This window comes from Cupressus sempervirens, chromosome 2 (genome assembly GCF_028749045.1).
Source record: "Cupressus sempervirens isolate cs-2001-9-10 chromosome 2, ASM2874904v1, whole genome shotgun sequence".
Taxonomy (NCBI): Eukaryota; Viridiplantae; Streptophyta; class Pinopsida; order Cupressales; family Cupressaceae; genus Cupressus; species Cupressus sempervirens.
Window position 1 is genome coordinate 134934756 of NC_143119.1, and position 72089 is coordinate 135006844.

Sequence of the window (72089 nt, forward strand, 5' to 3'; positions counted from 1 at the left end):
AAAGGAGAACAAGGTTTTGATAGAATAGATCTATAGTTTTTTAGGAATTTCTTGTGAAAATAGTGGGCCACTAATTTTTGGAGTAGTTTGAGGCCAAATAGATGTCACAGTTGGATCCAAAAGGCATCAAAACCCCCATTTTCATATAAAGTTTGTCCATTTTGGATAACATTGATTTGGGAGGCAAAAAACTTCACAAGAGGGTTGTACGACATCAGCACGCAAAATGGGAAGATTTTTTTTAAATATCAAAAAAAATATTAAATGCACCATAGTTATTAAAAAAATGCAATAGTTTTATAACACCCGCAACAACTATTCAAACCGTGTAGAGTGATTGTTTTAAACCATGTGGTTTGAACATCAATGGTTAATACATCATTGTTGCATTTTCCTTCTAGTGCCACTTCAGTGGCCATCACTCTGCCCACCAACCACCACTCCACCTCATGTGAGTGGGTCTATTATGATTACCTCCTACAAGTGGGTCCACCACCCTCCTTCCACCGAGCTGCCACCACCGCTCCACTGAAGGGGTGGCTAAAAAAAATTATTTTTTATTTTAAATAAATTTTTTTATATGCTCTAACGGGGGCCCTATAAGATTTTTTATAGATACCTTAAGTATACGAGGGTCTTTTTATGATCCTAAAAAAGAGCTAGAAAGCTAGTTTTAAGATGGAGATGATGAAGTAGGCATTTTCCATAATTTTTTCCATGTTGCTACTTGTTATTGTGCTTGAAGTCTTTTGATGACTTCTATCTTCGTAGGGGCATAACTTCTTCATTATAGTTCTATTTTCTTATTCAAAAAAAGTGTTGAAAAGATGTTCTCAAGAACTTTCTATTTTCTATGTCATTTCACCAGTATTTGTTACCAGTTATTTTTTATTCATTTTTTGATCTTTTTTTCTCTTCACTCATTTACGCATTCTTTCTATAAGTTGAGTCTCGATTTATTGCATTATGGGGGGAATTTTTATATTATTTTATGTTATTATAGAAGCATATAAGAAAACTTTAAAAATTCCTTCTAAAAACCAATGGCCAAGACATCTTCTTCTCTAGAACTTTTGACTCCTCATAATTACCACACTTAAAAGACCTCGATGACTTGGATTCTCTAGTCAAAAGGGTTATGGTCATGTTTAGATGTTGTGTAGCCTATTTTTTAGAGGCCTTATGAGATCATGCAACATTGAAACAAAATGGATGAGGAAATCATATTTTTTGCATTACAGGTATCAGATAGTCTATAGTTTCATTTAGATGGGTGCAACACTCCACTAGCTATGTAGACCACACTTCATGGCTTGTTTGGTACTATGAATAAGTTCAAGGTACTTTAGATAGAGGCAAAGCTTACCTCACTTGTACCATATTCCTTTCTGACTATTAATGACTTCTTGATGAAGTTCAATTAATAGAGATCCATGTTGCATAGTTGTGGAAAGATGAAGACTAATGTTTTTTGCATCTATTTGATTCTCTCTAAGCTTCAAGGGAATTTTCATATATTTTCTTCCATCTTCTATTCCACCAAAGATTCTTTGGGGAATAGATTTTCTATGCCTACTTTTTAGGTGTTTTGTGATCACTTAACTAGAGAGAAGTCAAATTTTACACAGTTGGATACTATGAGTAGTTCTAAGACGAAGGCATTGGTAGCTTAGACATCTACAAGAAATCCAAAGTAGAAACTAAAGCATAAGTTAGATTTAGTAGGTAGTGAGATTTCCTCTATGCCTTCTCCCAAAGAAGATGCTCAAGTGCCCTCTCAGAAGGGTAATTCTTCTATGTCTGGTGAGTCTTCCTCCAAGACTAAGAAGTACATAGGTGAACCATGTAATTTTTGTGGCAAGGAAGCACATCTAGTTTCCAAGTGTTTGAAACATCTTGAGGAATTAGAGGAGGCTATGTAGCATTCCAATATTTTTTCTCTAAAGCCTCCACCTCCACCTTCAAGGAAAGGACATGCTCTTTCTGCACAAGCATTTCCTTCTAAAGCTTCTTGGATTGTTGAATTCCAAACCTTCCCATCATATGACACTCACCTGATTTGGTTACTTCACTTGCTCAGAGTGTTACTACATAGATTGTAGTTGATGATTCTTCTCAACTTTTAGTCATAGGTTTAGGAACTATCTCTCTAGAATATGGTTCACTACAAGATGTTCTCTTGGTTTGGGCCATTTCTACAAACCTCATGTCTATCTTTTAGATTGGTCATTTAGGCTCTGGAAAGACAATTGAGTTCTTACCACATGATGTGGTTATTCAAGTCCACCATGTTCTTGACTTGCATATTTCTATAGGGAGGATTGATCTTTAGTCTCACTTATATTAGTTTAATGGGTTTGAGCACTCTAATTCTACAGGTATTTCTCTCATTGCTCATGTAAACAAAATGAGAAAGATTTGGCATGAGAATTTTGACCATGTCAACTATAGATATCTATAATAGATGAGTATACAAGAGCTAGTGATTGGGTTACCTTAGATCTCTTATAGTGATGGTGTGTGTTAAGGTTGTGCACTTGGCAAACATCATAGAGATCCTTTTCCGATAGGTTGATCCACATGTGCTAAGATAGCATGGGAGTTGATACATGGTGATCTTATGTCATTTCCCACTCCATCTTTTCCAGGTGTTTGATATGTGCTCACCTTCATAGATGACTTCTAGATACACATGGGTTTACTTTTTGAAGTACAACTTTGATGTCTTTGATTCCTTTTGAGTCTTTAAGACATTTGTGGAGAAGCAATATTGTCCTTCTGTCAAGTGTATACACATTGAAAATAGGGAAAATATGTGAATTAGTCTTTTAGAGATTTTTGCACTGAGCATGGTTTGCATCATCATTTCTCTGTTCCCTATACACCTTAGTAGAATGGGGTTGTAGAGAGAAAGAATAGGACATTATGAGAGATGGCCAATTATATGATTTAGTCTAGACCTATGAGTTCTTCATTTTGGGTTGAAGTTTTTAATTATGCCAACTATATTCAAAATCAAATGTCTCACAAGGTATTACATCACATGACTCCTAAAGAGGCTTGGACTCATGTCAAGCCCAATTTTTCTGTTTTGTATTTTTTGTACTAAGGCTTGGGCATTTCTTCCAGATGATCAGGACAAAGCCATTGAGAAGAAGAGCCAACCACTCCTTTTTGTTGGCTATTATGAGGATGTGAAGTCATACAATTTATTTGATCCTAATTCTAGAGATATCTTATTTTAGTGAGATGTTCAATTTGATGAGCACTATCCTTTGATGGATCCTCCATCTCCAACTTGTTCCTCACTACCTAGTACTTTCTCTACTCCTCTAAGGGATTATGCATCCTTTGAGGAAGATCTTGATGTTCATCCCCCTTCGCCACCTCCACCATATGTTCAATAAGTGCCCTAGTGGGCTTGTGATATTGTTGATGTAGTTAGACCTTTAATAGGTGATCTACAGATGCTTGTCACACTCGTTCTCATACTATAGGTAGTGGTCTTTTGAGTCATGCCATTTTAGATGATCCTCAAATTTTTTCATAGGTGACAAGACACTCAGAGTGGGATAGGGCTATGGATAAGGAGTACTCTTCTTTAATGAAGAACCACACATAGGATCTTTGTCCTCTTCTAAAAGGAAGAAAGTCGGTTTGATGCCAATGGGTGTACCATACCAAGTATGTCGTAGATGGTTCTATTGATAAGTACAAGGCACATCTTGCTGCAAAGGGTTTTTCATAGGTTGAGGGTATCGATTACTCTAAGACCTTTTCCCCTATTGCCTAGATAAATTCTATTTGCCTTATAGTCTCTCTTGTAGCTTCACAGTGATGGAGAGTTTTTCAAATGGACATGAGGATTTCCTTTTTGCATGGAGGCTTTCATGAGGATATCTACATGGAGTAGCCTCATGGTTTTGTGCATAACTCTTCATTAGTATGTTGGCTTCAAAGGTCTTTATATGGTCTCAAACAGGCCCCTAGGGCTTGGTATGAGAAGACAAATTCCTTCTTGCTTGCTTCACAATTCACTCAATATCATTTTGATCCTATAATTTACATTCAGTGTTAGGGGGCTAACTTATTGATACTTGTGCTTTATGTTCATGACCTCATCATCACAAGAAGTTTAGTCTCCATGATACAGAGTGTTCAACAAGCATTGAGAGAGTAGTTTGAGATGATAGAACTTTGACTTCTACACTATTTTTTGGGCCTATAGATATTCTATTTTTAGATGGGATATCCATACTCCAAAAAAACTATGCTCTTCATATGCTTTAGAGATTCAACATGCTTGATTACAAGCCTCCTCCCACACCTTTTCAATTAGGTGTTGTTTTATCTACCAATTTCTCTATTCTATAGTGGAATCCACTTTATACAAATGGCTTGTGGGTATTTTGTTGTACCTGACACACACACGCACACACACACACACGCACATGCACACGCACACGCACACGCATGCACGCGCGCGCACACACACACACACACACACACACACACACACACACACACACACACACACATCATAATATTTCCTTTGCGCTTGGACTTTTCTCTCAATTCTTTAATGATGCTCATGAGAGTCATTGGAAAGCTTTCTTGAGTTGTATTAGAGGTACAATGTGTTATGGAATTCACTACACATTAGGGGATCCTCATATTATTAGTTTCATAGATTTATATTAGGCTGATGACATTGATGATTGCAAGTCTACTTCTGGTTATGTATTCTATCTTGGTTATGATCATATCACATGGTCTTGCAAGAAGTAGCATGTTCACCCATTATCATCTATAGAGGAAGAATACATGGAAGTTGTATTGGCTAGTTAGGAGGTTTTGTGGGTTTGACAATTGATGATAGAGTTTGGATTCTTTCTTGATAGCCCCACCTTTTTGTGCTATCACAATCAGAGTGCTATACACATTTCATGCGACCCAGTTGAGCATCAATGAATGAAGAACATTGAACTTCACATGCACTTCATCAAGAAACTAATTCAGGATGGCACTTTGAGCTTGGAGTACATTCCTATTGCTCAGTAGGTTGTAGTCATCTTCACTAAACATTTTGCATCCCTGCAATATCTTCAGCTGCATTCTATACTTGGGGTGAACGAAGTTGTCCTTGGGGGATCTTAGTGATGAGTCCTTCCTTCCTTCTTTTTCATGATATCTCTTTTTGGAGTAGAGTTTTTCCCACTAGGTTTTCTCTATTTCTTTGTTTCATATAGATTTGGTTGTGATTGGGTACCTAATCAGGCCTTGTTGTCAGGACCCAAGTTTTCTTTCAGCATTGCTTTGTAGTTTCCTTGCTCTTTTTGTGTTGTTTCTAGCTACATTGTTGCTCATCTTAAGGGAGGTATTAGAGTAAAGAATTAATTTCATTTCATTTATTAAATTCACTTTATTCCCTTTTCAAGATTTCATTTTATTTACCTTTTTCATTCTCATTTAATAATTAATTAGTAATTATTAAATAAGATTTACCTTTAAGGTTACCCTTTTTGGGTTTTGATCTCCTTCTAAAAGGATAGATGATTTGTAAGTATCTTGTATCTTTTTCATTTTTGAGAATACAATTTTCATTTTTTCAAAGAAAAACCCTTGCCTACTCTCATCATTTTCTTTTGTGACTATTTTTTCACATGTAGGTATGCTTTGAGCTTTGTGAATTTGTATTGATCAAATCCTTCAAAAAATTGCACCAAAGTTATCATCTATTATTAGATGAACATCATTATGCAAATCTATAAATTCTTGGGTATTAGAAGAGAAGAGAGAATGTGTGATAAATTGTATTGAAGGGATGTTGTCAAAAAAAAAACCAAAATTAATATCATGATCTCAATGTACATATGATGTGCTTATTGGCTATTGAGTTCCTCTTGGCACAGTAACCTATATAATTTTTTTCAAGCTAGAGGCTCCATTTTTTAGGTCTAGTTTTGTTGTTACTAGGTATTTGATGTCCACACCATTAAAGGGGAATTGAAGGCTTGATCTATGTATTTCCTTATTATTGATTTAGGCTTTGTATGACCAATTGGGGGCATAGGTCCATATTCCATTTCTATTTTACTCATTCACTCTTTCACTTGAGATTGATGATGCTGATAATGACAAGGAGAGAATTCTCTACACCACAAAATGTGAGTGATATATTTCTATATCATGTTGTTAGGATTGACAAGTTAGAAATAACAATTACATATAAATATAACCAATATTAGAAAATAATAAATTGCATAGAGGAGAATAAAGATAGAAAGATTTACTATGGTTCACCTAATCGCTAGGCTACATCCACCAAACAACAAGTCCAACATTCTTATTATCTAGTGATTACAATAAGCAATTCCTTATATCCCAATACTACCACAAGAAGCTACAATCTCATCATACATTGTAAAATCCCTCACCCTAAGCCATTTTATATAATATTTTTGTTTCTTTCAAAATAAGGGCTAGAATAAGTGATCCAATAGAAAATATTAGTCAACAACTTTTATAATAATAAAGTTAGTCAAGCTTTCGAGGGTGTTCCCCCTAAAAACCATTGCGGGTGAGTTGCCCCTCAACTTCACCCTATAGTGTGATATAGAGTGCACATGGAACTCTTACATGTGACCCTGCATGCAGCACTACCCCTTGACCTCATCAAACCCCCATAGAGATAATCTGGGAGGGAAACAACAGTAAATAATATAGGGAAAATTTAACCTTTGAGTCTAATTAGGCTCCATAATATAACAAATATTTTTCTCTATTTTATTGTAGGCTAGTTAAATGCAAGCCCTTAATACTTATATATCATATTTTCCTATGTTTCATTGTAGGCTACTTAAATAAAATCCCTCTCTTTTTAAATAGTTGTTAACCATCTATTTCTTTTTAAAGTGTTATTGGAGGAATTTTACACATCAATTAAACATTTATTTCTATGTTATATACAAATAGGCTCATCTTTTAGGATTTTAGTTTTAAATTATAAAGAAGATTCTTTATTTGACAGTCTTATCAAAAGAGCCACAATTACAAACATTTATTTGGGTGTTGTTAGTGCTATTTTGGTTCTTCTAAGAATAGGAGTTTTGAAATTGTAGGGTAGATATAATGCACTTGGGATGTAGTTGGGAATTTCTAATGAACCCTTATCTTGGACTATATTAAGTTTAGTAGTATCTAAACAAGCATCTACTTTTCCATTTATAATCACGTCATGTATTTACCATAATTCATTTTTCTCAATACATCTCAAGACTTTAATTGAGATTCATATTTAGAGCTAGGTTGATATTATCTCCTTAGTTTTTCATGCCATCAAGTTATAGGTAAACGATGCATGCAACATGTATTAGCATTATGAAATCTAAATAGCACTACATTTCTTTTAATCCTCAATTTATCAAGACAAAACACTATGTGACAAACATATATTAAATTTGCACAAGTTCATTTTAATGTTCTCATAATTATTGCTGGTTAAATATGGTAAAGAGAACTTTCCAAAATTAGATCCACACTCGATATATTATCATAATGACTTGTTTTCATTTACCTTTCAAAAAACTTTATTTGACAACTATCTCTTTTTTATCTATATAATTTGTGGATCTCCTTTTTCATGTAATAAGACAACTTAGAATTGCTCTCATTCACATCAATTGATGAAAATCATTTCTCAAGATAGACTCAAATGGACAAGATATTCAAACTATAGAATAGTGTTTGAATTCCTTTTTTATACTATAGGATTTTGGGAATTTCTTCTTTAGTGCACTTATTGCACTTGTATGCAATGTCTTCAATCTAATTCAGTTTCTTCAGTACAAGGCTCTCGTCATTTTAAAATGTAAATCAACCTTCCTTCTCTTCACTTGGCAAGAACAATGATGCCTTGAAACTCTTATTTTATTTATTTATTGATGGGGTGTGATTACAATTCTTTTAGTATTCAAGAATCAAAGGAATATTTGTTGGAAACTACAATTGGAACAATTTTTATGTTGTCATTGATGTCAAACCTTATTGGTAAGACATTTGATAATAGTGAAGAGTTTCATGTTAATTGATTGATGAAGAGAATGTGAAAAGAGGAGATAATAAGGTGAACTAGTGAAGTTGTCGAGTATAGAGGAGTAAGTATGATGGAATTATAAAAGGCACTTGATCAGTTAGTCTTTGACTAGATAATGTGTTGTTTGATCATTATATTATGTGAAGAAGTCATTTTAGTTAAGTATAGAAGAGATATTTGATGAAAGACAAGAAGTTTAGTAAAATAGTAATCTTGATTGAGTGATAGTGTACTGGGTCATTGAAGAAGTTGAAGAAGAAGATTAAGAAACTTAAGAGATAGCTGAGCAAATAGTATCAGCCAAGTGATAGTTATGACCAAGAAAGATGGAGGAGAAAATTAAAGAAGTGATTGAGAATAGTTAAGGCCAACTGAGCAAGTATAAGCCAAGTGAGGCAGAATCAATAGAGACCGAGATACTTCGTGAACAACAAGTGTCAATATATTAATATATAAGTAGGAGATAATTCCCTTATCACAATTTAACTATTTCATTTTGAGTAAAACTCATTGACTCATGTTTATGAGTAGTGATTCAACATGAATCCATCTCTCATGAGAATAAATGGAACACTTAGCACTCGTTTGATCGAGGTGATGCTCATAGGGGTGAAGCACCAGGACTTCTTGGGAGGTCACCCATCCTAGTACTACTCTAGCCTGAGCATGCTTAACTATAGATTTTTCTCCATGGTTAAACCCAAAGCTTGCAACCCCATTTGAAAAACCTTCACCAAGTGTTGCTTCCTATGGACCATTCATTAGAGAGCCCCTTAAGCATGGGTCAATGAGTTTGACTCAAAATCACACAGTTAAATCCTGGTAACAATATCATAATTTGACTTACTGTGGAAATTATTTCCTGCTTATCAATTGATGAGCTTAAGGGGATTTATAATGAATGGTTCATAAGGCACAAGACTTGGTGAAGGTTTTGCAAATGGGGTTGCAAGCTTTGGGTTTAACCATGGAGGAACTGGCTAGAGTAGTACAGGGATGGGTGACGTCCCAAGAAGTCCCAGTGCTTCACCCTTGTGAGCATCACCTAGATCCAATTAGTGATAAGTACTCCATTTATTCTCATGAGAGATGGATTCATGTTGATTCACTACTCATAAACATGGGTCATTGATTTTGACTCAAAATCACATAATTAAATCCTAATAGCGATATCACAATATATTAATAGTTTTTCAAAGAAGTGAGTTTTAAGGCTGGCATAGTTAAATTTATGAATTGGTCAAATTTTGTAAATGATAAGTATTGCTCAACTAGTGTGTTTAATGCCTGAATTGAGTTTATTAAGCGATCAAAGTTAAGTATTTTTTTAAAAAAATTCAAGAAGTTTCAAGAAAGGAGAAGGACAAAATGATGGAAAAATTTAATGAATTCGATCAAACCTTAAGATCTACAATGATGTTTAAGTATCAAAAGATCAAAGCTACCTATTTAAGGAGGTGCAAGAGATTTTTTATGGTTTTTTGTTTACAGTTGTGGAGAAGATGTGAACAAAAGAGTAGCAGATGAAAAGTGGGAAGTTGGTGAAGAGTGATTGCTTGAAGGGTCACCAAGAAGATCAAAGATTGAGTATATGATAAAGTCTAGTTAATGAATCAAATGGAGATCTGAATTAGCAAAGTGAGATGTATTTTACCAGATCAAGGCTAGTTGTTACTTTCTTATCATTGTGGTAGTAAAATCCTTTAAATCAAAATTGACCTAATAGTCATATTGTAGATTCTTTGGTCAGGGTGGTATTCTAATCTATTGATCTAAAGACCTACAACAAGGCAACTCATAATAAGATGATTAAATCCTTTAACACGGTCACACATAATAGTGTGTTTTGTAACCTTTAATAGGGTTGAATCTTAATTGAGATCACTTTAGAAGAGGGAAAACTAATAGCATGTTACTTGGTAGTTTTCCCAAATTGGATTTTTAAGTTCAATCTTGGTATCATCTATGTGTAAATGTTGTTTTGATGATGTACTTTATTTACTATTATTTATGTATGTAATTCAACATATACTTAAAAAAAGCTAGTGATGTGATGAATAAATTGGTTTACTAATGAATTGCTATATCAGTTGAGTGGATTTATGAGATTGAATAGATTGTTTGAAGTTGTTAAAATTTAAATTGGTACATCTAGACCTAAGAATAAATAAGTCACACCCTCCCCCACCCCAACTTTCTCATTTATTCTATCATTCTAAAACTATTATATTCAATTATTTTTAATCAAGATTTGGGGTGTATATTTATTGTTAAATATTATAAGTGTATTGAAAAAATCAAATTGAAAAAACTATAATAAAACATATGAAAAGTTGTGAGATTAGGAAATTAGAGAAGAATAAAATGTTTAATTATATTTTTAGTATAAGTATTGTTGTCACCTAGAGTGCACCCTTGTGTTGAAAAGAAACTTCTAGAAATCTAGTAAAACATGGGATGATCCTTGGCCTATGGGTATGTCATGTTAAGGATCAACCTATGGTACAAAGGGTCGACTTCCATTGAATCACCTATTGATACTGACTTTAACTTGGTAGGAAAACGGGTTAAGAGAATGCATGTAACATAACTTGAACTGAAATGAAGGTGATTCATCAAAACTTTAAAGTGATGAAATTTTGAATAAAACTCACAACTTGAGATGATTATAATAGCTTGATCACAAAAGGATCATATTAGCCCTAGATGCATAAAATGTAACAATGTTCAGGGTTCAAATGAAGGAAACTTTTTCAAGACTTTTAAACTGAGATTACAAACAAATTACACTAGCTTGTCTCATTAAAATATCTCTCATATGTCATCTCAAATAAAAAAAATTTAAGTTAAGGATTACAAAGAATCACACTAAATTGAAAATATTTAGGAAAAATAAAATCTAAAATAGGACCATAGGGATGTTGGAAATATGGCTAGGTAGATAAGTGAGCGTTGTCATTTATGGAAACATATGTATTTTTTTATTTCACTATGAAATTAGAGATAGAAAATTTTCTAAGTATTGGATAGTTTGCAGCAGCACAGAGAAAGATTCTAAGAGTATAGATGATAGAGTCTAAGTTAGCTCATGTATAGTTGAGGACTAGTAGTAGACAGTGTCATGATGACATGTGTTAATGCGTCGATATGTATAGATAATACATAGAGAGTTACAAAGGAATTACAAGTACATGTAATTGATAGAGTAGAATAAAGCATGGCAATAAAATAAATTTAATGGCTTAAGGATATTTTTTGGTATCAAAATAATTACTTAACCATGATGGACCGACATCCTAGATGTTAACCCTGAGCTATTTAATAATATGCCAAGTGTTTGGAAGATACAAGGCTAACTGAGCAAGAGTTTTGATAATTAGCAAGGCACAAGTAAGATCATATATTGCACAACTTAAAGGGATGTGACATGTTATCTGAACTATTGTGAAGGAAGTAATATGTGATATGTGAGATTTGTGTGATATAAAATCTAGTGAATGATGAGAGCATGTGTGAAGATAAAAGTTAGATAGTATTGTATGCATATCTATACTTGTGAAGAAACTTATTTTTATATGACATATCAGGGGAGTGGGCTCTTCTTGCACACATTGTAATTGTTCTACCAACTCCTAATAGGGTTGAGGCTTTTAAGGGGGCCTAGTCCTCTAACAGGGACTCAAGACACTATATGTATTTGATAGACTCCTAGTAGAGTCAATATGCTTTATAGGATTCTTTTTGTTTATTGGATCATCTTGTGGGTACCATCCCTATTAGGGTTTTCCCTTCGCCAAGGTTTCTTTAGTTAACAGATAATAGTGTTATAAGTTGTCTATGTGTATGGTTTTATTTGCTATTCACCATTATTAGTTTACTTAAATATGCATATTGTAAAGTATTTAATAATAAACAGTTGTGGGGAAAAGATTGTAGAATATTGATTCAACACCCCCCACCCTCTTAATATTATATATTTCTAAAAATTGGTATCAAACCATAGTTACTCAAAAGAGGCTTAAAAAATTGAGTAGGCTCCCTATAGATATGGAATAGTGAAATATAAATATTGAAGAAGCTATTGAGAAAATTGATCTTCTTATAGAAGACAAAGACAACTTGAAAGATAGGTATGAAGATGCAAAAGTTTACATTGGCAAACTAAAAGATCAAATTGATGATCTAAAAATTAGGGAGGAATCAAAAGAGAAGATTAGTGACAATTATGAAATAGAAACTCTCGAGAAATAAAATGAGATCTTGAAACATGAGCTAAAAATTGTTTAACTTAAGTTGAGTCTAAAGAAGGATGGTAGTGAGATTAAACCAAATCTAAAAACTGAGAATGCAGAGCTAAGATCCCAATTGTCTCAAGTAACATCTAAGCTAGATTCTATTAAGATAGAGCATGTAGAATTTTACAAGTACAATACTATTGTGAAATGAGAACCAACACAAGCTAAACAGCAGTTAGAGAACCTTTTTTTCCAACAGTGAGAAAATTGATGAACTATTTTACCAGTGATCTTCTTATGATAAGGTAGGACTTAGATATCTTATTGGAGAGAAGTTGGCCAAGAAAATAGAAGTTAGAAAAGAACCAAATCTAGTTTTTGAAACCCCTAAGCCTAAATAAACTAATGAAAATAGGATATAGTCAAGCTTATCTATAGAAGTTTCTAAAGAATTTGAGATAGTTGACAAACCTAAGGAAACATAGAAAATTAATCCATTTGAGAAACATGATGAACCAAAGCAAGCAAAACAACCATCTAAGGAAGTTATACATGAATTCAAAGGTAGATGTTTTATATGCAATGAAGTTGGTCATATGAAGAGAGATTTCACAGGTAAGTCTTTTAAACCTATTACTAATTTCTATTGTTATAATTGTCATGGTTATGGACATAAAGTAGTAAATTGTAAGAATCCTAAGTTTGATAGTAGTCATAGAAGTAGTAGAATGTTTAGGAATACTAACCTTACAGGTAATGAAAGAGTGAGGTCACAAAGAAAATCTAATGATGGAGAAAGACCTAATGGAGAAAGGAATCAAATTGTATGTTACAAATGTAACAATCTTGAACATATTGTAAGGAATTTTAGGGCACCTAATAGTTAGAATGGAACCAATTAGAGAAGAAATGAGCTTGTCTATCAGTTATGCAATAGCTTTGGACACACAACAAGATTTTGCAAAATGGATAGAAGGAACTTCAATAGGAATCCTAATTATGAAAGGAGAAATAATAGAAATGATAGAAGAAATGGTAATGATAGTGACAATTGTAAGAAGGAAGCAATCAAAGAGCATGTCGATGAATTCAAAAAAGCATTTGAGGAAGCTAGTAATCCATAAAAGTTCTCATACAATTTTAGAAAAGTATTATTTTGATGCACCTAATGGAAGATTAATGTCAAAAATTATTTATGACTCATCCTATTTTAATTAAGCATTTCTAGTATAAGTAGAGAGTTAGTTGATTAGAATTGGGGCTAGAGAGAGAATTAGATGTTGCACAGCTAGAAGAAGGAACAAAGAATAGTAAAGAAATTATGGTAAAGTGTGCAAAAAAATTCATGATCATTGTAAGTCATTTAAAAGTATGTAGTCTTACTTGCAATCAAACACATATCTTGAAGATGAAGTAGATACAAATTTATTGCTCAATTAAATTTGAAATGATTTAAGGATCGCGAACAAGATTTTCAATGCCACTTTTTTGTGTAAAGATTTTGAAGCAATTGTGAGTGATTGGACAGTGAATTAAGAGTGAATTAAAGTATCTAAAATGCAAAAATTGAAGAAGACCTAATACACAATAATTAAGGTATTTTATGAATCTTTCAATTGGAATTTTCAATATAAATAGTTTGCATTATGGAAAACTAGTTAGTATGTGATGTTAGTAAGAGCCCAAGGTACAAGTTTAAGAAGCACCCATTTGTCCCTGATGACATCATCATTAATTAATTAATTAATTAATATTTTTATGCCATTAAATCCCTTTATCTTAATTAAAAATATTTAATTAAGGAATCCCTCCCAAAAATGTTTAAATCTTATTTAAACATTATTTCCTTATTTATTAATTATTTAATTAATAAATTGACCAAAAATCCCAAAATAAACAATTTATTTATTTTTTGCCCAAAACTTGGCCAATTTCCTTAAGACCACTAACCTCTTCCAAAATATTTTAATCCTTCTTTAATTTCGATTAAAGGCTAATCCCATCATTTCCTACCCCTAATCCCAACTCAAAATATTTAATTAAGATTAAATATTTTTCCTCATGTTTATTAAAAATATTTTAATAAATATCTCCTCAACCCAAACCCTTGAAATAAATAAAACTTTATTTATTTCCTAAAAACCTTTTTTATCCTCATCCTAGGAAGTTTTAGACTCTTCTAGAAAGTTTCATCCTCATCCAAACCCTAGACTCTTCTAGAAGATGTCAATCCTTATCTTTATTCCTAATCCTAATCCCCTACTAACCTTGTCACATTCCCTAAACATGGGTTAAGACTTGTTAACTCAAGCCAAAGTTAACAAATATCTCCTCCTTCACCCACCCTCATTTATTGCCATCCACTTGCTTACCCCTAAGCTAATCCTAAACCATCCTAATCCATCATCTAATCATTTTTACAATCCTAAGCAAGCTTAAAACCTTCCTAATCCGACCCAAGTCAAAATTCCTCACCCTCCAACATAAATGACCCTCAAATATGTCTTACACTCTCCTTCAATGCTCTTGTAAAGCACTTATGAAGGGTCTTTATGAAGATATTATCGCTTGAGCCTCCTTTGTTGACTCATCCTTGCCCTTTCCTCCATCCTCTCACTCTATGACATGTGTCACTCCCTGATTGATTGTAAGGAAGCACAATCCATGTGCTCTCCTCTCATTCAATCTGAGCCCTCCATAAGCTTTCTTCTTTCCTTCCATCTTAGCCCTCCATCCCTCAAGCCTCTTGCCTATAAATTGGATCATTCCCCTTTGCAAAAACAACACAATCTAGAAAGTAAAGCCATAATGCCATTTTGATAAGCCATTTTTACATCAAATCCATTCACCAAAATCTATCAAAAATCCTCCATTGAAGCCTATTTGAGCATTTGAGCATACGTACATAATCAAGCCATCTTAACTATTAGACACACCTCTACATCAAGTGATCATCCTCCTTGAGAGAGCTTATCCATGGCTCATATTCTCATTTGAGGACTTCACTTTGTCTCTCATGAAGTTATGTTAAATTAGTATGAAAAATGCTTTTGATTTTTTTAATTTAATGTTTCTAACATACTAAAGTAGCATATACATTTTGGCACACCCAGTGGGAGCCCACATTGGTCATCTTCATTAGCTTTTTAAATCAAATTTTGTCTATCATTTGCTAATTTTGGCTAATTTTGCTAATTTTTTTGATTGGTAGGATTGTATAAATTGGTTTTGAAGGTCCACATGAGCATGAAGAAGACAAAGGAACTCATAGTCTATCTCATAGTATTTGCAAATTTTTCAATCTTATAAGTGGACGAAGCACTTGGAATTCTTTTTCCTCTTCTTGTCTATATTCTTTTTCTTTTCCATCTACTTCTTCTTCTTCTTCTTGAGGGATCTTGGCCTCTTTTTTTTTAAGGAAGCAAAATCATACACACCTTTTTTTAAGTGCTTAAAATGAACCCCAAATCATACTTAAATCCATTAAAAACTAAAAATTTGCAAAAAAAAAAAAAAATTTTAACAAGTGAAACTAAACCAATCCAATCATTTGCATCCTTGCAACATCAAGGTTTTAGATGCATTCATGCAAAGTTAGGAACACTTCATTTTTGAAAATTTAAAAAGAACTTCAAGTTTCCATTTCAAAAGGTTCAAAATCAACACTAAGTGCACACTAAAATCTAAATCAAACTCAAAGCATCAATCAAGGATAAAATGAACCTTATTTGCAAATATTTTAAAGTTCTTTTAAAAATATCATGAAAACTAAGAGTCCTAAATGGTTGCCAAAATTTTCTTAAAAGCTTTATTATTTGTTCCAAACAAATGTCTTGTTGCAAAATCTTGAATGTTTCCTAGGTTTTTCATGCATCAAAACAATCTAGGAATATCATTTTTTTAGGCTTAAAACATGCAAACTAGAACACAAAATCTTGAATGAAAACCAAAGTCCAAAGAGTCATTTTCACTTTTGAGTCCAAAACAATCTTGAATGATCTAAGGTTAAAACAAAGCACTTCAAAGTTCGTAAAACAACACTCAAAATCTCAATCTTGAATGCTCAAAGGAAAAAACTTGAATGTTTAATCACTTGTCTTTGAATGCATGTTGCTAAAATCACTCTTGAGTGCCATGGATTAAAATCAAGCTTGTTGAATGCATGATTAAAACAACAAATCCAATCTTGAATGCCATAGATCAAATAATCATCTTTTGGGGCATAAAAAGAATCCACATTTTAGAAACTTTCTAAGTTATAAAAACAAATAAAGACACTTTGAGTGAATTTGTTATTGAACTCATCCTCTTTAATCACCCATCATTCTAACCATTGGTTGCAATATCAGCACCATATATGGGGATGGGTCTACCTAAGAAGGTGTTAAGTGCTCCACAAAAATCAAATTCCACTCACTTGAATTTTTATTGGTTTTTTTAAGATAGAAAATTTCTTGAATGCACATTAGGCTCGCTAACACTTCATTTGGGCATAAAAATTAAATAAATTATGACGTGGAGGTCCCCCAAGCACGCGCTTGAAATTGAGCTTTACACACATCTTTGTTTTGCGCTTAAAACAAACTCACACTCAATCTTGAATGCCTTAAAGAAAATCAATCAATACTTGACGTGGAGGGCCTTCGGGTGTGCGAGTTTACTTTTTGTTGACCCTAAATCTTCTTGGTGTATTCATTCTTCGATCACTTCTCGTTTGTTGGCACATTTCAAATTGGAATTGAACCTTTGCATCTTAAATCACGTGTGTTTTCAAAAGGTCTAGATCAAAAAACTTAAAGCGTCAATTGGAAAATAACTCTATCTTTTAGCCCAAGATCATCCAAGTCTTCTACTCTCCCCTTGTCATCTTTTGAGGCCATCTTGGGTGCATAAGATTAGGATCCAAAATCTTGTCTTAGCTGTTAGGAGGCCTGCTTGGGGATTTCATCATCCCTTGGGATGACCTCAACTCCAGCGTTCAAACAGAGTATAAAGATCGAGAGGTGAATCCAAAGACACCTCTCTTGGGATCAAAATTTTGTCACTCGAGCTAAGCCTCAAGGAACTTTATACCCTTCAAAAGTGAAAGAGGAGAAGTGGGTTATCGCTCTTGTCGGTTGTGTGACGTTGTTTTGGTTTCATCTATGGATTTGGGCCTCACGTACCTTGGGTATATCGAGGACTCCCTAGCTAAACCAACTATCAGCCTTGTAGAAAACCATCTAGAATGTTAATGTGTTTGAAGTGACTGATTGAAACATTTGTAGAATATACACACTCCAGAGCACAGTTATTATCTTATGAGAATCAAAACTTCTATCTAGTTGTTCCTATCTATTGCTTGATCTTTTACTTGTTGAATGAATGTTTGCCAAACTTGATCAATCTTAGCTTAAGGCACACTTAGTGTAGTTACTGCCTGTTTCATAAGTTGAACAAAGTTGAAGAAAAACAACCATGATCTCTCAAAGCCAAACAGATTCAAGAATTTATGTCAGAACAACCCAAACCCAAATAGAATTTTCACAAAGCCAAACTCAAGCCATCTCAGGTATACCAAGAAATTTAAGACAAGAGAAAGGAATTAACACCAAGTCCTCGAATTACCAAACTCCATAAACCAGAAGACAAAGCTGCAACGAAGCCCTTCAAGATGCCTGGGTAGATCGCACTATCAAATTTAGAAAACATCTAGGAGTTAACCCTGCTTATGTCTTACCAACTAGGCATGATTTCTATGATTAGGCCCCCTTGTTTCTACACATCTTCTTGCATAAGTTTCACTTTAGAGTCATCTTTGTAGGAAAGCCAACCATTCTAGCTTATCCATTCAAGCATTTTAGCTCATCCATCTCATCTAGTTCCTTTCCTTAGAACCAAACCATCTAGCCAGCAATCAAAACGTTCACATCCAAGCCTTCAAAATTGTTGTCACATTGCTAGAACTTATTTTTCCTATCATCTTGCAAATCTACTAGTCTCACCAAGGTTATCCCTCTGATAGAGATTTTCCTAGGGTAATCTAGCCTTGTCACTTGTCATCCCTCATCACCTTGAGCTAAAGGTTCAGATCCACAAGTGGTCAATCTCATGTTTTTCCTAAGGGGTCATCAGTCTATCCTTAAGTTGACACAAATCACCACCAAGCTTGCACATAGGAAAGCAAACCTTTCATGCTTTGGCAGCATATCTTTGAAGTTAGAATCCCCAACCCAGTCTTCCTTAGGTTTTTCATATAGCTTTGCCTCAGCCTAGGAAATCATTTGCATAGAAAAGGCTCCCCCATTTTTCATCCATCAACATTGTTGCACCTCATCCCTAGGAAAATTTTCTTGCTACCCATCACTCGCTTAGCCAAGAAGAAGAAGGAAACAATGGAGCCCTATCATTTGGATTAGACAGCATTGCTCCCCTTGAGCACTCAACCATCCTTTAGCCTATAGAATGCTATACCATCACCTACTGACATTGAAGCTTTCATGAACCAACCAAGAAATGCAATATTGTTGAATGCCATTATAGACAAGAACAAAGAAACAATCATGGAAAACTTTTAGAGGGACAACATAGGAGCCTTCAATTTTGGAAGACCTCCTCCCTTATTAGATCCTTCTCACCCTCTATTTGGGCAGTTGCCACCACCCATAGGCTCTTATGATCCAAATCATCCTTTGTATATACCAAAAGAAGAGCCTCAACCCACCTCATATGATCCAATAGACCCAAACATACCAGCCTCCACTCAAGTTGAAATCTCCATTCCACAAGCCAATCCAGCTACCACCACTCCACCATTGGTCCATACCACTCCATCCCAAACCCCCTTTGCCCAAAATACCTCATCATTCACTCCCCTCACTATTGTTGTTGCTGCTCTCCAACCCAACCTTCCAAATCCACCCATCTCCCAAATAAATGATAGCATCTTTGGCTAACCTCAGCAATATACAATTGGGATGCCACCCATGGGGCCAAGTAATCAACCTTTCATCACCCCCAGTTTGTTTACCTCAGCTTAGAGCACAATTCCATCATTTTCACTAGATCCTTGGAGCTCAGTGCCATTAGGCACAAATCCACAAGCTACTACCCTCACTCCACAAGCTACTACCAATATTCTGTCAAGCTCTCAAGTGACCCAAGCTCCTGCCACCACTCTATCAAGCTTTCAAATACAGCCACCAAGCTATCAAACCCCATCAGTTCCATTCCCAAGCTTTCAATTCCCACCACCTCCACCACCAACTAATCCATTATCTCCTATTACCAACTATTTTTCTATGCCACTTCTAGGAGGAAATCCACCACCACCAACCACGAAATACTTGGCCTCTTTTGCCATGTAGATACCTTTCCAAATGGGGGCACAAACCACATATATTGGTCAATTTCCTCAAATCCAAAATCACATTCCAAAAGCTCCCTGATCCTTTCCCCAAGCTTCACAACCATCTTATACCTTACCTCCACAAAGCAATCCATTTATCCAAACTGCTAGCTTATGTTCCTTAATCCCAACCTCAAATCCAATATCAACAACAAGCCTCGCAACACATGTAGCAATATGTGCCAACTCCACCTCAGCAACCCATCATCCACCATTTAGTTTCCCAAGCCATGTACAATCCCTACCAGCCCATACCTCAAAGCCATCCATATTCAATTGCACCATTCAGTGCATATCTCGCTCAGAGTGCTCCTATAGTGGAGGCACTATAGCCATCACCCATTAATTCAGAATGGAAAGCCATGAAGACAACTTTGAAGAACATCTAGTAGGGAAATGACCCAAAAACCTTCAAGTTTGAGAATGTGTGTCCTTACCCATTTGACAGAGCTATTACCATGACACCATTTCCCGAACACTTTGAGATACCCAAGTTTGACAAATTTAGAGGAAAAGGAGACCCTGTCACACATATCAAATAATTTTACATGCACTGCCAAGAAGTGGCATACAGTGACATCTTCCTTTTGCACCTCTTCCCTAAAAGTTTGGCCGGACCAGCTCTTGAACAGTTTTATAGAATCCCATATGGCACAATCAAAAACTTTGCTGAATTGTCTGAGGCATTTGTAGCCCAATATACCCATCTTGTTGAGATAGAATTATCAGTGGTTGATCTTGTCCACACCAACCAAAAAGGTGGAGAAAGTCTTGGTGAATATTTGCAAAAATGGAAAACCCTTACCACCTGCATATCTTGTACCCTACTAGAGTGCCATTTGGTGAAAATGTTTATTGATAATGCCCATCCCATCTTAGCTCACCACATGAACATGAACTGTTTGCATACCTACAAAGACATCAAAGAAAAAGGAATGATCCTTAAGCAAGGACTCATTAAAGATGGTGTGGTCAAGATTTACAAGGAAGCCAACCAAAATCAAACACATTCAAATGACAAGCCTGTGTATTGGAACAAAAACAAGCACGTTGCAATAGATGGGTTCACTAACACCAGACATGTGAATATTGTTGGTCTTTCCCAAAATTAGTCCAACTATCAACAACCAATAGCAGAATCAGCAAATCTTTCAAAGCCACAATCCAAAGCCCAACTTTCAAGGGTCTAACAATCAAGCTAATGCCATCAATGTAGCTGCAGGACCAAAGCCCAAGTTCCAACCTGCACCTCGAAACTATACACCCCTTGGTGAGCCATTGGATGTCATTTTTGAGAAATTAGTCAGGGAAAACCTCATCAAATTTCCTCCTACCCAGCAAATCAACCCAGGCCAATCCAAAGTTTCATGGTATAGAGACAATGAGTATTGCAAGTTTCATAGGGTGAAAGGGCACACCACCCTCAGATGCATGAAGCTAAAAGATTATGTGTAGGACCTCATTGATCAGAAAGAAATCACAATTGGAGCACAAACCTCTCTGAATGCAGGCATGCAGATTTATCAAAATTATTTTCCTCCTCACAACAACCAAAATCTTAGAAAAGCACTCATCCAAACCAACAACAACAACACCAACAACCACCACCCAAACCAACAACATGGAAAGAACAATGACCACACTTCATCCTACATAGACTATGGTAGCCTCATAGGTTGTATATCTGAGAAAGAGCCTTCTATCAATGTTTTCAATATCCAAGGCCCAAACAATGAGTGTATAGTCACCACTCGAAGAGCACAATTGAACATCATAGCCCCATTAGTCCCATGAGCACTATCAACCCTAGCAACATTATCAGCTCCATCAAAAAGCCTGTACAATATCTTCAAACACCTTGGGAACATGCCAGCCCAAATCTTCATTTTAGACCTTCTCCATAGTAGTTATGTGTACAAAGACATCCTTGATAGTGCTCTCATAGGATCCCATGTCCCTTCAGATATTAATGCAATTGATTTTTGTAATCTTGTTCGACACCTTTCATCCTCATGTGTCTTATCATTCAAGCCCACTGACATACCCGTGGTCGAGCTAGATCACACCCTTCTACTTCGCATAGCCATTATGGTATCCAATTTTGCCGTAAAAAGAGTAATGATAGTTAATGGATCAGCCTTGAATATTTGAACCCTAAAATTCATAAAACAAGCTAGGTATACTGAGGCAAATATCATCAATGAAGTTATCACTATTAAAGCTTATGATAATTTGGAGACAACCATAGAGGGAACAATTTTGCCACACATCAAGGTTGGGCCGGTCATCTAGGAAACAATTTTCCATGTTGTTGATCTAAACCTACCATTTAAAATCCTCCTTGGATGCCCATGAACCCATGCCATGAAGGCCATTCCATCCACATATCATCAGTGCCTCAAATTTCTACATCAGAGCACTAAAGTGACCATCCATGTTGATCCAGAACCCTTTTCTTTTTGCAATGCAGTTGAAGCCTCATATACAAATCATTTCCCTAGCATCGAAATTGGCCAATCCATCGCCAGTTTATCCAACACCTATAATGACCCAGAAACCATCCTCACCTCCACCCTATCTACCCTAAAGAGCAATAACAAAGGTTGTTGAGAGTATAGCCTGTCAGATGCATTTGCAGTTGGTGCATTGCCACTTGATCCATACACCCATGGATGACCCACATATCATAGAGCCAAGGAGACTCCACCTCCTCAATACACACAACTTGGCCCAATAGCCTTTATATCCCCAAGAATCCCTCTTCATGAGGAGCTCACTCCAGATATCAACAATTGGTTGCATAAGGATGCACCTCCAAGAAATCAAGCATGCCTTGATCACTTCAGCCAGAAGTATCCCCAAGCACATAAGCTCATCATTGAAAAATGGAACTATCAAGGTTGTGGTCTAGGACCAGAGGAAAGAGGCATGTAGTGTCCCATCAAAGCACAAAAATGGGAAAAGAAGTTAGGTCTAGGCTTTGGCATACCCACAACTAGGGGCACCAATACAGAGGGTCATGCATTTTTGAACATCCATCATGACCTTGTAGAAATTAAAGACATTCTAGAGGAAGTTGAAAAGAGAGCCTACGATGATATCCCAGATCAAATATCCCTAGGAGACTCTATTCTCCAAGAACTATCCATCCATCTCATCGGCCTACCACTCGCTCACCTTGAACTCATAGATTGGGACCAACCAAGCATCACACACATTGATGAGTTCACATCAGAGGTAGTGCTTCTCAGATTCATGGGAGCTGAAACTCCTCACAAGAAAACAAAGCTAGATTCTACATATATCTATAAGCTAGATCCCAAGGGGTATTTTGGAGAAAATCCCCAACCTAGTTTCGATACACCCAAAACTAGAACTAAGGTGAATCTGAGACTAGCTCGGGCAGTGAAGAGAGCCCCTCAGTGAGAAAATCTAGAGTCATAAAAAGAACATGAGGATTTAGCATTGCCTCCTCAAGATAATCAACCAGAGGTGTCTTGTATTCTAATTGAGGATATTAGAGAAGTCAAGATCAGTTCTTTAGAGATCCCATGACTTGTTCACATTGCTGCATCCCTATCACAAGACCAAGATGATCTCCTCTTTGATGTCTTAAGAGAGAACATTGGCCAATTTGCATGGTCATATTAGGCATGCCAGGACTTGATCCAAAGCTTGTAGTTCATAATCTTTCAGTTGATCCAAAGATCAGGCCCGTCAGACAAAAGCTTAGAAAAATGCACCCTAAGGTGTCGTTACTAGTCAAAGTTGAATTAGAAAGAATATTAGCTGGTAAGGTTATCCAAACTATCAACTACTTAGAGTGGATCTCCAACATGGTCCCCATCACTAAGCCTTTTGGTGACATCATAATCTGCACTAATTTCAGAGATCTTAACAAAGCTTTTCCAAAAGATGATTTTTTCTTACCCAACATAGATATGATTGTAGACCTTACAGCTAGACATGAAATTTTGTCCCTCATGGATGGATTTTCTGGGTATAATCAAATCAAGATTGTAGAAGAGGATCAGCATAAGATAGCATTCACTACCCCTTAGGGAACCTTTTGCTACAACATGATGCCTCTTTTCCTAAAGAATGTTGGGGCCACCTATCAAAGAGCTATGACAACCATTTTCCATGATCTTATCCATAGCATTTTGGAGGATTATGTGGATAAAATCTTGGTTAAATCTCACACCTTCATGGATCATCTTGCTGACCTAGAGAAAGTCTTTGATAGGTTAGCTAAATATCATCTGATGCTGAATCCCAAGAAATGTGTCTTTGGGGTCACATCTGGCAAGCTTCTAGGCTTTATAGTTTCTAAACAAGGTATAGAGATCGACCCCAAGAAGGTCAAGGCTATCTTAGACATGCCTCCTCCCCACACACTACGAAAAATTTGTACTCTTCAGGGAAAGCTTCAATCCATTTGGCACTTCATCTCCTAGCCTGCAGATAAGTGTACACCATTTGCACATCTACTAAAGAAAGATGAGAACTTCAAGTGGGATTCTTTATGTCAATGTAGCTTCGATCAGCTCAAGCAGTATCTTGCCAATCCCCCTATCTTGGTTCCACTAATTTCTGGTTGTCCCTTCATCTTGTACATATCAGAAATGCCTATTTCTCTGGGGGCACTTCTAGCATAGCACAATGACTATGGCAGAGAAAGAGCCATCTACTATATCAGTAGAACCCTAGTTGGTTATGAACTCAATTACACTCCTATGGAAAAAGCTTGTTTGGCAATTATTTTCTCAACTCAAAAGCTTTTCCACTACATGCTAAGTCATGCCATCTAGCTAGTATCCAAAATTGATCCTCTCAAGTATATGCTCTCTAGAATAGCACTTATAGGCCATTTGGCCAAATGGGTTATGCTCCTTAGCGAATTTGACATCTAGTATGTGGACAGAAAGACAATCAAAGGACAAGCTATAGTAGATCACCTAGCTGATCCACCTCTAGTAGATACATATCCTTTGATCACAAAATTTCTAGATAAACATATCTATCTAATTGAAGAACAACCCCCATGGAAACTTTATTTTGCTGGCTCATACACATCTCATGGATTAGGGGTAGGAACATTGTTGGTCACACCTCAAGGAGATTACATTCCAAAAGCTTTTAAGCTACAATTCCCTAGCGCCAACAATATAGCTGAATATGAGGCTCTCATAGCTAGATTCAAGATAGCCACATAATGGAACATCACTAAGTTACAAATCTTTGGTGATTCTCAGCTCATCATCAAGCAAGTCCTAAATGAATATCAAACCAAAGATGAAAAGCTATTACCCTACAAAGAGCTAGTTGATCAGCTAACCTAGCATTTTACAAAGCTTTAGTTTATACAAGTGGCTCGAATGCAGAACAAAGTAGCAAATGCTATGGCTACTATCAACTCACTCTTGAAAATTCCTCAAGTCGCTATGCAGTATGAGTTTTTAGTTGAGCAGCTCCCCACACCCACCTATGCGAATGAGGATTCAAATCATGTTTGCATCTTGGTTGGTCCTCAATCCCCTTCGTACCATGAAATCCACACTTACCTTAAAGATGGTATCATATCCCCTCACCACACATGAATCCAATGCCAAAACCTCATTTGAAAATCATCTTGCTATATCATCATAGGAAATACCCTATATTGTCAGGGTTATCACAATACTCTCTCTAGTTGTTTAGACCAAAATGAGGCCATGATGGTGTTAAAAGAAGTACACTCCAGACTTTTCATTGCCCACACGAGTGGTATTGTCCTAGTGTGAAAAATCATTAGAGTAGGCTACTATTGGCCTACCATCGAAGAAGACACCTATGACTTTGTCAGAAAATGTCTCCCATGTCAATAGTACACCAATCTTGTTCACGCTCTAGCATAAGATCTACAGCCTATTGCACCACCTTGGCCCTTTGCATGTTGGGGCCTTGATCTAGTTGGAACTATCACACCTCTCTCATCTGATGGACATAAATGGATAATAATAGCTACAGACTATTTCACCAAATGGGTTGAAGTAGTCCCCCTAGTCTTAGCTATAGGAGTTCAGGTCTCCAAGTTTATCTTGTACCACATTGTTTGCCACTTTTGCATCCCATCCACCATCTTCACCGACCATGGAGGTAACTTTGAAAATCTCAACATGGATGAATTATGCACTTCCCTCCACATCCATCACCACTTTTCTAGCCCATATTTCCCACAAGATAACAGCTAGGCAAAGGCAACTAACAAAACCCTCCTCAAAATCCTAAAGAAAGTTTTCAATGATTCTGGCCACAATTGGCACCTACAAATAAATCTAGCCCTATGGTCCTATCGAACCTCCTTTTGTACATCCACAGGAACAACTCCATACTCTTTAGTCTATGGTGTCAAAGTGGTACTACCCATAGAGTTTAAATTTCCATCCTTGTGCATATCTTTGTGAGGGAAAATACTCGATGAGAATATAGAGTAGCTCAGCTCACCTAGCTAGATCTCCTAGATGAGAAGCGACAACACACCTATGATCACCTCACAGTCTATCAATCTCGTCTCAAAAGGAACTTCAATAAGAAGGTGCTTCCCTGACACTTTCAGCCGGGTGACATGGTCCTCAATGAAAATATGAAATTCCAAGCAGATCGAGAAAAGAAAGGCAAGTTTGAACCTACATGGCTTGGTCCTTATGTTGTCACTGCCTCCTTTGGCTCTGGAGTCTATTAGCTATCTACACTAGAAGGAGAACTCTTGAATGATCCTACTAACATCATTCATCTCAAGAAGTTGTATGCTTGAAGATCTTTGGTATACCCAGCTTTTGAAAAATACAAAAAAAAATAGTAAAGAGAAATAAGCATCCAATGGTGAAAACTTGGCAATTCAAGCACCTTGGATAAGTACCTTGGTGAAAACCTGGTAATTAAGGTGCCTTGTGTACTAAGACTAATCCATTATCTATCACTATCCTATCCCTCATCCATCCATTCACCATCCCATAAAACACATGCTTGTTCCCTTGGTGTTCCAACCAAATATCCAACATCTAATGAAGCTTGTAAATACCTCTTGTAAAGCTTGTAAATCTTGTACCAAATCGTGCATCATACCTTGTAAATCTTGTATCATCCCTTCTATCGTAGCTTGTATATCCAAATCTTGTCCAAAACTTGTACCATATTCTAGCTTGTAAATAATCGTGTATCCTAATTTGTATCCTATCACATGCACAAAAAGAATCCCATTTTTCTTAAGCTTTAGACAAAACCATCAAATTATCCAACTATCCATCCAACACACTCTAAAACATTTTCATCTCACAAAACCCAAACATGAACAACCTTGTACACTTGTAACATATCTTGGTCTGTCAGCTTGTACATCCTCTTTAGCTTAGTACCATCGTATCTATCCAACTTTTGTGTTAGTTCATTCTCGATCAGCATCTTGCACACATCGCACAACCCTTGGTTAGCTATTCCAATGCATCCTTTAGCTAGATCTCCTATCACCAAAGTATTATCCTTCTTAGTTCAGCTTACCAGATGCATCACTCATCTAGATCCATCAGCTTAGGTGCTCTCCGATAGATCCTTGTAGGATATAGCTTTCCTGATGTCTGATCTTGGTCCTTTAGTACCTCATCCTACCCATTTCATTGGCAAATAGTTCTCTTTTGGATTTTCACTTTCTTTTGATTTGGAATCTTCCCTTTGGGTCTTGAAGTATCTTTTCCAAGCAATCTTTTTTTTCCCTCCTCAAGGTTGCCACGATCTTCAATATCATGGTATACTGCAAATGGGGCAATCTAAGTGTAAGGTTTTGATCAGGTCTTTTGTTTGTTTTTCTTTTCTTCTTGTGGGTTACCCGATGTCAGTTCCACGCTACTTCCTTTGGGATTCATGTGTGCTACTGAGGTAATTCTTGCGTGTTTTTTTTAAGTCAAGTCCATCAGTCCTCTAGATAGTTGGTGAAAAGGCCTTGATGTTCTTGGTAACCTTGGAAATTAACCAATAGTCCTATAGAAAATCTAGTGCTCAACTACATGGTGGTACATCTCTTTGAAGTATCCCCCTACTCAAAAAGCTTCAATCGAATCCCTTCATCTCCATTATTCCCCATCCATATCCAACATCTGTCTCTCCTACCCCAGCTTATGCATCAGTATCTCTTTGAATCAATCATCACTCTTAGCTTTAGGGATCGACAATCCTAGTCTTAGGATCCACCAATCAAATCAATCCACCAAACCTCATTTTTTGAGATCCACAATCCTAGTCCTAGGGATCTCAGAAACCCATCTCTCGCCAATCTAGCTCTTTGAAATCCTGTTGCATCAGCTTTATCATCCCATCATTCATCTCCCTATCCTGGATTCCTTTTTATAGCACTCTGCTCCTTCATCCTCCCCCCAATCCTAAAAGTCTTAAGCTTATTTACTCTTGTGCCACTGATTTTCCCCTTTATCATTCTCCCATAGTGAGAGTTTGAGCTAACTAAACCTCTTCTCTTAAGCCACTCTTCATCCTCCCACCTGCCAAGATTCTTGTACTTTTAAAGAAGCCGTCGAGCCTCCCTTTCTCTTCCCACCGCCTTCTTGAGGGGGCATCTCATAGTCCATTCTCTACTCTTCTGCTCTAGCCTTGGGCATCTTATTTTCTTGTCTTTGATGCCATGGCACTTGTAGCATCACATCAAAGAGGGGCAAAATGTAGACACCTAAAAACCTTTTAGAAAATAAAATATTCTTATTTCCTGAAAAAAGTTTTTGATGACATCATCATTTATTAATTAATTATTTATTTAATTAAGTAATTATTTTTTTATGCCATTAAATCCCTTTATCTTAATTAAAAATATTTAATTAAGGAATCCCTCCCAAAAATGTTTAAATCTTATTTAAACATTATTTTCTTATTTATTAATTATTTAATTAATAAATTGAGCAAAAATTCCAAAATAAATAATTAATTTTTTTTGCCCAAAACTTGGCCAATTTCTTTAAGACTACTAACCTCTTCCAAAATCTTCTAATCCTTCTTTAATTTTGATTAAAGGATAATCCCATCATTTCCTACCCCTAATCCCAACTCAAAATATTTAATTAAGATTAAATATTAATCCTTATGTTTATTAAAAATATTTTAATAAATATCTCCTCAACCCAAACCCTTGAAATAAATAAAACTTTATTTATTTCCTAAAAACCTTTTTTATCCTCATCCTAGGAAGTTCTAGACTCTTCTAGAAAGTCTTCATCCTCATCCAAAGCCTAGACTCTTCTAGAAGATGTCAATCCTTATCTTTATTCCTAATCCTAATCCCCTCCTAACCTTGTCACATTCCCTAAACATGGGTTAAGACTTGCTAACCCAAGCCAAAGTTAACAAATATCTCCTCCTTCACCCACCCTCATTTATTGCCATCCACTTGCCTATCCCTAAGCTAATCCTAAACCATCCTAATCCATCCTCTAATCATTTGCACAATCCTAAGCAAGCTTAAAACCTTCCTAATCCAACCCAAGTCGAAATTCCTCACCCTCCAACATAAATGACCCTCAAATATCTCTTACACTCTCCTTCAATGCTCTTACAAAGCACTTATGAAGGGTCTTTATGAAGATATTATCCCTTGAGCCTCCTTTGTTGACTCATCCTTGCCCTTTCCTCCATCCTCTCACCCTATGACATGTGTCACTCTCTGATTGGCTATAAGGAAGCACAATCCATGTGCTCTCCTCTCATTCAATTTGAGCCCTCCATAAGCTTTCTCCTTTCCTTCCATCTTAGCCCTCCAGCCCTCAAGCCTCTTGCCTATAAATTGGATCCTTCCCTTTTGCAAAAACAACACAATCTAGAAAGTAAATCCATAATGCCATTTTGAGAAGCCATTTTTTCATCAAATCCATTAACAAAAATCTATCAAAAATCCTCCATTGAAGCTCATTTGAGCATTTGAGCATACATACATAATCAAGCCATCTTAGCTATTAGAAAAACCTCTACATCAAGTGATCATCCTCATTGAGAGAGACTATCCATGGCTCATATTCTCATTTGAGTACTTCACTTTGTCTCTCATGAAGTTATGTTAAATTAGTATGCAAATGCTTTTGATTGTTTTAATTTGGTGTTTCTAACATACTAAAGTAGCATATACAGTAATATGGTAAATGATAGAAATCTCAAGAAGATTTTCAAAGAAAATCTAAATACCAAATTTGATGGAAAAAAGATGCAAGTTGAGGGTATGTACAGGATCATGGTGTGCCAAAAAGTGGTGATATGAAAAATTATGTAGTTTTGAAATGCCTCATACCATTTTCAAATTTATTCCAACTTTTTTCCCACCCATCATGATACCATACCATAAAATTAATACCTCTATAAGATCTAGTATTTCTTTGTATACTAATCCTAGATGGTTAACATAAAAAATGTCCTAAAAATGTGTTTTTAGCCTATTCTTGTGCATTTTTTACTTCAAACATTAATCTGATGACTTTTTTCTCCCCCAAGTTTGATAAAAGGAAAATGGTTTCTTAAGAATGCTCTTAGCTTTCAATAAATGTAATGTTTGTCAAATTATGAGTTTAGTAAGTAATTATTACTTATTTTCTAATGGAGTTACATATAAATTGTTAATTGACACACTGATAGAAAACCAACTATAACTTTCAAATGGTACAACATTTTTGAAATTCAAAAGATGCATCACATTCTATGCTTCTACTATAAGGAAAAAAGAAAAAAAAATTAGAGTTTTGAATTAGTTAAGGTGGTTAGACACAAGATTTTTTTATTCCAAAATAAATATAGTAAAAAATTCATAATTAATTAATTATCTACAATAAAAATACCTAAAAATATGTGTCACATCCAAGCATGAGTATACTTCTTATATCTAGAATCTTATTAAAAATTATTATCATTTGAGTTTGATTAGGGTGCTGAGACATATGTCTACTTCCTTTTTTTGCCCTTAAATTTTTGGACTATTGCATTAAAATTCAAAATTTTCACCAATCAATTTTTTAGTTTTTTAGATAAGGTCTAGTAGTTTAGAAACTAAATTCAATTTCCTCATGATTATTTTCTATCAAATTTTTGATAGAAAGTTCATAATAAGTTGAAAATTACATGTCAAGTTGACATAAGGTTGATTTTTTGATTTTTCACTACCACTTAAGGGCATAGTTTGGTTAACCATGATCCTACACATACCCTTGAACTAATTAAGGATACTGAAGGCAAATTTTTGAGCAAGATTATTGGATATAAGCTCAATCATAGTTCAAGGGTAAAGTTTATCCAAGTAGGATCTCTACATGTGGCATATCTGATGGTTGTTGAAAAGAAAAATGTGAACATGTGTGAGATTGTTAGAGTACAATTGTTGGATAACATTGTAAAGCTGAAGAAACCTAAGAATGTATTTTCTAGATTTGAGTCTTTATTAACATATTTTTTTTTCCACACAACCAAGCAATTTGCTAGAATGATAAATTGGGATTGTAATGAATGTACTATGAAGATGGTCACCTAGTGTTATAGGGCTAGACTTGAAGATTTCTAAGAAAGAGTAATAGATAGAATGATGAAGAATTTTCAATTAGAAATGAAATAGAGATACAAAACTTCTCCATGGTAGAAAAGTAAAAGGATGAAATGTGCTTTACGGTAGAAGTTGATACAACTTGTATGGAGGCAATAGAACCAAGAATGAAATTTATTGAGCCTATGGGCTATGAAATGAGTGAAGAACTCATCGAAGGATATGAAAGGATTATATTACAATTAGAAAGAGACACTGAATTCCCAAGATGGGGAGATATGAAGAGAAGATGAAGGAAGTTCACTCTAAGATTCATAGAATGGAAATCAAGAAGAATGTGGAGAAAAGGATAGAATCTATACTCAAGGAATTGGGAATGATAAGACAAGAATTGGATGAGATCAAGTGTATAGCCTTAGATATGAAGGCTAGTGGTCAAACAAAGGGTTTGGAAACTACTCTTGTTACCATCACAACACTTTTAAAGGGAGTGAAAGTAGCAAGATTTACTATATAGATACCTATTGCACCCTATGTCATAGTTGTAAAAGTGTGACCTTTCTGAGAGCAACCTAAAGAAAAGAAGAAAGCTAATGAAGATGTGGTAGTCATAGTACCCACATAGAGAAAGTCTAAAAGGTTGGTGAAGGTAAAGCAAGAACCTATGCCATCCACTAGAAAGAGGAGCAAGGAAACCACCAATTTTCTAGGAAAGAGAAGGAAGACACTGCAGATTAGTGAATCTGATGAGTGTGAGGAAGAGAATAAAGAAAAGGTCATTGAACAAGTTGTTAGTGAAGGTAGAACATCAATTGGTAAGAAATCCTAGAAACCTAAAGTTAAAAATCTGAACATGCAAATCATTAGTAATGATAATTTTGTGCAATTAAATAAGTATTACAATTTGTATAGTAACATGGATATAAGGGAGTTTGAGAACACTATAGTAAGAAATGTGATTCCAAATAATAAAAGATTTAATATAATTTAGAATAAGATCCCTGAAGACTTGCATAATAGGCTACTAAATAGAAAAATAAAATTTGTAGAGGGAGATATGAAGTTAATAACAAATATGATCAAGAAATTGTGTGAAGTAAGCACTAATAATGATGTAGAAGGTATTTTGAAAGGTATTGAGCCTTTTTTGAGAAAAAAAAAGAGAAAAATTATTCTTATGGGAGATAAATAAGAAAACTAAGGAAGCCATGGTCATCTATGTGACCTCTATGACAAAGGCCACTGAGGAGAGTGTATAGCTAGAAAAAGCAAGCCTAGCGTACATTAGGTGAGTAGACCTACTGATGATAATGAAGAGATTGAGGAAACTCAGAAAATTAACTCACCTCTACACATAGTTATTGGTACTAAATCCATACAAGTGGATAGTATTCATATAACTATAGATGATAAAGAAAATCCTTTTGTAGAATATGGGACCAACATTTTTTGCAATATTACTATCTATCCCAACTTAGATGAAGATGATATTGTGGAAGAGGACTAAAGGAAGACTAAAGAAGAAGAAAAGAAAAAGGTAGAACAAAAAAAAGAAATGAAGAATATTGAAGATGAGAAGAGGAAAGCAGAAGAAGAAAGAAAAGAAGATGAAAGAAAGAAAGAAGAAAAGAAAAAGGAAGAAGGAATAGAAGGAGAAAGAAGGGAAAGAAGAAGAGAAGAAAATAAATAAATTACAAGTAGTTACACCTATTGTAGCAGCTACCCCAACAATAGTAGATCATACATTGCCTATACTATTAGATGAGGATGATGATCAAAAGGTACTAATAACTGATAGCTTCTTTGAGAAAATTATTGGAGAAGAACAAGTTGGTTAAGACTTTAGAGAGAACTTTTGTAGAAGTTTTAGAAAGAATGCAAAAGATAGTATAGATCACTATTACAGAACCTAATATTCAAAAGAAGGCTAAGGAAATCATAAGATCATTAGATGTAGGGTCCACCACTTCATTTGGTATTGTTTTATTGCAAGCTCAGACTAAGCATGATGCATCACTATTTGACACAGTATGAACAAATGTCAAAAATGACTTGCAGACTCTAAATGTTTACATAAATGAGTTGAGGAAGAGCATAGATGAAGGAAAAAAATTATATGAACAAAACATAATGTCATACAATTACCTATCAGAGTTTGACAACATGATCAAAGGCAGATTGAGTGAGCTTTAAATATTCACTATCATATTGCAGCAACCAGATGCAAGCATTGAGGATATTAAAGAAGAAATTGAGAATGTTTACAATATTATAAAAGGCATTGAATTTGAAAGGGATAAGGTAATCAAGAGATTCTATATTCCCAGAGAATATTTATCCCCTAAAATTAGCATTTTGTAGAGGCAATTGGAGGAGTGTCTTGCAACTAAGGCATCCTATGACAAATTTTCCTACACAAACTTGAGTGTAGTAGAAGTTGCATCATATGAATTGTGCACAATTATTGGTATATCTAATATAGTAAAATAGAATTGGAAGAAGGGTCTTGAGAAAATCAAACTTGGTTTTGCAGATTGTATATCAAGAATCTCAAGTTGAACAGAGAAAGGTAACGCCAAAAAAAATTTATACATATTTTTTGACACCTTTGTCATTGATGTCCAAGGGGAAGAATAATGTAAAGGAAATTTGTATAAGAATGTATCTATACATAAGGGGGATCTTAGTTATGTATATAGAAAATCATTGTAAAAGGAAATATAAACAATGTAATGATCCATCAAAACATGAATAAAATTGTGGAGTCTTGATCTTTTTTGTATTTTTGTATAACATCATTCTAGAAATTAGCCAATTTTTCCAAATGGTGTCATCAATTACAAAGGGGGAGATTGTTGGAAATATGGATAGGAAGATAAATTAGTGTTTTCATTTATGGAAACATATATCTAGTTGTATTCCATTGTGAAATCAAAGATAGAGAATTGTCTATGTATTAGATAGTTTGTAGCAACACAGAGATAGATTTTTTGAGTATGGATGATAGAATCTAAGTTATATCATGCTTAGTTGAGGACTAATAGAGAAAAATGTCATGATGACATATGTCAATGTGTAGATCTATATAGATAGTAGGACAAGAGTTCCAAAGGAACTCTAAGTACTGGTAATTGATAGAGCATAACATAGCACAGTAGTAAAATAAATTGTACAGATTAAGGAATTAATTTGGTAACAAAATAATTACTTAACCATGATGGGCCAACATCCTAGATGTTAACCCTAAGCTATTTAATAATTAGCCAAGAGTATGGAAGATCCAAGCCCAACTGAGAAAGAGTTTTGATAATTAGCAAGGTACAAGTAAGAGCGTATCTTACATAGCTAAAAGGGATGTGACATGTGATGCAAACTATTGTGAAGGAATTAATATGTTATAAATGAGCTTTGTGTGATACAAAATTTAATGAATGATTAGGGAAATTATAAAGTACAACAATGAGATAGTATTGTATATATATCAATACTTGTAAAGAAACCTATTTGTAAATTGAATGTCAGGGCACTGGGATCTTCTTGCATATATTGTAATTTTTCTACCAACTCCTAACAGGGTTGAAGAAATTCCTAATGGGGTTGAGGCTTTGAAGAGGGTCTAGTCCTCTAACAATGACTCAAGACACTATATGTACTTGATAGACTCCTAACCAAGTCAATATCCTTAACAAGATTCTTTTTTTTTAGTGGATCCTCTTGTGGGTACCATCCCCACTTTGGTTTTTCCTTGGCTAGGGTGTTAGATTATGGTGACTAATCAAGAAAGTACTATATATACTTCATAGATTCTTTGGTGTTCTTCGAAAAAAATTTTGGGCCCTATTTTATCAAGATTTTTGGCCGACATGTAATTATTAATTATAACCCTAAAGAAGTTAAAATACTTGTATAAAAGGGCTTACAGTAAGGGATTGTTTCAGAAGGTGTGATGCAAAATTGGTTCTCGCGGTGGTATTGAGCTGTAAGGGATTATCGATTGTAATTAGGTTGTAATCACTGGATAATAAAAATATTGGACTTGTATTTTGGTGGACATAGCCCAAGCATTGGGTGAACCACGTTAAATCTTGGTCCCTTGTGTTCTTTTCTGTGTGATCTATTATTTTCTATTAATTGTTATATTTGCATGTAATTGTTATTTCTATCTATGGTTTCATCCTAACAAGTGGTATCAAAGCCTAGTTTTTTTTCAGTTATCCTCTATAGGAAAGATTCACGGTTGAGTGGGAGTTTCACATTTGAGTGGGCGCAATGGGGGATGAGGGTAAGCTGAAGGTTTATAGGTTTAAGTGGTAGAACTTCTAGTTATGGAAGATACAAATGGAAGACTATCTATATTAGAAGGATTTATGGAAGCCATTGGAAGGCAAAGCCAAGAATTAGGGATTTATGTCAAATGATGAATGGGATCTTTTGGATAGAAAGGAACTTGGAAGCATTTGATTATACCTAGTACCATTGGTGGCATGTAATATTACAAAAGAAAAGACAACAGAAGAATTGATGAAAACCCTAGCGACACTGTATGAAAAGCCCTCCACTTCAAACAAGGTATTTCTCATGAAGTGTTTATTTAATATGAAAATGGCAGAAGGTGAGTCTATTACATATCATTTAAATGAGTTTAATATTATTACTAGTAAGTTATCTTCTATGGGTATCAATTCTGAAGAAGAAATTAGGGCTCTCTTCATTTTGTGTTCTTTGCCTGAAAGCTGGAATGGCTTGGTAATGGCTATGAGTAATTCTGTTCTTGGATCTAATACCCTAAAATATGATGATGTGATCGGTGTTATTTTTAGTGAGGAAACTGGTAGGAAAACCTCAGATGGATCTACATTAGGAAGTGCTTTGAATGCATAAAGTAGGGGCAGAATAACTGAGAGAGGCAGTAATTTTGGAAATTGTGGGAAATCAAGAGGAAAGTCAAAGGAGAAGAGGTCTCAATCGAGAGGACCGAATGACTACTGGTACTATGGGAAACCAAGGCACAAAAAGAAAGATTGTTGGAATCGAAATAAAAATGAAGGAGATAAATTAGATGGAGACAAGGAGGTAAATGTGGTAAGCAACAAATCCAAAGAGGATGCTTTGCTTCTATCTTTAGAAAGTGTTGATGAGTCATGGGTTTTAGATTTTGGTGCTTCATTTCATGCTATACCTCATAGAGGTTATTTCATTGACTATGTCCAAGGGGATTTTGGGCTTGTTTATTTGGGGGATAATGAACCCTATTAGATTGTTGGAAAGGGAAAAATTAAGATTAAGTTGCAGAATGGGAATCATTAGCTACTACATGAGGTAAGACATGTTCCAAGGTTGAGTAGGAATTTAATTTCAGTAGGGTAACTTGGTGATGAGGGTTGTGTGGTTACTTTTAATGATAAAAATTGGAAGGTTTCCAAAGGTTCCCTTGTAGTAGCAAAAGGTGTGAAAGTAGGCATCTTATATCTTTGTACAGGTCATATTATTACTTCTACTTTAATTGTCTTAGAGAAAAATGAATGTTTAGGAAAAATTGCTATACTTGAGTAGGGAGAACAAATAGTTGTTGTAGATTTTGATACAATGTTGTGGCACAACAGACTTGGGCACATGAGTGAGAAAGATATAAAAGTACTTCATTCAAAGGAAGTTTTACCAGGTCTAAAATGTGTTAATGTGGATTTCTGTGAAAGTTGTGTGTATGAAAAACAAAAAAGAGTGAGTTCTGCAAAGACTGGGAAGGAAAATAAAAGGGATAAATTAAAGCTTGTGCATACTGATGTATGGGGATTGACTCAGGTATCTTCCCTTGGTGGCTCTCATTACTGTGTTACATTTATTGATGATGCAACTAGAAAAGTATGGGTTTATTTCCTTAGATAGAAATCTGTTATATTTCAAACTTTTAAGAAATGGAAATGCTTGGTTGAAAATGAGATTGGTAAAAAATTAAAATGTCTCAGATCTGATAATGGTGGTGAGTATTGCAGTCATGAATTTGAAGATTATTGCTCCACTAATGGTATTCATAGATGAAAAATTGTTCCAAGGACTCCACAGGAAAATGGAGTGGCTGAATGCATGAATTGGACTATAATGGAACGTGCAAGGAGCATGAGGTTGCATGTTGGGTTGCTCTCACACATGTGGGTGGAGGCTATCAATACTATTGTATATTTGATTAATAGAGCTCCCTCTACTCTTTTGGATGTGGTATTCTAGAGGAGGCATGGACTAGTAAGAAGGTGATTTATTCTTTTGTCAAAACCTTCAGTTGTGAAGCATTTGCTCACATAGACTTTGAAAATAGAACCAAGCTAGAAGTTAAGTCAAAGAAATGTGTATTTGTTGGACATGGCATTAATGAATTTGGCTACAGACTTTGGGATTTTCAAAATCAAAAAATTGTAAGAAGCATGAATGTCATATTCAATGAGAAAGTGTTGTACAAAGGTCTGTTGCAGCAACATGAGAAGAAAGAAGATGATTATGTAGTGCTGGATGATACTCCAAAAGCTGATGTTCCAGCCATTCCTCATGATGTGCAACGACCACAACAAAAAATACCATACACAAAAATGAACGTTAGATGGTCAACAAGGCAAATTAGACCTCCACAAAGATTTTCTCCCTCTTTGTATTCTATTTTACTAACTGATGTTGGTGATCCTAGAAGTTACGATTAAGCTATGCAGGTGGATACCAAGATTCAGTGGGAGTCTGGAATGAAAGATGAAATGGAGTCTTTGCTGAAGAATAAGACATGGGATTTTTGCAACTTGCCTATAGGTAAAAATGCTTTATAGAATAAGTGGGTTTATAGGTTAAAAGAAGAGGATGGAGGTAAGAAAATATTTAAAGCCAGATTGGTTGTAAAATGATTTTCATAGAAAAAGGGAATTGATTTTGATGAGATATTTTTCCCTGTTGTTAAAATGACTTCTATCTGTACTATTTTAAGTCTAGTGACTAGTAAAGATTTGCATTTAGAGGAGTTGGTTGTTAAAACAACCTTCCTTCATGGTGATTTGGATGAAGAGATATATATGGCTCAGCCATAGGGATTTGCAGTCAACGGTAAGGAGAACTTAGTGTGTAAATTGAAGAAAAGTTTATATCACTTGAAGTAAGTACCTCTGAAATTTGACAATTTTATGCATGAGCATGGTTATAGTAGGTGTCATTCAGATCATTATGTCTACTTTAAGAGGTTGGATGATCATAGCTACATTATTTTATGTTTATATGTTGATGATATGCTTGTAGCTTGATCTAACATGGATCACATTAAGGGGCTAAAAAGCCAATTAGCACATGCATTTGCTATGAAGGATTTGGGGGAAGCAAAAAAAATCCTTGGTATGAAGATTTGTAGAGATAGGAAAAACATAACATTGAGGCTATCTGAAGCTGATTATGTTGAGAAGGTGTTGCAACATTTCTCTATGGAGAATGCAAAAGCTATCAGTACACCTTTACCTAGTCATTTGAAGTTGACTAAGGAGATGTGTCCCAAGACACAAGAAGAGGAGGAGAAGATGTCCAAGGTACCCTTTGCTTCAGCTGTAGGAAGCTTGATGTACGCTATGGTATGTACTAGGCCAAATATTGCACATGCAGTGGGAGTCGTTAGAATGTATATGAGTCATCTAGGAATTGATCATTTGAATGTAGTCAAATGTATTCTTAGATATTTGAAAGGAACATCCAATAAGTTTTTACACTTTGGGGTCTCTACTACTAATTTACAAGGCTATGTTGACTCAGATTTGGTAGGGGATATTGATACCAGGCAGAATACTGTAGGTTTAATCTTTACTATTGGTGGGGTAGTCGTTAGCTAGGTTTCTAGGTTACAAAAGGTTAATGCTTTATCCACTACAGAGGCAGAGTATGTAGCTACTATAGAGGTAGCCAAGGAGATGATATGGCTTTAGTTTTCATAGATAGTTAGAGTGCCATTCATCTTGCAAAGAATTCAGCTCTGCATTCAAAGACCAAACACATATAGTTGTGACACCATTTCATTCAATCAGTTTTGGAGGATGGATAGTTAAAGTTGGAAAAGATACATACCAATGACAATCCCATAGATATGTTGACAAAGGTAGTAACAAGGGAGAAGCTAAACTCCTATTCAGCTTTGGTTGGTTTTCTAGAATGAATATGAATAAAAGAATAGTAGATTCCAAGGTGGTTTGATCTAGTGAGAGCCCCATGTGGTAGCGGTATTGCTATAGGATCAGTCTCCAAGTTGAAGATTGTTGTTTAGTGTGGAGCCTAATCAGTCCCCAAGTGACAGATTGTTAGTTTGTGGTGACTAATCAGGAAAGTACTGTACATACTTCATAAATTCTTTGGGCAGACATGTAATTATTAATTATAACCCTAAAGTGGTTAAAATACTTGTATAAGAGGGCTTAGGGTTAGGGATTGTTTCATAAGGTTTGATGCAAAATTGGTTCTTGCAGCAGTATTGAGTTGTAACGGATTACGGATTATAATCAGGTTGTAATCATTGGATCATAAAAATATTGGACTTGCTATTTGGTGGACATAGCCCAAGGATTGGGTGAACCACATTAAATCTTCATGCCTTGTGTTCTTTTCAGTGAGATATATTATTTTCTATTATTGGTTATATTTGCATGTAATTATTATTTCTATCTATGGTTTAATCGTAACACAAGGTCTCCCTAGTTAACAAATAATGGTATTATGACTACTCTATGTGTATGGTTTTATTTACTATTGAACTTTATTGGTGTACTTACATGTGTATGTGTTAATCTCAGATTGGTTCTAACATATGAGTGATAATATACTTAAGTCATTTACATAGTTCATGCCGAACAAGTAAAATCTATGTTGAGCATAAGTTGTTAGATAGTTTATGTCAAGTAAGAGATATATCATATAGTGCTAATTCATTTACATGTCAAGTGGTCAGTGGATAAAAATTCATTCAGAGGCCAAGTTACAACATTGAAGACACAATGGAATCCGAGCATCAGACACTTCAAGTGTCAAGTAATACCATTTTTACATAGTTGCTTGTAATAGCACAAACTACTATGTAAACCATTTTGGAGCTAACTTGAGGATTATTTTGTGATCCTAGATGATAAGGATGAATCTTTATTAAGGATCCCTATGTAGTACATATAGCCAATCAAAAAAAAGGGAAGGATTAAGTGGCAATATTGGTGAATCACAATCATTGATTTATACATAACCCTAAGTCACCTAGATCTTCTTAAGGAGGACAAACCCTAAAAATTTTCTGAGTGTGGAAGGAGAAAATAGAGAAGTTTGCATACACACACAAAGCATTCATGGTGACTAAGGTATAGTGAATCATTTAATGGGGTAAGATCTAACAATCTTGTAAGCCTTTAATAGGGAAAACCTTTTACAAGGTAGATCATGTTTTATGATCAAACATTATAACCTTCACTGGCTACATTTTATTACTAGAGTAGTGGAGATTTGCAAGTGTCATCCCCACCCCATTTTTACCTTCTCATTTTAGGGTTTCTAGGTAACAAAATATCTTGTGTCATACATGTGTTGAATGTTAATTTCTTTCATACTATGGATGAATATATTTAACTAGCTACTTCAGTTTAAATACACAATTATGAGATGGATGTGTATTGAATGAATTTATGTTTAAAGTTTTGAAGGATTGATTCACCCTCCCCTCTTGGATTTTACTTTCCCTATTGTATTTTCAATAATTGGTATCTGAGTGAAGGTTCTCTGGAAAGGAAAGCTTTGTAGCTTTGAGGAAAGATCTTGAAGATAGAAGTCTAAAAGTTGAGAAAGATTATTGATAACTAGAAGACTTAAATACAGCTTTCCCTACATCAGCTAGATAAAGAAAGAGATGAGTTAAAATTATTATTGCAAAGAAGGAAAGACATAGCTATTGAAGAGAGTTACACACATTACCAAGAGAATGGCATTGTTGGATTACTTTCAAATGGAAATATAAGTGAATTTGATGCAGCAGTTTCAAATCTAATTGAAAAGAAATGAGCCCTAACCAAAGATGTCACAAATCTCAAAATAGAATAAGAAGTCCAATCAGTATTGCTATGTGAGATGACTGAGAAGAAAAAGTAACATAAAGAAGACAAAGTCATGATTGTAGATGGAAAAAGGATACTAACCAAAAGACTAGAAGATAAGACATCTAAGGTGAATAGGATTGCTCACATGCACCTAGAAACATTGAATCAAATGATTATTGAAAATCATGAATTGAATGGAAAAGGTATTGAGATCACAACACTGAAGTTGTAGAATGAACAACTGAGAAATGATCTAAAAAGAGAAAAAGAATTTGCTGAAAGTTTCAATAGACCTAGTAAAGACATCAAGTATTTTGAGAAATTGATGAAATCTACTAGATCCAATAGTCATACTATTGGATTGGGTTATACTAGTACTAAAGAAGGAGATTCATCTAAAAGTGGTGAACAAAGGAATTTTTAGGAATAATGTATCTCAACCTTGGATAATTCCTATTCTTATTATTTGTTTTGTAAAATGTATTTCTTGCAAATAATGTTGATGTGTCGGCATCTTGAATTGTGTATAAGGAGCTCATCGCTAAAATAGTTATGATGGATTCCTATGACACGTAAGAGCTATGTCAGGAAGATTCAGTGACAGGTGAAGACATGTGGCAACTAATAAATTTGAGTATTGTACACTCTACCTCAATAGTGGGGTTCTTATTTTCTCAAAGAATGGTAAAACCCTAATATGGTTACCTTTGGGAGTAGCCCTAAAGTGAAGTGCATGTTATAAGCATTTTTAGGGTTGCGAAGAGGTGGTATGTGAGAAAGTGTATTGTTGGTACTGTGAGTTGCTACTAGTGTCTTCTGTTGTCATTGTTGAACTTGCATTGCAAGTGTATTGTAACCTTGTGTTGAAGATAATACATTGTGCAAGTTTTGAAGGGGTGGGGTTGTTTTACTGAAAGGTTTTTCCCCACCGAAGAATCTTTGTGTTATGTGTTTCTTTCTCTATCTATTCTCTTTATGCTTGGTTGGCTGAAATATTGTTCTTACATGATATTGAATTTGTAAGTGTAAAATATTTTAATAGAATTTGCACCATAATTCTCTTAACAGATTAGTGTAGGAAACTGTTTTCGCAGATGAGTTTCCTTACATGAATGTTAGTGGTAAGAAATCCAAACCTACTTGTCATAATTATGAAAAATTGGGACATACTGCTATTGTTTGCAGAAGCAAGACTAAAAATCAGAATCCTAAGTAGAAGTTTGTGGGTCACTACCACAAGTGCAACAACAAAGGACATTAGGCACATGAATGCAGAACCAAGACCATAAGCACACAAAGATTTTAAGGATACTACCATAACAATCAAAAGTATGGGCATAGAGAATATGAGTGTAGATCCAAGCACAAGTGGTCATCAAACAAGTAGACAAAGGTAAAGCGCAATGCAAACTCTTATAATTAGGATTATAATACAAGGTATAGTTGTCACTATTGTCAACAGTATGGACATGTTTTTGAAAATTTTATTAGAATGCATTTCAAAAGTGACTACAAAAGATGGTTGAGTCAAACTACATGTTTTAGATATTTGAATATTGGTTACATAAGTAGAAATTGTCCAACAAGGTCAAAGGCACCTAGCAGTGAGTTCAATAAAGATAAAGAAAAGATTAATGTTGAAGAATTCAAAGTGTAGATGAACTAGACAAAGAAAAAGAAGGAAGATTGTAACACATCAAGTTTAGATGGGATCACATCATCCAATGGGTTAGGTGATCACACCATCCCTAGCTAGGAAATTAAGAGATATGTATGGGATTGATATTTTTATACACTAGTTCCAAGGATTGAGTTCTAAAAAGACCATATATGCATGAAGTAAGATGCAAAGTATTGGTTATAACTTAGAAGAAATCTATAATTTTTCATGTTGTGGTCAAGCATGAAAAGTTTTACTATGGTTTTCGAGAGAAACTTAGTTGATATTGAGCTATCAAAGGTGATAGCATTGGCTAAGATCATAGTGGTTGCTAAGCATGAAGTAAATTACATGGAAGCTGAGTAAGTTAGAATTGTTATTGCAGTCAAGCTTACAGTTGTGTAAGTACTGAGCATTTATTGCAAAGTTTTAAGGGTTATGTAGTTAATTTTCAACTCATTTGAAATCATTCAAATTTTCAGAGAGCACAAAGAGATGAAGTCAAATTGGAAAGAAGGATTCAAGCATTTGCAAACTAAATTCAATTGCTACTTGACACTAGTCATCAAATTTTTAGGTATTTATCATGTGTCAAGCTACATTGTTTGAATTTTTACAAAACCTAGTTAGTTGTTATGCCATCTAGTTCTTCTATTGTTGTAGTGAAGGAAAGAAAGGAAGTTTTGAATGTTCAGTTGATAAGTAATGAGATCAAACAACCACATTTCTAGGCAATTCTTGACATTGCATATAAAGGACACCTATCTAGTGTGTTATCAATGATACCAACACACATCTTGATGATACAAGATGTAAGGTGTTGCTACACTTATAAAGTTGGAAGCATTGGATACATGGAGATAAGAGAGTTATATGGAAAATTGTGTTAGAATGGAGTATTAAAAGAAGAATTCAAGGTTGTAGAGAGAAAAGGGTTAACTTGTGTCCTAGATTTTCCAAACATGTTCAAAATAGCATGGATTAAGATTGTCCTTAGTAGAATTCATGATAATTTTGTATGGTTGGAGGGTGGCCCTATAAAAATAACAAAGAGGATTATTCATAGAGTGACAAGGTATCCAACCCTAGATAGACCTAAGATAATATGGAATAATGCAAAAGAGGCAATTGAAAAGAATACAAGGGCATTATGTAACAAGACAGACATAATTTTTTATCCCCTAATTGCCTTAGTAGTAAGAATTATTGCACATAAGTTCTTTCAATCCAACAAGTTAAATCGTGTACCATGTATGGATGTAGATTTGGGTTACAAGATAGTGAAGAAATACCACTCTTATGACCTTGTCAAGTTACAACTCCAACAGTTATCTAAAAACTTGGGGGCCATAAGGAAAACAAAAAGGTGCACAATGCAAATTTGGTTCAATACTTGTTTGTAATTTTCGCTCTATGAAAAAGACTTTTTCCACATTTGGGAAGGTAGGTTGCAAGACTAATAGATCAACTATAGTGTAGATTGGTGAATTTATACAGAAACATGGAGATAATTTTGAGAGTGTGATGACTAGCTATTTTGAAGACTTTAAGGAGTCAATGAATATAAGATAGAGAATTCCAGTATCACTAGTAAAGAAGCATTTCAATAATGTTTGTTTTCTAGTTAATTTTTATTTCACATATGTTCAAGCTATTATTCCAAGGGTGAGATGGCTTAGACAACTACCTTATGAGATTAATGTTGATGAGGTATCTGCAGTCATCACTGCTTTACTAGGAGAAGAAGTAGATAAGGATGATACTACTTTTGGAAACTATAATGTAGCAAAGTCAAATATCATAATGAATTTAAAACCAGCTTCTATGATGAGGAAAAAGAATATTCTAGTGAAAAAACTATTGGAATTTACGAGTGGGAAGATTTACTTATGAGGGACGAGGGGGTGAATCAAAAGTAATTAACCTTAACCTTTTGAAAACCCTTTAACTTATATCATTCACATGCATCTAATTCATCTAATAAAAATGAAAGTAAAGACATGCTAAAAAATTGATAACACAAGATTTGGTAACCTAGAAACCCTCCAAAAATGAGAAGGTAAAACTAGGGTGGGGATGACACCCACAAAGTATCACTACAACAATATGTAACTGTTTAAGGTTGCAAAGTTTGACCACTTCCAATGGTCTTCCCTATGAAAGGCCTATCTTGTTAAAGACTTTACACTCTATTAAAAGTGGCCTGGTTAAAAGATTTACAAACACTCACTTGGAATGTTACCCTGTTAAAAGATTTAGCACCTTGTCTAAAGGATTACAATATGGATGTTAGACCAACCTATCATCATAGGATTTTCATTCCTAATACAATAGTTAGAGATTATTATAAAGTCTTGACCTAATGACTTGCAATCCTTAATTTCTGATTCTAGATCCTTGTTCTACTCTGTCTGCTCTTATCCTTGCTTGATCTGATATGTCTCTCTTCGAAACACCTATACTCTATTCTTGATCAACTAAATTCTATAATGTTGTTCTATTTTTCTATGTCTTTTAAACATCCCTCTAACCTTTTCTACAATTTACCCATACACTTCTCCTATGCACACATATAATGGGGTTTCATCCTCCTTTTAAAGGCTTTGAAGACTTAGGGTTCGGTATGAATCTACGATCAATATGCATTCTTCTTTTCTAGCTCAATTATTTCACTTTTCCTATTGGTTGCATGTCTTCTCCATTTTTCTTATTGGGTACATGTTGATTACATAGGTATTTTAAAAGATTTATTCTTATCTTCAAAATACTTCAAGATTCATCTTGAGTTGGCTCAAAAATGGTTTACATCTGAGTATGTGAAGATACAAACTCATATGTTGATTATGTGTTACGCAGCACTTACTATTTGCTGATGCTCAACACATATAGAAATTTTGTCTCACTTAGCTCCTATAGTAATTATTTTTTACTTGGCATCTATACTCTACTTAGCACCTATAGTGACTTGGCATCACTTATCACTTGGTAGTTGAACTTTTCTCGGCACCTGAAGTTCACTCAGCACCTATTGAATCTCTAGCTTGGCACATACTATAGCTCTACATCTGTATTATACTTGGCATCAGCTAAGAATTGGTTAAGTGTGTTGTCACTCAATTGTCAAATCCAATTTGAGACCAATAGTCTCCCCCTTTGACATGAGTGGCAAAAACACTTAACTAAGCATTATGAATCTGATCTCTATGAGTATACTACACATTTTGTTTGATATATGTACAAGACTTCAAAAACTTGTTCAAAAATTTTGTAACTCCCCCTGAGCTGATGTGCCAATTTTGTAACCAAAATTCTGCTCCTATAACCAATGACTCTTGTACTAAATTTTTCTCATGTTAATGTATTTGATACTCTTTTCCTTGTTTGGACTCTGTATCGATTTGTTTGTACTCTCCCTTTGCTTTTGATCCCCATATCACATCTTCTTGCAAGTTTTGCATCCTTTTAGCTTTATTCCCTAATTACTTCCTCAAAATTTGAATTTGAATATCTCCCCCTTTGGATATTCTTTATTTCCTCCTTCAAAGAATGTAGTTTCTCCCTATTCTTATTATATGCAATAATGGATATCTCCAAAAATGTAATTTCTCCTCCTTTTTGACACTTGTGTCAAAGGGTCATAAGAATGAATAGAATATTTAGATAAAAAAAAATTATTTACCTCCATGATCATCTTCAAAGAAGCATCCCAATTGTCGAAGGCAATTTCTAGTCATTTGTGCTAGATGGTTGTCTCTGCTGCAAGATGTACTAGGCCTTCTAAGGTAGAAAGATTAGGATCCTTCTTTAAAACATTTTTTGCATAGGCCACTTCCTTATGTAATACTTCCAAATGTGGGGTAATGGCAGATTGAATCTATATTAATTTGGCCTTGACATTGGCCTCTTCTGCTTCTAATATAGCTAACTACTTCTGAGTGTGAAGCATTGCTACAAAATACTTCTCACTTTGAGTTGGATCTTTGGGTAGTTGTGTGCTAGAAATCTTAAGATTATGTTCCAAGCTCAGTATTCTTTGGCTAGTTTCTTGTGTGAAATATGATGAGTCAAACAATTTGAAGTACAATGAGAATATATTCTCAAGTACTATTTTCACTTTTTCTCCTTTTTTAGCCAATTCCACTTGTGAAAGTGCTATCTCACTAGATATCTTCTCATTGACTTTCATTTGAAATTTCTTTTCAGACCACTCTAATAAGTTAACATTTGTATCAAGGTCCTCATTTTATACCAAGTCCACTATGTTGGATAGTTGCTCCATGATGGGCTTATTTTCATCAGGTACTGGCAAGCTAAATGCACCAAGGAAGATGTCTTTGATCTCTATCAATGCTTGCCTCTATCTATACTCATTTCTAAGTATCTCCTACTTCTTTCTTCTCTCTAGTGCCTCTTGCACTTCATTTATTTGTGCTAGGTTCATTGTCTTGGAGTCATAACTTGATATGACTATTTCCTCATCAAGAACAGGGTCTCCATAGTGAATTACCCTTGCTACCTTGGTGGAGCTTGAGCCTGGTGCTAAGATTTGCAATGGTACTACATTAGTGCTCATCTATTTAGTAGGAGTCCCTAAGGTAGGCAAGTTCACCAGTGTCTATATAGCCTCTTGTTCTCTTTCCTTAGGGGTTTTCTATAATGATCCCATCTTTTGGCCTTCACGTTCTCCAAAGTCTAAGTGGAGAATAAGAAGAAATTAAATTAATTTCTTATAAAGTCATTTAATTAATTTAATTATTAATTACAAGGGAGTAGCTTCTAGGGTATGTATTAATTATTGGAAGGATGGAAGCCTCTCATGATTTAATTAATTATTTCTAGGGAGGGATTTCTAGAGAATGCATTAATTATTGGAAGGAGGAAGCTTCTAGCTCTTACAATTAATTAATGTTTTAGTTCTTTCTAGAAATCTGAAGGAATAGGATAAATAGGGTTGAAAGTCTCATTGTTGATCATGGGGATTATTGTATCGGATGATTGTGAATTGCATTTGATAAGAGTTTGGATGTGTGAATCACATATCTTTCTTGGCATTAGAGGATTTTCATCCTCTCTTGTAACATTCTAGATGTCATTCCCTTAGGGTTTGGCCTTTGGAATACATCTCTTTGTACTTGATTGTAGCATTTTTAGAATTAATATAATTTCAGCCTTGGTTCAGCTTTTGGGCATTCCTGGGTGTCCAATTACATTTTCTCCTCTTCCTTCTCTTCTTCTCTACTACCTTGATCAATGATAATTATTTGAGGAGGTGCACCTTGGATTTGTGTTGTAGAAACATCTTTTCCTATCTACTCCTTGGTTGGCTCCTCGATAGTTGTTGTTGCTATGACTGTCTGGTCAACCTTGGCAGTTGTATCCTATGCTACATGCTCTTTTGGTTGATCGTATATAGCTGTAGTAGGTTGTGAAGGTGGTTTTTGAGTGTTCACCTTCTCCCTAGTAATTTCTACTATAGTTTTTTGCAATTCTTCCACACTCACAAAAATAGGATTTGTGTGCAATTGTGATTGCAATGTGATTTGGTGAAAGATCTTTTTGAGATCCTCTATAGTCAATGGATTGATGTTCTAACCTAAAGTGTTAGGAACATCCTTTACAATTACAGTTTCTATAGGTTCTATATGTGGAGGACTTGGTGGTGGCAATTGGGTGTCTTCGACACTCTGTTCTGGCTACTGCTCCTTAGCTATTGCCTCTGCACCTTGCTGTGTCTTCTCCACTATTTCGTCTTCTTTTTCTTTCTCTCCTTCTTCCTCTTTTTCATTTTCCTCTTCTTCCTCATCATTTCTTCCCTCAAAGGGATCTTCCTCCCCTTCCTTTATAGTATTCAATCCATAAATTAATTTCCACACTTGTGTGGACTTTTTCACAACATCTTCAATTTGATTTTGCAAAATACGGAAGGCTCTATATTTGGGTGCAAATTTTCTCCCATGTTTCTTACTATCCTTATTTATTTGACCTTTACTTAGCTTAGGCATCACATGAGCCAATGTTGACTCCCTTATTTCCTTCTTCATTTTAAGGTTGTAATTTCATTTATTCTCTACAATGGAGCTTAGCTCCTTAGGCATAGAATTGTCAAGTTCAAGTGGGGTAGTCTTCAACTTGACTATCATAGTGTAGATGGACTCTTCCACTATTTTTTTTTCTTCCCTTGAAAATTTATTAAAATCAATGGTCTTTAAACCAATTAAATCTCATTATCTCTAATCTTTTCTTCAATCTGACTCAAGAGGTGCAACATATTTTCTTCTTTTCTTTTTCTCTGTGGGACCTCTTTGCTCATTGGACTTTTGCTTCTCCTATTCCTTTGCAACTTTTTTTGTTTCCTTGGTATTTTCCCTTGTAGTTGGCTTGGTTAGGATCGGCTTTGTTGATTTCTTCTTCCCCTTATGTTCAGCAACTAGTTGTTTCTATGCCTTTCTCTTCTTTGGTTCAGCCTTGGGTGCTTCTGATTCGGCACCTTCCTCTTCCTCTGCATCCTCACCCACACCTTGGATCAAAGCAAGTGTTTCCTATCCTCATTCCTCTTCATCATCTTCTACTTCTTCATCTTCTCCTTCTCCTTCTGCAATACCCTCACCAAATTTGGCTTTAAGTTTATTAACAAGTTTTTCTTTCTTCTTCAGTGTGGAGGTAGTTTTTAACTCCATATCCAACTTTCACCTAACCACATCATAGGTTCCAAAATTTTGTGCACTTTGGTCCACTTCCTTAGCTAGTAGTGAAATTATAGCTACTAATGCCTCATCTATATTTATTTCATAGCCAAGAGGTCTTAACCATCAAACTCTTGGTGTAGCAACTTGAATATAGGTGTAGTCAATGTCTATAAGAAAACATACATCATTTACATGTTTTTCAACCAAGGAAACTGGTATCCTTAGCCTTTGCTTCATGGTCTTCTTGAAATATTCAAAATAGCTAGTCATTAGGGTCTCAAAATTAGCTCCCATTTGTTCTATATATTCATTAACATGAGTTATGATAGACCTATTTACCTTCTAGACAACTTTACCAAAATAAGGAAACTCATTCTATAATAGAAGAATATGAAAATCAAAATAGCACCAAACTTGCATTGTGCTTTCTTGGTTCTCCTTATTACTTCTAAATTCTCATTAATTTGCTGCAATTGTAGTTTTGCAAGATCATAAGTATGATCCTTTTTCACTAGTTTGTAACCCACATCCACTACAATGCAAGGAACATTGTTAAGTCTTCTGGATTGGTAGAACTTATGTGGAATGACTCTAACAGCAAAGTAAACAAGATAGTCTTGAATAGTGTCTATTTTCATTCCTCTCTTGTTTCATTTGGCACCAATGTTATTTTCAATTATGTCCTTGGCATCACTTCTAAGTGTCTTTTGCCTATCTTGGGTTGGGTACCCTGTCACTCTATGTACAATTCTCTTTGTTATTTTTACTAGACCATCCTCCAACCATAAACTTCCATCATGTATCCTACTAAGTACTATCTTGATCCATTTAGTTCTAAAAACTATGGGGAATTCTAAGGCACCCGTCAAACCCTTCTTTTCAACAATCTGATACTCTTCTTTCAAAACTCCATTATCACACAACTTCTCATAGGCTTCCCTCATCTCCTAATTGTAGTGATGTCCAAGGTTATTTACCCTTGCTAGATAATTAGGTGTCCACATAGGCTTTGATCTACACTCAAAAGCTCTATGACCATACTTCTTGCAATTGTAGCAATGACCTTTAAATCTTGATGTTCTAATAGTCCCAGTTCTGCAGTTATGTGCTTGATGTCCTTGCTTGTTGCACTTATGATAGTGACCCACATTCTTAGGTTTGTCATCCTAATGGGCATTCTTGCTCCTACATGTATTAGAGGTATGTGTCTTTTTACCATAGAAATGGCAAGTAGGTTTAGTGTTCTTACCTTTGTTACTCCTTTCTTATGTAGTCTTGGATGACTCTCCTTGTTCAATGCCGCTATATCCTAGTCTTGAAGTATCATTGCTAGCCTTTGGTGATTTTAGTAGCTGCTCAAAGTACTTGATGGCCTCACTAGGTTTGTTGAAGCTATCTACAATTTCCTTCTCTCTTTTCATTTCATTTTCCAGTTGTTCATTTTGCATCTTCAGTGTAGAGATCTCAATTTCCTTGACATTTAGTTCATGACGTGCATTCATCATCTAGCTTAGGGCATCTAGCTACATGTTTAAAATTCTTGCAAGTTCAATTGACTTTTCTTCTAGTAAATTCACAATATTTCTCTTATCTTCTTCTAGAATAGCCTTATCTTCAATGGTTCTTTTCTTCTATTCAGTCACATCACAAAGCATCGTGGCTTGTGATTCTTGTTCAAGCTTGAGTTCTTTGATTTCTTCTACTTGAGCTCTATTCTTCTCCATTAGGTTTGTTATTGTTGCATAAAACTCTTTGGAATCTCCATTTGCAAATAATTTTGAGGTGTCAATATCCTTGTATTGTGTATCATTCTTAGCTATCAATTCCTCCCTAGCTTCTTTCAAAGTGTGTAGAGCAGGTTGTATATCAATTGCCTAATTCTCTATGATCTTTCCAAGTTTGTAGACTTCCATTTCTAAATTTTTTCTCCAAGTTGTAAGGCTCCTCCTTGTGAGAACTTGGCTTTGATACCAATTTTTGGAATTTACAAGTGGGAAGATTTACTTTTAAGAGGGGGGTGGGGGGGAGGTGGGGGGGCGGGTGGGATGAATCAGAAGTAACTAACTTTAGCCTTTTCAAAAGATTTTAATAGATATCATTCACATGCATCTAATTCATCTAATAAACATTAAAGTAAAGAAATGCATGAAAATAGACAACACAAGATTTCGTAACCTAGAAACCCTCCAAAAATAAGAAGGTAAAACTGGGGTGGGGATGACACCCAAAAAGTATCACTGCAACAATATGTAACTATTTAAGGTTACAAATTTTTACCACTTCCAATGGTATACCCTATGAAAGGCCTATCATATTAAAGACTTTACACTCTATTAAAAGTGACCTAGTTAAAGGATTTACAAATACTCACTTGGAATGTTACCCTATTAAAGGATTTAGCACCTTGTCTAAAGGCTTACAACATGGTTGTTAGACCAACCCTTCATCATAGGATTTTAATTCCTAATACAATGGCTATAAATTATTAAAAAGTCTTGACCTAATGACTTGCAATCCTTAATTGTTGATTCCAGATCCTTATTCTACTCTGTCTACTCTTATCCTTGCTTGATCTAATATGTCTCTCTTCGAAACTTTGATACTCTATTCTTGATCACCTAAATTCTGCAATGCTATTCTATTCTTATAAGTCTTTTAAAAAGCCCTCTAAGCTTCACTATAATTCACCCATACACTTCTCTCGTGCACACATATAATGGGGTTTTTTCTTCCTTTTAAAGGCTTCAAAGACTTAGGGTTAGGTATGAGTCTACTATCAATATTCATTCTTCTTTTCCTACTCAATTCTTTCACTTTTCCTATTGATTGCATGCCTTCTCCATTTTTCTTATTGGCTATATGTTGATTATATAGGTAATGTAAAAGATTCATTCTTATATTCAAGATCCTTCAAGATTCATCTTGAATCGACTCAAAAAACTTTACATCTGAGTTTGTAAAGATACAAACTCATATGTTAATTCTACGTTAGTTAGCACTTACTATTTTTTGATGAATAGCACATATAGAATTTCTATCTCACTTGCCTCCTATAATAATTCTATTTCACTTAGTATCTATACTCTGCTCAGCACCTATAGTGACTCAGCATCACTTATCACTAGACAATTGAACTTTTCTCGACACCTAAAGTTCACTCGGTACCTTTTGAATATTTGTCTTGGCACATAATATAGCTTGAAATCTGCATTATACTTATCATCAACTAAGAATTGGTTAAGTGTGTTGAGACTCAATTTTCAAGACCAATTTGATACCAACAGAAACTAAAAGAACAATTTGGTGAATGGATAGAAGGAGATGAAGAAGAAGATGATAATAAAGATGATGAAGATACACCTTTCCAAGAACCACTTGCTATCACCCAGGGTCAAAGTGAGGACCAAGGAGAAGAAAAAACACAATTTGATGAAGGTGTCAACAAAGAAGAAGCCAATGAAGCACCTATTGCCATAGAAGAAAAGAAGAGGAAAGAAAAGAAGCCCATACCAAAAAAACCTAAAAGGGTTGGGAAATATTCACAACAAAAGATTACAATTCCTATTACTAGGGCTAGCACTAGAGCTACTGCTAAGAAGGCTCAGGAGGTTCAGAAGCCTATAGGCAAGAGAGCTAGTACAACTATAAAAGGAGATGAACATGAGCAAAAGAAAAGAAGGAAGTATATTTCCCCAGCTGAATCAAATGAGAAAAGAACAATGTTAGATGATAACATCCAATTCAAAGTGGTATGTCATAGTCCCTCTTCTAATTTGGACAACTTGTGTGAAAATGTTAAGAATAATGTTGATTTAAGTGAACTCACACATGTTGAGTTTGATAAACTTGGGAAGTTAGATGTGGATAAAGTAGAAGAGTCTATATATGCCATGATGGAAACTTTTAAGATGACTCCAATTGAGATTTCCAACTCTATACCAAAGAGCCTATATGATAGTGTTGAGAAAAGGTGGTAATATAGTCTCACAATAGAGAGAAATATTAAAGAGACTACACTTGCAAGAGTGATGCTAGATTTGGACAAATTTGAGATGACAAAATCTATTGATAAGTACAAGAGAAAATTTTCTCCAAAATACTAAGCTTTTAACATTTTATAGAACAAGATTGAAGTTTTTGTCCAATAAAGCACAAAAATATGGAAGGTAATTTATGGGCTGACAACACAAAAGGCTATTGAGAAAGAACATCAAGAAGTATGTGAAGAAAAAATAGAGAAAGATGTAGTTGAAGCAATAAATGATGAATATATGATGGAAGTGCATGGAGAAGGCACTACAAAGGCAACAGTTGAATAAGAACAATAACTAGATTACAATGTAGTCAATAGTAAAAAATTTGAGTGCTAGTCCCCAAGAAAATATAGTAAAGGTTAAGGATGTGTCTAACAACACCATTCAAAATATCAATCCCCTAATAGAGGATGACATGTAGAAGATACTAACTAATTCCACCACCAAGGCACAATTATGTAGTCATCCTATGTTAGTGAGTGTGGATGAGATTAAGAAGGAAAAATTGGCATCTGCAAGGGAGAAAACTCAAGCATAATCAAGTGTCCCTTCTTAATCTATAGAGGTGCAACCTACCATGCATATAGTAGTATACCATAGGAAGGAAATTATTCATTTACATATCAGCACCAAGGTACCTACAATTACAATAATTAAAAAAGAAAGGACACCAGTTCAAATAGGTCAAGAAGCCAGACATGCACCTACACTACAAGCACAAGGTGGAGAAGAGATCAAAGAGAAGGATAAGGATAGGACTAAAGATTCAATCTTGACTAAAAAGCTAATGAAGTAATAGTAATATAGACATTGGTTACTTTACTAGACACTGCAACTCCTACTCCTAGTCAAGCACATAATAAGCTGAGTACAAAAGCTACACATTTTTAAGCATCAAGGCCAAGTCCTAGCACATCTAAGGTTGATTAGGTTACATCCTATGGTGACATAAAATTAGACGAGGTGATTGAGTTACCAAAGTACAATCTTACTACAATCAAATAGAGAAGATGAGCATATTGCAGGATGTTGTAGCAAGGAAGAAACACCAAGAACTGCTTGAAAGGGAGCACAGGAAGAAAAGAAAACTTCATGACATAAAGGACATATTTCTTGATGCATTTACCCTCCCTAAAACTGATGAAGTGAAACACATCATTGACCAACTAGAAAATATTGTAGAGAAAATCAATGATCAAGACCTAGATACCAATGTTAAATTATTGGAATGGTTTGGGAAGAAATTTCAAACCAAGGTGGATGAATTGATATCTAGTACAATTTCACTACACTAGGTTGAGTTAGCAACCAAGATTAAGGGTGTGAAGAAAGTATTAGAGAATATTTTCTCTCTTTACACCAAGTTGTGTTATACAACTCTATTTACATAAGAAGTATAGTGATATATTGACACTTTGCAACGAGATATGAAGCTAACAGGTACCACTCTAAACAAATCTCTAGCTTAGAGTCAAAAGCACTTTAGGACTTTGATGAATTCCCAAGGTTAGTTGGTAGCCTTGCATGCTCAAGATGCAAACATTTAGGGTACATTGATTAGTATCTAGTCTATGTTGACCCCACACATGGAGATACTACACCAAAAACTAGCCTTTATAGAAATAGTGATGAAGAAAGATCCTCATCTTTCTACACATGAAAGCTTAGTTCACCTTGCTACCAAGTTATCTATACAAGTCAAATCATTGGAAGTATCATGTGATAATTGGGATGCATCTCTAAAGATAATACTTAAAATAAAATAAAAATTCTTGGACAAACACACAATTTGTGTACAACCCATGACATAAGTGTCAAAAGGGGGAGAATAAATGAAGGTGGTGAATGAAGAAAGGGGGAGAATGCATGAAAGGAGAGATAATTCTTGGGGGATGCCAAACAGAGATAGAGTGAGTGTAGTAGATCTACTCAGCAAGAGTATTTAGTTTCAATTTTAAATAGAATAATCAACTTAGGAGGAGTTATTGAATTTTGAGGTATGACTAATGAGCCACAAGTTTTGAAAAATTTTGTATGTAAGACAAATTATAAATGGATATTATCTGAGTTATGCTTAAAAGGCTAAGGTTATTCATGCAAGACCAAGTATTTTGCCACACATGTCAAAGGAGGAGATTTATAATCTCATATTGGTTTTGACATATAAGTGACAATATACTTAACTCATTTACTTAGTTCATTCTAAACAAGTAATGTATGTTGAGCATAAGTTGATAAATAGTTTATGCCAAGCAAGAGATAACTGGTATAGTGTCAAGTCATTCAAAGGTTGAGTTACATCATAAAATAGATACTAGATGTTGCGTATCAAAAACTTCAAGTACCAAATAATACTATTTTGACATAGTTGTTTGTAATGGAACAAACTACTATGTAAATTTTGGAGCCAAGTTGAGGATTTCTTTGTGATCCTAGATGATAAGGATGAATCTTTATTGAGTATCCCTATGCAGTACATGTAGCCTATCAAAATAAGGGAAGGATTAAGTGGCAATATGGGTGAATCACAATTGTATATTCATATCTAACCCTAAGTCACTTAGGTCTTCTTAAGGAGGAAAGACCCTAAAAAATTATGAGTGTGGAAGGAGAAAAGAGAGAAGTTTGCATGCACAAATAGAACATTCATGGTGACTAAGTTATTGTGAGGTGAGATACATTGTAGAATTAGTTAGAGGAGAACAAGAGGAAAGGAATTAGGAGAGAAAAGAGATACATTTGATCAGTTAAGATCAAGTACACATAAGGAAAGAGGTGATCTATTAACTAGTAGCAAAGTGCTAACCATAGGATCATTTTTTAGACATTCTAACAAGTGAATCGGTTAAATCTCTTAACAAATTAGTCTTAACAGGTTGTCGTAAATCCTTTAACATGGTGCTTACTTCAAAATAAGTTAAATTCCTTTTACTAGGTACACTTCTAACATGATGTTGAAATCCTTTATCAGGGTAAGATCTAACAATATTGTAAGCCTTTAACAAGGCATACCTTTCATAGGGTAGATCATGTTTCATGATCAAACATTGTAACCTTCATTGGATACACTTTATTACTACAGTAGTGGAGATTTGTGGGTTTCATTCCAACCCAAATTTTACCTTCTCATTGGAGTTTTTCTAGGTAACCAAACATCTTGTTTCACACATGTTGATTGTTATTTTCTTTCATACTATGGATGAATATGTTTAACTAGCTATTTCAGTTTATATGCACAATTATTAGATGGATGTGTGGTGAATGAATTTATGCTTAAAGTTTTAAAGGACTAATTCACCCCCACCCACCGCCTCTCAGAGTTTATTGTCCCTATTGTATTTCCATTAGCACATTGTAAAGTATTTAATAACAACAAGTTATGGGTGAAAGATAGTAGAATATTGCCACACCCTCCCCCCACCCCCAAAAAAAAAAAATATTATCTATTTCTAATTAGAGGATCATTGTTATATTATTTCAGAAGGAGAAAAGGCTAAAATACTACATCACAATATATGACTTGAGCTACAAACAAGACTATCTTTGCAATGAAAAGAAAAATGCTCTTGCAATGAAATAAAATACAAGAACTAGCTGAAAAAATCCAAGGAAAGGGGTAAAAATAAGTATAAAACCCACAAATGCATTATCCCCTAAATTGGAAACCAATCTATGATTTCCACCAAATCAGCTTAAAACTAAAATTTGTCACCCTCAGAAATTATTCTAAGAACTAAAAATTGACATCTTACCCAAATTTAGCTGGTAGGTGAATATAGCTATGGAAACTCATAATCAAGGCCCTATGACTTAGGCATAATCAAATTCCACCAACCCCATAATTTTGGCATTTTAAACTTTTGTTTAAATGGAGTTATTTTTAATGACATCATTCATTTAAATATTTATATTTAATATTAAGTACAAAAATAAAATGTCTTATATACTTAACATTTTTAATCTCCACAAACTAATACCTTTATAATAAATTCCACTTCGAGGAATTTTAGAAATAAAAATATTTCCCCTTTACAATAATATTCAAAATATTTTCCCTTTAATACTTTAAAATATTGCACCCAAATATAATATGAAATGCCTAAAGTATCATGAAAAAATATAGTGAAAATAAAACAACTCATCCTACACTTGCAATTGACTTGGGAGAAAGAGGGAAAGTTTCTTGAAGCAATGAGTTGGATCAGCTCTCATGTAGAATTGGAATTAGAAACATTATATTTATGCATAAAGTAAGCTTCTTATGATTTTATTTCTTGATTTGATCATTTTCTTCATGGTTTTCACTAAGGCTCAACTTGCATTTTGTTTCTTTATGTAGTTATTTTTTGTGTACATTCTTCATGCTCCTATAACACTATTTTGTTGAAATTCCAGTCATATTTTTTATTAGTGACATACACTTATTCGGATTGTGAGTTCATACTGAGCATATTTTATAGTTAATAGTATTAACCAATCATTCTAGTTGCCACCAAGTCCTATGGATAGATTTCAGTTTGAACCGAGCATTTACTACAAAGTTAACGATTAACAGTGTAAACCAAGCATTTCAGTGTATGCCAAGTTTACCAGTGCAAACCAAGTTGTGCAGTGTTTACCGAGTTCATAGTTGAGGTGATATAAGTCTAGTGTTAACTAATAATCCTAGTGTTAACTAAGAGACTCAGTTTATACTGAGCTCAAGGTGACAGTGTAAACCAAGAGATTCAGTTTATATGTCAAGTTTCACAGTATTCGTTAAGTCACCAGTGCAGATGGAGTCCAACACTACTTGGAAGTGATCAGTATGGATAGATTTTCTATGTCTACTGAGTGCATGATGATGTTGAGTACTGACAGTGGATGCCAAGTATGAGAACCTCATTGAGTCAGTCTTCATAGCCTGAGTTTCTACACTTTGGCCGACTTTGTAATATTTGTGTAAACTTGTATTGTGGTCAACTTTGTAATTGTGTAATTGGATTGATATATACATAATGTATTGTATCACATCTAAAGTATGAATGGAATTGATAAGGAAGTAATGTAATCATCAAAGAAGAGTGAATTACAAAGGCTACAATAGTATAAGGAGCAGCAAAGATTCATCTATCATAGCAAGATGATTTGTACACTCAAAGAAATATTATTTAGCAAACCAAGTTGCAGATCAAAGATCAACTACTATTTCATCCTAATAGGTGGATCAGTCAAATCCTTTAACAAGGAAGACCTAACGATCTTATGTAAATCTCTCTACCAATTGCATACTTCATTTCATGTTTGCAAATCCTTTTGCAAGGTGGACCTAGCAGTCCTTATTGCTCCTAATAGGGTAGATCATCAGAAGTGATCAATGTAAGCCTTAACAAGACAACTTTATACTGCAATACTAAAGCTTGTGGGTATCATCCCCACCCCAATTTTACTTTCTATTTGCAAGGTTTCTAGGTCATCAAATCTTGTGTTAAAGTGTTATGTATGCTTTCATGTTTTCTTAGTTCCTCATGCATGAAGTTAGATTAGAATTCATTAAAAGGATTAATTGCTAATCAGGATAAAAAATTTAGAAGTTATTGATTCACCCCTCCCCTCTCAATAAATTAGCTTGTCATAATATTTCCAACAATATTTATGGAGGTTGTAGCTGCATGAATATTTCTTCTTTCTACATGCTATGGGAAGGATGGTTTGTTCCTACTACACTTTATGGATCTAATAATAATGAAGGTTGCAGGATGCGTGATTCATATTGATTTTTTCCTTTATTTTTACTTGTATGGATCTGCATTTTTTTATAGCTATAACCTACAACTTAGTTTTCACGCATTTCTTCATTGCATTACATGAATGGAACTGATATGGTTGCAGTTGTATATAATTTTGTTTCTATACTATGTTACATGAAATCTACATGTATTTCATTTCTTATCATATTCTTGCATGTAATAAGGGTTTGAATCTTGGTGGCCTATGACTATATATATGGGTAGAGCATCACCATTAATATGGTGCTTCTATCTTCATATTGAATGCATGTCATGATTGCACATGTAGATTATTTTATCTTTGAACATGCTTATGAAAATATTTTTGTATATAAGGGGCTCTGGCCATGAATGAGGATTTTCATGTTGAGGTTGCATATATTGCCTTTTGTACATACTTTAGTTTTTAGACATACATACATGTATGCATCTTCTATAACTTGTATATGTGCAAACATGTGTGAAAGTCATTGAGCATTATTCCTTATCATAATAACATGTAGAAAATACATTCATTTTATATGAAGCCTTGATGAAATAGAGAACAAGATGCATGCTTTATTTGATGTCAGATTTACCTTTACATTTCTATCTCCCTATAGATTTCTACTCAAAATGTCATAGTTCCTGATGCACTTTATCTATTACATTATGTTTTGTTTCTTTTTTGCTACAAGAACAATGTTATGTTTCTATCACCTTTTTTGTTATAGGAACAATGCTCTATTTTTGTTGCCTCTATATTTTTTTCTTGCATGCTACATATGAAATATGTAATCCAATTAACTTATTTTCCTTACACATGGAATAAACAAATTATATAAAATATAACCTTCTCTCATTCTAGATCATCCTTTTGAGCCTTCTATGCATTATTTCAGTAAAGCCATTTGAGTACTTCATGATTTTGCATTGACTAGCATATGTTGATCTCAAATTGGTTTTAACAAGTGAGTTTCATCACACTTAAGTCATTTACTTAGCTCATGCCAAACTAGTAATACATCCTGAGCTCTCTCATTCTAATGATGGATCATGTAGTATGATCAAAAATATTGATGCTGATAAACTTGCACACAATCTCACCAGAAGCATTTAAACATGACTAGTAATACATGTCCAGCACAACTTATAAATGTTAGACCATGTTGAGTAGCAATGAGTGTCAAGTCAATCATGTGCCAAGTCACTCAGGTGCCAAGTGATTCAAGTGCTAAGTAAAAAGTGGATGTCAACCATTTTAGGTACCGAGTTAGAAGTAGAATTACAATGTATGTCGAGCATCAGAGACTTCATATGTTGAGTGACATAGTTTGGACATATTTGTTTGTAGTGGCACAAAAAACTATTTAAATTGTTTCCAATCTTACTTAAGGATAGGTTACAATATTTTGAAGATAAGGACAAATCTTTACTATAGATTCCCAATGCAATTGTATGCAACCAATTAGAAAATGGGAAGGTTTAAGTAGAAAAATGGATGAATCTAACCCATAGATTCATACCTAACCTTAAGCCACTAGAGTCTTCTTAAAAAACACAAAGCCCTAAATTTTCTATGGTGAAACAATGGGTGAATTATCAAATTGGAAAGGCAAACAAGACAGTTTGCAGAGCATTCAAAGTGACTTAGAAGAATGAATTGCAGAATCAATTAAGTGAAGAATAGAGGATAGAGAAGGATATAGCATTGATACATCTGATCTTGAAGGATCAATCAGAGATTGTGTAGAGGTGATCTTTTATCAAGCAAGCAAGTGTCAACCTCAAGATCTATACTAAGACATTTTGATAGGTGATTTCAGTTAAATCTCTTAACAAAGTAGTCCTAACATGCTATATTAAATCCTTTAATAGGGTGCTTACTTAATTGTATGTTGAAGTCCTCTAACCAGACACACTTATAATAGGGTGTTGAAATCCTCTAACAAGGTGGGAATTAAAAGTTTTTGTAAGCCTTTAATAGGGAAGGCCTTTCACATGAAAGACCATCATTCATGGTCAAACAATTGTAACCTTAATTGGATACACTTTATTGCCATAGTAGTGAAGATTTGTGGGTGTCATCCCCACCCTAGTTTTACCTTCTCATTTGAAGGGTTTCTAAGTGATCATAGCTGGTGTGTGTGTGTGTGTGTGTGTGTGTGTGTGTGTGTGTGTGTGTGTGTGTGTGTGTGTGTGTGTGTGTGTGTGTGTGTGTGTGTGTGTGTGCGCGTGTGTGTGTGTGTGTGTGTTTGATTACACATTTACATGATTGATGCATATGCTTTATATGTTATTTCAATATAGTAATGTATATAATGTATGAATGGTAAAAGTTTTATGGGTCCAAGTTTAAACTCCTAATTCACACCCCCCGCCCCTCCCTCCAAAAGTTTACTCCTTTCTCACCTATAATTCCAACAATTGGTACTAGAGCCTAGTTCTCTAAAAGAGAAGCTTTGCAACCTAGAGGAAAGATCTTGAAATAGAAGTCTAAAAATTGGGAAAGACTATTGAGAACCAAGAGATTGAAATACATCTCATACTACATCAACTAAATGATGCAAGAAAGGAACTAAAGAAATCCTTGAAGAGAAGGAAAGAGATTTCTATAGAAGAGAATGACACATAATACAAAGAAATAGACACCACCAACCTATTTGTAGATGGTAACTCCAGTGAATTTGATGCAAAAGTTGTAGATCTAATGGAAAAGAATAGAATCCAAGCTGAGGAAATTAGAAATCTCAAAATAGAACAAGAATCACAAGCAATACTACCATGTGAGGTGATTGAACAAAAGAAGAAAACTATACAAGACAAAGCCATGATTGAAGAAGATAAAAGAGCTTTGGCTAATAGACTAGATGACAAGTCAATAGAGCTCACCAAGATTTCCAACATGAAATTGGATTCTCTAAGTCAAATGATGAATGCCAACTATGAACTAAATGCTAAGGACATTGAGATAACTACATTGAAGTTGCAGAATGAACAATTGTAGAGTGACCTGAAAAGAGAAAAGGAATTTGCTGAAAGTCTCAACAAGCCAAACGAAGCCATCAAATACTTTGAGCAATTATTGAGATCCTTTAGATCCAAAAAAGGCGCATCAAGATTGGGCTACACAAGTACTAAAGAAGGAGAATCATCTAAAGTCACTAAAGAAAGGAACATCATAGGCAAGACCTCCAAACCTACTTGTCATAATTATGGTAAGAAGGGACATACTTCTAATGTGTGTAGGGGCAACAATAAAAATTAGAATGCCAAGTCTTAGAACATGACTCCTTGTCATAAGTGCAATAAGCAAGGTCATCAAGCACATGAATACAGAACCAAGACCATGCAAAAACAAATATTTGAAGGATATTATGGAGAAGGCAACTTCTATTGAAAAGTTTCCATAGAGAAGGAAACTTCTATTTTTCCACCCTTGTTCTTATTTTCACTTAGAATTTTAAGTTAATATGTCTCTAGGCTTTGAAGAATCTCAAAAGAGCTATGAAAATGAAAAAGGAAACCACTTGCTTTTCTCCCTTACAAATGCCTTTGTTAGAAAACTGACTTCCCAAGTCGAAAACCCGCAATGGAGAAGTTGCTTTAGAATTTTTTGCCAGATGTTATTCTGATCATTATGATTATTTTTGAGTCATTCTTGAGGTAGAATACTGCAACATAGGAACAATCCATCCATAAAACAACTCATTTCCTCTTTGTTCTAGCTTGTATACCTCTTTTGTTGACCTCCAATGAAAATCACCCTCGCAGTTTGAAATTCTACCAAGGAGAAGTCGATGCTAGGTTTTTCGCATACTTAATTTTCTTTATGTGAAAATTATAATAAGTCACGAGAAGGTTCATTGTTGGAAATGATTTTGTGAAGATTGTGATATGACTGAAGAATCTCCATCAGAAGGTTCCTATACTACACATTTGACTCATGACAACAAGGGGAAACCCACTCAATTATCTAATGTAGGAGAAGAAGGAAGATGAAAACCCAATGGAGAGACTTTGCACTTAGGGAAAGAAATAGAATCAAACATACCTAAACATATTTGAGACACAAGACCATTTTTCACTTTGCATAATGTGTATAGGGTGAAAACTGGGGCAACAACTGGCTCTGATTGGGGACTTGGGTTGAGTAAACCCAAGTAAGGAACTCAAAATCTCTGGTTTAGCAAAAGAAGGAAAAAAGGTGGCAACACAAAAAAACACAATCATATAGAGAATAGGGAAAAAAAACCAAAGGGAAAGGATTAACTAGGAAAAACAAAAAGATACTAAGCCTAACTATAATACAAATACAGGGGTTACCTATTTTCAGTTAGCAATTTTATAAAGCTTTAGATCTTGACCATTATATGTCAGGGGTAGTACTTCACCATCTTCATATGCCAATTTGAAAGAATTGTTTACAAATGCTTGATGAATCTTGAACGGGCCTTTCCATAAAGTATCAAACTTCTTATGCATTCTTTTCGGAGCACTTCGCTTATCCCAGAGCAACACACTATCTCCCACAATGAATTTTTGTGGTCTTGTTCTCTTATCAAAGAGATCCTTCACCCACATCTAGTGTTGTGTGATGTGGTCTATGATTTCCTCCCTTTCTTCTTGAAGTTTACTCAAGTATAGGATCCTCTTTTCTAAACCATCCTTGAAAACATCATCTTCGATCACCATTCTTAGTTTATTTGTGGCCAACTCTAGAGGTAAGGGAAGATTAGCTTTGGTTTCATAAAAAAATTTGAAGGGAGATATGTTGATTTCTATTTTAGGTGTCACTCTATCTACCCACAACACCTCATGAATCTTTTTGTGCCAATTCTTTTGATTATCTGAAACCAATTTCTTAAAAATATTCATCAAATTCTTATTACTAGATTCAGCTTGACCATTCCCTTAAGAAAAGTAATCAAATGAATGTCCCATGATGATCCCATATTCAAAGAAAAAATTGGTAATTTCAATTGAAGAAAAGAAAGATGTATTATCCATCATCAGTTTAATAGGAACACCGAACCTAACCAATATGTTCTCCTTTATGAATTCACACACCACTTCGGAAGTAGTTTTCTTAATAGCTTTAGCTCCTACCCACTTAGTGAAGTTGTTAGTTGTATTTATCACATACTGGTGACTGGCACTAGATGTAGGACTAATTGGACCAATAAAGTTGAGACCCCATTGCTAAAATGGTCCTTCAATGATAACAGGTCTTAATGGTAGACTGGCTAATTGAGGACGTCCAGAGAACATCTTGCACTTCTCGCATTTTGTTACCCAAGCATATGCATCTTTAAACATCCCTGGCCAGTAATAACATTGCCTTAGTATCTTAAAAGCTATGACTAAAGATGAGAAATGACCTCCACAAGCCTTATCATGAAATGTTTTCAATAGTTTTTCTTGTTTTTGTTTGTCTACACACCTAAGGAAAGTGCGATCAATGGATTTTTTGAATATCTTACCATCCCAAATCACATACTTGGCTGCTTTCAATTTGAGATCTTACCTTTATTTTGTATTTAAGCCTTTTAGGCATTTACCATATGTCAACAGATAAGAAATATTCTGAAACCATGAATCATAGAGCCCTACAGCTAACACCAACTGCTTCTCCCCTGATTCTTTTGATTCTTCAATTTTCTTGTTTTCTTCAATCACTTTGCACAAATTATTTCCCCTTATTAGCCTAGTAGGTTTTATTTCTATATCATACTCCTATATCTTTGCCACCCATGCTCCTCTAACATTACAGCCCACATCTTGCTATGTCAATACAATTTTTACTGCTAAATCTAGGATAAAGATCACAAAATGTGAATGCAAGATATAAAATTAAAAAAATTCAATGGCTTTGACTACTACAAAGGCATGCTTTTCAATTTGTGAATATTTTAGTTCATGATTCTTCAAAGGTATGCTCATGAAAGCTATTGGGCTTATACGCCCTCATCATTTTCTTGCATAAGTATGGATGATAGGGTGTTTTTGAAAGCATACTAATGGATGATGAAATCTTGTTTGTAATTTGGATGACATAACACTAGGGCATTAGCAATAGCAATCTTTATATCTTGAAAGCCTTGCTTTCCCACCTCATTCCATTTGAAACTTGAATTTCTTTTCATCATATCCACTATATGTTTAGTTGTTTCCACAAAATAAGGCACAAACCTTCTAAGGAAATTCACCTACCCAAAGAAATATTTAACTCCTATCTTATTCAAAGGCAAGCTCAATCTTTGAATAGCCTCTACCCATTTAGGGTTGATCCTAATGTTGTCTTGGGACACTATATGATCTAGGAGTTTCCCCTTTGTTATATAGAAAACTAACTTCTTGGGATTGAGAGAAATTTCATTCTCTCTGCATCTTTCCAAAACTTTCCTCAAATCTTCCATATGATCTTTCCTTTTTCTTGAGAACACGGTGAGGTCATCTAGGTATATGACTATGATTCAATCTTTCAAATCGGTGAATGTCTTACTCATGCATCTTTGGAATGCAGTGCCAGCATTGATAAGTCCAAAAGGTATTCTATGATATGCAAATGTACCCCAAGGAGTAGTGAATGTCATCTTGTATTGGTCTTTCTCCTCTACTTTGACCTAATTATAACCTAAGAAGCCATCGAGCATAGACATCATTTCAGATCCTGCCACTATTTGCAACAAATAATCCATATTAGTGAGAGAAAAGTTATCTTTTAGGGATGCTAGGTTTATATTGCAAAAATCAACACAAATTCTTATTTCTCTGTTCTAATTTTGGACAAGTACTATATTGGCTATCCAGGTGGAATGATGAATGGGATAAATGATTCTTGCTTTTAACATCTTATCTACTTCTTAGAAGATGGAATCAGCAACTTTAGGATTATAGTTCCTTTGTTTTTGCCGAAAAGGGACTGCATCAGGCTTTAGTGGGATTTCATGTTTTACCTTCCCATCTTTATAACTTTTAAAATCTTCATAGCTCCAAGCAAAAACATCTCTATATTACATAAATAGATTTTTTGTCACTTCTTTCTCTTTAGGTGAACAACACTTCCCAATGTTAATCAATTTCGGATTATGAATATCTCTAATGTTAACTCCTTCATATTCACCCATTGTTGGCCCCTTTTTTGCTCTCTTCTACTTTATGTAAGTGTCATGTCTATTAAATAGGTTTTCTAAAGCCACAAAATATGGGGGAATCATGTTACCTTTCAGATGAACTTCTCCATTTTGATTCTTTTCCCCATCCACACTAGAATTTTCATGATTACTTTCGTTGGATTCATGATCATAACTAGACTTTCCATTCTCAAGGAACATCTGTAGACTCTTATCATCATTAAAGACTTGCCATGATTCTGTGTTATCTAGAACGAAAAATTGATACACAATTTTGATATGGTACTTCTTGTCTTTGAAATCTAGGTGAGGAAGTAATAGGGAGGCAGAGACTACTAAGGAATCAGCTTTGGTATTCATCTCTCTCAGGATTGCTTCAATAGAGAAGGCATCCAAACCTTCAATCTCATCCCAAACTCTATTTTTGTAATTCTTTGACTTGTGATTTTTAATAGAATATTGTCCTTTTACCTATTTTACAATAAGCTCTACATCACCCTAAGCTTTTAAAAACTTTATCCCTCTTTCTTTTTCTATTCTTATTCCCAATAATACAGCCTCATATTTGGTGATGTTATTTGTGTTCCTAAATTCTAATTTGAAAGCCATTGGTTTAGGTTCTCCTTCTAGAGATATCAATACTACACCTACTCCAGATCTAGAGGTGGCACAACTTCCATCAAATTCAATTGTCCGTATACTTGATCCATCTCCATTTCCTATTAAAACTTCCTTGCTTTAACTCTTGTCTACTTGTCCATCCAGGCCCTCTTCAGTAAACAACATATAGTTAAAATATTCTAGCTCTTGATAGAGAATCTAAGCTTTGGGGTCATCTGATTTCAAAACTATGAACTTCACCTTCTCCTCAGGTTCTAATTTTACCTTTTTATTCCCGATAGGTATCATTGCCTGGGACCAGTCTAGCTTTATTTCTCCTCCCAAGTCCTAACAAAAACTTCTACTTAAAAGGATTCCATAACTAGCTGGAATATTAGCTACCAGAATAGTCAATAAGAGCTTCTTTTCTAGGTGAGAAGCTAAAGCTAGTGTCTTTAAGCTACCCGAGCAAGGGAACTTGTTTAGCATCCATCAAGTAGCACCTCCCATGTACTTTAGTGAGATTGAGACCCAACGCTTTGGCTACGCAATAAAGAATAACATTATCTGATGCACCTAAATCTATTATACAATTACTAAGTTTGCATCCATTAATATACAATGAAATATAAAAAGGCTCATGTTTTTTCCTTGGGGACATCACTAGAACAATAGAGTCTTCTTGGTTAAACAAACCAGATGTCAAGGTTTCATCCTCCTTCTCAACCATTACATTGCAATTTGCATCTAATGTACTTCCTCTACTTTGGTCTACCAGTCTTTTTAACTCGAAAGGATGTGACTTTAAATAATCAATAGTGGAAATTTGAATTTTTGACTCTTCAAAAAATTGAATAAAATCAAAGGATGTCTTATCCTTACCAGTTTGTGTAGTAGTTGTTCCATGATCAGCATGTGTATTACTTATCAAATGACCGGAATCATTTTTGTGAATATGACTAGAGGACTGATTCTTCAACCTTTGTCCATAGGTAAGCACTGTGTATGAAGTTCTATCAGTGGTTGAATAACATTCACCTTTTGATTAGGAATTTGATTCGTATTCCAAGAATAACTTTCTACAGTCACCACTTCGATAGGAATCTGGTACTAAATAAGGAGATGCAATGTTTAATTCATTAGTGGATAACAACTGCAACATGCAAGCTATCTCTGGGCAGCTCTCACTATCATGATTTGTGTGTTGGAATAATGATACATTTTTCATTAGTTACAATACTTATTTGATTCTGAATGCTTACCGAGTTCATCACTCAGTTTACAGTTCATACCGAGCATTCGTTGGTTACCAAGTATGTTCAGCAGTGTTTACCGAGTCAGGAAGGTAAACAAAGGTTTTAGTGTTTACCGAGTCAGAAAGGTAAACAAAGTTTTTAGTGTTTACCGAGTCAAAAAGGTAAACAAAGGATTTAGTGTTTACCAAGTCAGGAAGGTAAACGAAGGATTTAGTATTTACCGAGTCAGGAAGGTAAATGAAGGTTTCAGTGATTACCAAGACAGAAAGGTAAAAGAAGTATTCAGTGCTTACCAAGTGAATCAAAGGAGTTAGTTTCTACCGAGTGACACAATGTTTACCGAGTCACCAGTGGTTACCAAGTTCCAAGCTACTCAGAGTGATTAGTATGGACCGAGCCCCTACCTCTACCGAGTGCATGACGATGTTGTGTAATGTAGTGGATGCCGAGTGTTAGAAGGTCACCGAGTGAGTTTGAGGAACCTGAGTTTTCTACTATCTCGCCGACTCAGTAATGTTTTGTCCACTTGTGTTTGGCCGACCTTGTTGTTGTAAATATTGGAATGGTATATATGTAATGTATTGTGCCATTTCAAAAATATAAAAAAAATAAAGAAGAGTAACAGTCAAGCAAGAGCGACGTAAGAATGTAATTGAGCGAATTGAAAAAGAATCAGCAGTGAAGTATTCAACAAGGTTATCAAGGAGCAGCAAAGATATATCCATCACATCAAGTGATCAGTACATAAGATCTAATCAGCAAACCAGTTGCAAGCAGATCAACTACTTCATCCTAACAGGTGAATCAATTTTGTAAATCCTTTAACAGGGTAGACTTAACAGTCTTTTGTAAATCTCCTAACAGAGTGCATACTTCATTGTATGTTTGTAAATCCTCTAACAAGGTGGATCTAGCAATCCTACTTGCTCTTAACAAGGCAGATCACCAGAAGTGATCATTGTAAGCCTTAACCGGCCAACTTTATACTGCAGTATTGAAGTTTTGTGGGCATCATCCCCACCCCAGTTTTACTTTCAATTTAAAAGGTTTTTGGGTCACCAAATTAGTGTGTTAATCTTTTCATGCATTCAGTAAAGTAGATGAATGAATGGTGAATTTATTATTATGCTGAATTGGTTTAAATTTTAAATCTTACTTATTCACCCCTCCCCTCTCAGTAACCTTGTTAGTCCTGAATATTTCCAACAATTGGTATCAAAGCTTTGTGGTTCTCAGGACAGAGCTTGACAACTTGAGCAAAGATCAAGGACAATGGACATATTCAGATTTGACAAAACTATTGAGAATGAGAAGCTAGATTTGGAGATGGCCATGGTTCAACTCAAAGAAGCAAAGGAACATCTTTCTCAATCCCTAAAAAGAAGAAAGGAACTTGCAAGACAAATAAATGACCATTTTTATGTTGAAGAAAGGATTGAAGATTTGTTACCATCAAGTAATTCAGAAGAAACTGACAAAGCAATCAAAGAACTTTTAGAAAAGAATGGATCTCTGCAAGAAGAGGTAAGAAAGCTTAAAAGAGAGCAAGAAATACAGTCAATCAGGCTATGTGAAGTTTTGGAACAAAGAAACAAAGAACAAGAAGAATTGGAAGAAAGAAGTCATGAAACTCAAAATCAATCCCTTGAACATGAAGATCTAGTAGATCAACTATCCAATGCAAATGAAGAAATCAAGATTCTCAGAGCAAAAAATGAAAGTCTACAGAATGACTTAAGAACTGAGAGACAAACCAATGAAAGCTTGGAAAATGATCTAAATTTTGAAAAACAAATCAATGAAAGGATGATGAAATCTCAACCAAACATGAATCAACTGAATCAGAAAAATAAGTAGAATTTCTATAAGCAAAAAGGTAAAGCTGGTCTTGGATACAAGGAAGAAGGTGAATCTTCTGAACAAGGTACTCAAAGGAATCAAAGACCCACTTGTAATCATTGTGGCAAGATAGGTCATACATCTAACAAATGTTGGAGTAATGGTAAAGGTAAATTCAATGGCAAATGTTTCAATTGCAATCAGCATGGTCACAAAGCCAATGAATGCAAGGAGAAACCAAAGTTTGAAGGCAAGTGTCACAAATGCAAGAAACAAGGACATAAGGCATCTGAATGTAGATCAAAATCACTGAATCCAGCAGAACAAATTGTCAAAGCAATATTTGGTTAGGATTACAATACTTGGTGTAGATGTCACTATTGTGGAGAATATGGACACATAGGAACAAACTGTAGAAGGCATCACCTAAGGAAGAAAGATACAACCATAAGATGCTATACTTGTACTGAACTTGGTCATATAGCCAAGAATTGCATGAATATAGGAAAGGTTGAAGATGAAAAGAAAACTAGAGCTGATAATATTCGAAAGCAAATGAAACAACAGTGGATTCCTAAGTCTGCCAAGCAAGAAAATTCAAATGATGGAAATGTCACTCTAGAAATGGGTGACTCCACCATATCTAATTAAGACTTATCAAGAAGGATAAGGGACTGCATCTTCAAGCCATATCCTAAGCAGTTCTAGAAAGAAGGAGTGGAAATGATAAAACAGTATTGCAGATACAAGTCATAATTCACAGTGTTGCATCTACCGAGTAAGGTTGGTTTTCAGACTTTACCGAGCTTGATCAGGAAGATAAGAAAGGTTTTGTGTGTTCATCGAGCTGCAAGGTTTACTGAGTAAGTCAGTGACTATTTATAAAACCCTAATTCTCAGCTACCTTCGTACCTAAGCATTAATGATAGGATTTCAATCAAAAAGGCAGAATTTGATCTCATTCTTCACCATGAATTCAGAGTTCACAGAGAAAATATATTTTCAAGTGCATCCAAGCGAGTTCAAGAGATTTGAGGCAATTTTTCAGCAAAGAATTTGTGTTACGAAATTTTTCTCTCACCAAGCAACAATGGCATCTGCAAGCACCAGTAGTAGCAAGGCGAAGAGAAGTTCTGAGATGCTTGTGAAGGGAGTCGAATGGGAGGCACCCAATTTCAAAATTGTTCCTGCCATCACTGAATCACTCAACCCGCATGGAGCTCAATCACAGATCCCTCTAAAGCTACTTCTTATCAATGATATTCATACTCATTTCAAGTGTACTATGCAAGAAATAGGGACACTAGATATGGATAGTACTCTAGCTGAGTTATGCGTGGATGGAACCCTAAAACCTGAGTTTAAACATTTGGAAACCAAAGGTTTAACCCATATCCCACATCTGCCAAGAAGTTTCCAAGTGAAATGGGTGAGGTATATCTTAAGCCGTGTGCATAATGGACAATTATGGTTAGAGCAACCCATCCTCATAACAAAGAAGATGATCCACAAGATCACGGGTTTACCAATGTTGACCAAAGCCAAAACCACCAAAACCCTAGGTCGAGATGAACTTCAGAAATTAACCCAAGCTAAATGGGATGGCAGAGGTTCGAAGCTCAACAATGTTTCAGATATAGAACTGAAATTTGGTATTTGTGTTATTGCATACAAACTGTATAGTTCCAGCAGGCTGAATAGTGTACCCTGTGAGGCTGTAGATTTGGCATATAAAATCATAAAGAAAAATATGGAGTTTGACTTAGCTGATGTGCTATTAA